At 39.2% G+C, this 72,089-nt stretch overlaps 2 protein-coding genes and 1 long non-coding RNA gene across 3 annotated transcripts; 1 reads left to right on the top strand and 2 right to left on the bottom strand.

The window, feature by feature from the left end:
• Positions 1–27,606: 27,606 nt before the first annotated feature.
• On the bottom strand, positions 27,607–29,438 carry LOC104229956 (phenolic glucoside malonyltransferase 1). The gene has a single exon (XM_009782691.2). It carries the CDS (start codon positions 29,085–29,087, stop codon positions 27,726–27,728), a length of 1,362 nt encoding a protein of 453 aa, XP_009780993.1. The 5' UTR covers positions 29,088–29,438; the 3' UTR covers positions 27,607–27,725.
• A 2,070-nt stretch (positions 29,439–31,508) lies between these two features.
• Positions 31,509–32,763, top strand: LOC138876474 (uncharacterized). Its single transcript, XR_011401768.1, has 2 exons — positions 31,509–31,742; positions 32,428–32,763. It is a non-coding gene; the product is annotated as an uncharacterized lncRNA (long non-coding RNA).
• A 1,860-nt stretch (positions 32,764–34,623) lies between these two features.
• Positions 34,624–36,341, bottom strand: LOC138874697 (uncharacterized). The gene is made up of 3 exons (XM_070153476.1): positions 35,889–36,341; positions 34,776–35,096; positions 34,624–34,668 (listed from the first exon to the last, which is right to left on the bottom strand). The coding sequence occupies exons 1-3, from the start codon at positions 36,339–36,341 to the stop codon at positions 34,624–34,626; spliced, it is 819 nt and encodes a 272-aa protein (XP_070009577.1).
• Between the last annotated feature and the right edge of the window lie 35,748 nt (positions 36,342–72,089).

The raw sequence follows: 72,089 nt of genomic DNA, 5'->3' as shown, positions 1-72,089 counted from the left end.
TCCGAAGATATAACGACGATCTGTCTCACGTGTTAGATTTCAGTTCAGTCCAAATGGACAAGGATCTATCTTATGTTGAGGAGCCAGTGGCTATTTTGGATAGGCAGGTTCGAAAGCTGAGGTTAGAGAACATTGCATCAGTAAAGGTTAAGTGGCAGGATTAGCTGGTCGAGAAGGCGACTTAGGAGACCGAGAAGGATATGCACAGCCATTATCCTCATTTTTTCACCACTTTAGGTATGTCTCTAAGTGCGTTTGAGGATGAACAATTGTTTTAAGAGGGAAGGATGTAACGACCCGACTGGTCATTTTAAGAGTTAGAGCCTCGATCCCCCATTAACTGCTTTACCCGTATCGTTTTCTGGTATTGTGACTTGCCGGAAGGTTTTGTTTTGGTTGTTGAAGTGTTTTAGGACATTTAGTCCCTAAATGGAAGCTTAAGTCTGTGAATTTGTACCATAGTTAGAATAGTGTGAAGACGGTTCCGGAATAGAATTCCATCGATTCTGTTAGCTCTGTTGGGTGATTTTGGGCTTATAGGCGTGTCTAGATTGTGTTTTTGAGGCCCGTAGCTCATTTAGGTTTGAAATGGCGAAAGTCGAATTTTTGGAGTTTTCGATCGGTAGTGGAAATTTTGATATCGGGGTAGGAATCCAATTTCAGAAGTTGGAAAAAGTCCGTAGTGTTAAATATGACTTGTGTGCAAAATTTAGGGTCAATCGAGCGTGCTTTGATAGGTTTCGACATCGGTTGTGGAAATTTGAAGTTTCAAGTTCTTTAAGTTTGAATTGGAGGGTGATTTATGAATGTAGCATTGTTTGATGTGATTTAAGGGCGCAACTAAGTTCGTATGGTATTTTAGGACTTGCTGGTATGTTTGGTTGAGGTCCCAGGGGCCTCGGGTGAGTTTTGGGTGCTTAACGGACTTGTTTTTGGACTTGGAAGGTTGTTGTTGGTTTTCTCTTATGCGATCACATAAGAGGAGACACGATCGAGTAGGTTTGTTTAAGGGCAGTGGCAATTTGCCTTATGCGTTCGTGAGTTAAGGGATGTGATCATATATGTTTGTCAGGCTGTGCATCGCAAACGCGTGGTCTAGGCCACGTTCGCAAAGAGGAATTAAAGTAGCAGTGGAGTTTAAGTGAGGGTTCAATGCGGTCGCTTGAGGGCAAACACAACATAGAAGTGAGTAGTTAGTGGTTAGCGATCACGTGTGTGTTGACGCGTTCGCGTAGTATATTTTTAAACGGGTTGGAATTTTGTTCTATGCGATCGCATGAGTTGTTCCGCGATCGCGTAGTGTGAGCACCTGGGCAGATATAAACATTTCAAAATCGAAGGTTAGCCATTTTTTTATCAAAACTTGAGTTTGGGAGCTCGGATTTGGACGAGATTTTGAGGGATTTTCATAGGTATTAATTAGGTAACGATTCCTAACTTGATTTTTGTTATATCTCAATAATCTATCATTTAATTTCGAATTTGGGGTGAAAAATTAGAAAAACTAGAAAGAAGTTCTTCAACTAAGATTTCGAGTTTTGATTGGGATTTCGACATCGAATTTGGATAATTTTGTTACGAGTGAACTCGTGAGTGAATGTGCATTCATATTTTGTGGCTTTTACCCGACTCCGAGATATGGTCTCGGGGAAGTTTTTTTGGGCGTTTTTCTAATTTCTTGCCTTACCTTTGATTTTGTTAGCTAGATTAGTTCTTGTAGCTATATTTATGTTATGTAATTTATTTTGGCTAGATTTCGGCCATTGGGAGCGAGGTATTCGTGGAAAGAGCATTATTACTGATTGATTTGAGCTTAGTTCGAGGTAAGTGTCTTGCCTAACCTTGTGGGGGGAACTCCCCTTAGGATTTGGTACTGTTTTGATATGTGTGCGTCGTGTACGTGAGGTAACGAGTACATATATGGGCTAATTGTTGTAAAAACCTAGTTTTTACTGAGTAATAACCCTTTCTTCTTATTATTTGAGTTATATCAGCATGTGTAGTATCCTGTTAGCTTAGAATAGCCTGTTTATTTGCCTTAATTTCTTATCTGAACTCTGTGCAGCATGTTTAGTGAAATTTCTATTTTTCCTTGACTGGTACTTAGTCGAATTTAAAGGTTTTCTTGCTATAGTTGTTACTTCAGTTGTTTGAGCTGCATATTTACTTTGGGACTACGAAATAGTATTTTGGTAGATTCCCCTGTTCTGCATATTTACTTTGGGACTACGGAACGGCATTCCGGTAGATCCCTCTGTTCTGCATATTTACTTTGGGACTACAGAACGATATTCCGATATATCCCCCTGCACATTTACGTTTGGGACTAAGGGGCGTTATCTTGGGATTGGGCATATTGTGTATTTTTGAATAATTGGTTATTGTACATGCCAAGCGGCATGGTATTCAGTTATGTCGTTCTGTTACAGTTAGTTGTTAAAATTATGATATCATTTTATTATTTCGCAAATGTTAGGCTTACCTAGTTGTAGAGATTAGGTGCCGTTGTGAGCACGTGATTTTGCCCTATATGAGAATCACTCCCAAAAAATTCAAAATAAAATAATTTTCCTTTGTATACAATTTTTGTATTTTTGTGGTATTTTTGTATAATTATTTTTATCTGTGCATGTTTATTTGTTAAATTAATAAAAAAAATATATGTCGCATTTGCATTTAGGATTTAATCCTACAATTATTAGTAATTAAGTTTGTTTTACAAAAAATTAAAAAATTACAAAAATAGGCATCGTTTGCATTTTTAGCATTTAATGTCCAAATATATAATTTTATGCTTAATTATTACTTAATTGTGCGTTAATTGTTATTTGGAGTTAATTTGTGCTTTTATAACTTAATTTAGTTCTTAATAATAATTTAAGTATTTTTATAATTTAGTTTTAGAGAAATAAAAGAAGAAAAGAGAGCGAAAATATAAAGAAAGTCGGAATTGGGTCTCTTCTTCGATTTCAAGCCACAGGCCCAAAAAATGGCCCAATCTTCCCAAACGACCCAGTCCATTTCGAACCGGGTCGACCCAGTCCATAACCCAACATCCTATTATCTTACATTTTACAAAAAAAACAAAACAAAAAAAAATAGAAGAAGAAATCCATCCGCCCTCCCCCCCTTCCTTTTCTCTCTTCTCCTTCACCACCTTCAAGCTTCCCCAAGCCCCCTCCAATGGCTGCCCGAGCCTCCATCGTCTTCTCCTTCACACCCAAGTCGACCCCCCCGTCCGCCATTAAAACCAAAAACCCATCCACGCCCCTAACCTTTCTTATCCATCTTCACAAAATCAAAAAAAAAAAAAAGAACCCTACCCCTAGAAAACCAACGGCAACAGCACCCCACAAACGACCTCAAGCCGCAGGTCGCCGGACACCATCTCCCTAACACCAGAAATCTGCCGCCAGATTCCAACCTAGCTGCTCGAAATTCAACCACCAATAACACCCATACGCACACATAGACAGAAACGGTGGGGAGAAGAACGAAGATCTGGAGAGGTCTTTGGTCAGAAATCGGAAAAGAAATGGAATAACAAATAGAGTTCGACTAAGCCGATTCGAGTTACTGCCCGAGGTTTCTGTACATTCGAACTCGTCGTCGAGCTCGAGCTCCCATGGCTGCCTTCTTCGTCGAGCTCCATGTTTGACACCGCCATGAACGATCACTTCATCGTCTTCGAAGCTCCCTCGTCGCCATGACGAGTACGCACAGCTACGTCGACCAACTGCTTCGGTTTCACGTTTCTGCTTATGCCGCGTCCAGCTCCCCGCCGCTGCTGCTTCACAGCCGCTTCAGCTCGTACAGCAGTCCATCGACCACACTGCCGTGGTCCGCCATGGACGAGCAAGCATTGATGCTGCAGTGGCCAGCTGCGTATGCTTCAGGTTTCTGCTTCATACTCCTTCATCTTCTTCGTGCTTCGTCGTTGTTTTGAACCGATTAGTTGGTTTTGAGTTTATTTCGTTTTTATATTTTTCGAAGTAAAAGTTGATAAATGTTCGATCCTTGCTTTGTTCATGTCTATCGTTTGAATTAATTTTTAGTTTGTTCATGTGTTTTGATTGAATTAATTTTCAGATTTCAAATGGAAATTTAATTAGTGGTTTGTCATGTTTATTTCATGTTTGTTTTATTGTTTAGGTAAAAGTTGTTAGTTTAATGCTGGTGAGATACAAATTGAAGTTTAATTAATTGTTTATTCAATTTGTTTCATGTGTTTTATGTATTTTTAGAAATTGTTAATATTGTTAAGTTCAAGTTTAAGTTCATAATTGTTTCTTCGTCGATCTTGTTATTGGTCTAAAAGAATTTAGTTATAATAGGGAAATATGTTGGTTTAATCGTTTGAATCCATCATGTTGTTGTTTAAAATAGATTTAATTCATGTTCATACTTTGTTTGATTGTTTTTGAATCCGAAATTTGTATAGCTTGATTTCTTGTTTACCATTTGTGATTATTTCTTGAATTTGTCTCATAATCTTATTTAAAGTTTAATATAGGAATTGTTGGTTGTAATGTTGTTAGAGTTGATTTTAAGTTCAATATTATTGAATTTAGAAATCTGAATATACTTGTTTGTTGTTGTTGTTGTTAAATCTGAAAATAGGTTTGTTTGTTGCTAAAAATATTGTTCAATCAAATTTTAGTTGTTCTTTGTTGTTCAATTTGTGTTCATGTGATTTGTTGTTGAAATGTTGAAGAAATCATGTTCATGTGATTTGTTGTTTGAATTTATGTAGAAATTGGTCATTTTGGTAATTTGCAGTACGTCCAGGGGTAGTTTGGTAATTTCAGTAAGGGCAGAGGGGTATTTTTGGAAGTTAATTTCTGAAAAATAATTTATTTTGAATGTTTTTCCATTAAAATTAAGATAATATTAAAGTAATTAAGCATGGGGAACAAAGTGTAATGGGGTGGGGTTTGATATAATTGTTTATGATAAGCATGGGGACAAAATGTAATGGGGTGGAGTTGATATATTTGTTTAATTTAGTGGGATTAAAATGGGGATAAGTGGGAAGATAATGGGTTTGGTAAGAGAAAATAGGTGTTTTATTAATTAATTAAAGGGTTTGGGGATGTGATATATAGGAGGCTGAATCAGATTTTAAAGAGGACAGACAGAGAATAGAGAGAGAACAGATTAGAGAGAAAAAAAAGAGCTGAACATTTATTCTGAAAAAACATTGAAACTCTCAAGAAAAGAAAAAACATACGAAGAAAAATAAAAATAAAAATAAAAAAAAAGTTAAAAATTAGAAGAGAGAGTAGTACACACCTGATAAATATTCTGGTATACAGGTGTAGAAATTAAGGGTTGAAGATTAACTAGCTTTTAAAAAATCTGAAAATTTCCCTTGGTTTCTGTCCGTTTTTTTCGGCATTCCTGGATTTTATTTTGAATTTTTTTCAAATCTGTCACTGGGGTTTTCGCTGACTGGTTATTGCTGGTTATTGTTGTTGTTGCTGTGTTACGTATTACGTTGCTGATTTTCTTCTTCTTATATTGACAATATCAGGTACACAACTGTAGTTTTGGCATTTTGTAAGCTGAAATGAAGAATGGAGTGTTAAATTTTTAATTTAGTTTTAATTTTTTGTATTGTATTCATATTATTCATGTATTATTATTCTGTAAATCACTGTCATTTGACATAACTAGGCATGTTATAGCGATATATTAAATAACGCCTTAATCGGATTATTAGGAAATATATTTAAGCCTGATTACTAATTAAAACGGTTTAATAATAAAACATAGAAGAAATAACGTAAAAATGGCGTTATTGAATCAGTTTGGCAAAAATTGACTAAGTTCCTTATTCATAAGGTTTTTTTTCAACGTTAAGTTAATCGGAATCATGTAGTTAATTTCAATTAAAACATGAATTAGTTTGCGAATCAAGTATTAGGACATGATGTGAATTAAAACAAGGTTAGTTAAGGTTAAATTGTTTAATTTTTAGAAATATGGTTTAGTAATCAAGTTTTTTTTTCAATTTTCAGTATTTGTAAATAATTAATTTCAATAAGCTTAAGTCATACTAACAATATGAATTTTAATCCAACTATGGGATAATTAGTTTTTTTTTTTTTGACAATTCCATGTTGTTTGTAATTATAATTTTAGTAATATTACTTTCCATATTTGTTTTAAATTAGTAATATGTTATCTTTAAGTATGTAGAGATTGACTTCATAATTATAGACAAACTTAGTAATAATAAAGATCTAGTCATTAAGGGGTATTCATAAAATAAGGGAGGATCTCGCTAAAAAATAAATAAATATAAATAATACAAAAAAATTTGCAGTCCTCCAATCTTATTTATTTATTTATTTTAATATAAGAAAATACCTAGATTCCGAGATGGGCGATTTAGTAAAATTCACAGTCCTACCTAATAGTATCATAACGCGTAGTATTTTAGCGCATATTTAATAAGGTTATTTTCTTAAATACGGGTGTACATTTATGTAACCCAAATCACGATCTTGACGAAGTCAAAATGCGTCAACAAATCACGTGTGCACTGGTTGTGGCGTGGTTCGAGATGCGTTTTCACGACGTTGCAATTTTGTATAAAATAAATAATGATAAAAGCGGTTTTAAAAGTTAAATTTGCATATAAGTTCTTAATTGTTTAAAAATCAGATAAATGAGCCAAATATGACAATTGAGCGACCGTGCTAAAACCACGGAATTCGGGAATGCCTAATACCTTCTCCCGGGTTAACAGAATTCCTTATCCGGATTTCTGGTTCGCGGACTGTAATACAGAGTCATTCTCTTCCTCGATTCGGGATTAAAATTGGTGACTTGGGACACCCTAAATCTCCCAAGTGACGACTCTGAAATAAATAAATAAATCCCGTTTCAATCGTCCTTTAATTGGAAAAAACTCCCTTCACCCCTCGCGGGGCGGTAAAAAGGAGGTGTGACAGCTCTGGCGACTCTGCTGGGGATAGAACCCAGAACCACTGGTTTAGGGTTAGAAATTCGAGCTTAGATGAATTGTTATTATTTGGCTTTATTTATTATCTGATTATTACATGTTTTGAGCCTAATGTGCTAAATGCTGCTTTTACCGCTTTGATATTATTTGAACTGTATATAAATTGTGCCGAAACCTTTCTCTTCTTACCTCCGGGGATGTGCTTACTGGTTGAGACTCCCTATTCTGTTAGTGTCATACCCTGAATAAAAGAGGCTCGGAAAGTTTCTAAGCCGGCTGGCCTTTTGGTTCCCGGAAAGGAGCTCCTTCCTCAGCTCGAGTTGTCCGCTCGGGTACACTGTCTAGAACACCGACCCAGGTTTTGAACATAGAATAACGTGACTTCATGCCGGATCCCTAGTAGGAACGCTTATTTGCATCACGTTGCATTTGACTTAGGGGACTCAACACAGGGGTTGGGTCCGTCTAGGACTAGCAACCTGAAATAGAAAAAGACCATTCTGCTGCATCCTGTTTGATTTATTTATTTGCTTCAGATCTGCATGCTGACCGGCTTCTAAAATCATCAATTTTTAAGATAAATTATGAAAAAAAAGAGAAAAATATCAGTGTAGGGAGATAACTACTTTTTAGAAAATAAAGCCAAAAGTCCAAAAAGTATCAAAACCCTGCCAAAATTTTGAAAAAGAAAAATAAAAATCTTTTATTTTTTAGTTTAATTTATTTGAAAAAAAAAAGAAAGGAGTCTTGTTTACAAGTTTAGTTTATGTCTGCACCGGTTTGATTCTCACAGGCCGTGAGATACGTAGGCAACCCTCTTCGGGTCCAACCTCCCATTTTGTAAAAAAAAAAAAAATCAAAAAAGTATATATGTCTAAATTTTAGTTTTCTGTCACAGAGTCGGGTGATGACGTTTTTTATCAAAAACCAAATGCTCCCAGAAGGAACGCCGAAAGGCTGACTTTGTAAATGGCCACTTCTGTCATTTTTTTCGCACAACCTTAAAATCTTCGTCCCTGAAGTGCTGAAAGGCCGTGTTCGGAAGATCTGTTTTTTTAAGAAAATAATCAAATCATTTTGAGTCAAATAAATTTTCTTTTGTTTAATCATATTAATAAATGTGCAGAATGAGCACGATTCAGAATGAACCTTTTTCAATCATGAATAAAATTCCCCTCCAGTTGCGGCTATGGTGGAGTGATTTAGGCAAAGAAGGGTATGACGAAATCAAGAAACATTTGAAAGGTCTCACGAGTTTGTTGGACATCAGGCCTCGAGGAGATATTATAAGAGCCCTTGTCCCTTACTGGGACCCTGCGCACAATGTCTTCCATTTCTCGGACTTTGAACTCACCCCAACTTTAGAAGAAATAGCAGGGTACATCGGCAGTACTGAGGTTCCGTTGAGGCATAAATACCTGGTTGCTCCAAGAGCTGTAGCAGTGCACCGGTTTCTGGACTCGTTAAAGATAGTCAGAACAATCCATAACCCTAATTTGGCAAAAGGTTTTTGCACTCTGAGCTTCATATACCAAAGATATGGCCACATAGGAGGATTCGACAAGCCAGAAAACAAGTTGTGCAGCAAAAGTAACCGTCGAAAGTGGGACGAACATAGATGGGTTGCTTTCATGATAACCTTCTTAGGTCTTTTAATTTTCCCGAGGAAAGATGGGAATATTGACATAAAGATAGCTGGGGTCGTCAGTACTTTGCTCACTCAAAAAGATAGCACGCTGGCGCCGATGATTGTATCTGATATGTTCCGAGCTCTCACGGCCTGCAAAGCCGGAGGAAACTTTTTTGAAGGTTGTAACTTGTTGTTGCAAATGTGGATGACCGAACACCTATGTCACCGAGCCCAGTTCCTAAGCCATGGATCTTCTGAAAAGACATGCATAGAGGAGTTCTACACCAGAATTAATGAGGCCCGCCTACCTGAAGGAGTCTCAGCATGGACTTCATATTTCCGGACAATCAACGCCAGTCAAATACAGTGGACACTGGGATGGTTACCGATCGACGAAGTCATATACATGCCAGCAGCTAGATCCCATTTTCTCTTGATGGGACTTAAGAGCATTCAACCTTATGCGCCGTATCGGGTTTTGAGGCAACTTGGGAGGTGTCAGATAGTGCCCAAATATGAGGATTTAAGCACTCAGGTAATTGAGATCAGTTCCGATTGTCAGTTTCCTGAAGCGAGGGTCCGCCAGATTTGGAGCCAATATCAATACTTAGAAGCAAATACTTGTGTGTTGAATCAAGCAAGAGGGGAAGTTTCACCTGGATATCAGGCTTGGTACAAAGGGGAAATGTCGTCTGGAAGGCTGGCTAAAAGACCTCACCTTCAAGAGTTTTCCAAGGCTTCGCAAGAACATTGGGACCGGTTGGCCAAAGGGCGGGAATATCTTGCCGAAATAGGCAAGCTGAAACAACAGATTAAGGATCTAAAATTTAAGAACAAAGTGCAGGTTGCTGCCGACAAAGGAAAAAAGAACAGATTAACCAGAGAAAGCGAGAACCTCAAAGCTCAGATCCGGAGGATGAAAATGGATGCCAACAACTAACTGAGAAGCCGGGCTGATACAAGGTTGATAGCAGAGTTGAGGAGTTAGGTCAGCAAAAGCCGAGAAGACTTGGAGAGATCTGAGGCTTGTATAGCAAGAATGCGGATCAGGTGGGCAAGAGTTACAGCGGCGCGGAGAGAGCACCTATGGCAAGTGAAAAGGGACTACGAAATGAGTGTTACAACATTGAGAGAAATAAACTCCATTCTCCATAATCGGGTCCTTAAACAAGCCCGGGATGCTAGAACAGATAGGGAACGCTGCTATGAGACAATAGCCCGAATGGAAGAACAAATGGAGAGGTTCCAAGATCAGCTCATTGACAATACTCGAATATTGGGACTAAAGAATCAATGGATAGAACAGTTGTGCATAGAAAGGGATAATATTCGAGGTAGGATTGATGAGATTGGGCACTACATCTACATGAGATGCCTAGCATGTGAGCAAATACCTCGTGATACCCTTCTTGCCTCCATCATGGGCTACGTCCATCAGATCATGAATGAGTTGAAGAATTTGCAAAGGGGTCTTACACCAAAGCCCGCGGAAAGGCTGAACGATGCCTCGCGGGCACCAAAATTCAAAGCATTAATGTATCCCTAGTTCAATCTTGCACTTGTGTTGTTTTTCGAGTCTGTTGTCTACCCATATGTTCTTTTCAAACATTCTCAAAAAAATATGAAGTCTGTATTTTTGTTTGTTTTTTTTGTGTGATGGCTTTTAATAGCATTATTTTGAGTAAAAAAAAAATTTGGTCTTTATGGCAGAACTACGCCCGGTCTGATTCACGCGGGGACGTAATACGTAGGCAATCCACATAAGATTCGGCCGCCATTAACAAAAAAAAAGGAAAAGAAAATAGAATAAATAAAATAAAATACAGTGGTTCCCAAAGTACTTTAAAAAGGACAAATAAGCAAGCCGGGATGACGCATGTTGTCGAAGCAAAGCATGTTAGAAACGGTTAACTGCCTAGGAGCATTTGCATCCCCAATGTGTTGTTATCAAATCTGTTAAAGCACTAACGCTAACAAGTTTGTTATTTTCCACAATATCAGACAGTTAGTTGTTAAAGCATTCTGGCAACACACCCTTACCAAACCAGATCCAAAGGACCGGTGACAACGAGCATGACTACTTCAGAAAATAGTACCGGGGAAGAAAGGCCGTTGAGCCAGTTGTTAAAAGAAGCGATGGAGAAAATAGAAAGGATGGGACTAGAGATGAATGCAATGCAGTTAGATCTAGCCAAAGCACAAAAGAGCCATGAGCCACTGGGGCATATGCCGGAATACCCTCACTCTGGCCCTTCAACAAGCTTCCCGAATCACCGTTATCTTCAGGAGAGAAGACCCCATGATTCCCAAGCTCCACCACCCCATCAACCTCTCCCAACACCAAATGTTCCCACTTTTATGGGACCCACATCAGCCACCCTGCAAAGATCAACCAGCGAGCCGTTGTTTCAGGCTCACGATACGCAGTACTATCCCCCTGAGCCCACATTCCATGCACCAGAACCCCATGCCTACAATCCGCACTTGGAGGTACCGGCAGAGATTGAAAAGCCGGTTAAGGTCCCAGAACAAGATGAGGTAATGAGGAAGTTTAAAAGCCTGGAGCAGTCCTTCAGGAGCCTGCACGGATTGGGCAACCAGGTCAGCGTGGCCTACAAGGATCTATGCCCTTTCCCGGACGTCCAACTCCCGGCTGGGTTCAAGATGCCTAAGTTTGATTTATATGAAGGGCACGGTGATCCCATGGAACATTTGCGGGGCTTTTGTAGCAAGATGAGAGGGGCAGGCAGCAGAGACGAGCTACTGATAGCTTATTTCGGTCAAAGCTTGAGTGGATCGGCACTAGAATGGTATACCAGGCAGGATGCCAGCAGATGGTACACTTGGGATGATCTGGCGCAGGCTTTCGCAGGTCACTTTCAATACAACCTCGAGATAGTCCCTGACCGTCTTACGTTGCTGAGGACCGGAAAGAAGCCTGGGGAAAGTTTTCGTGAGTTTGGTTTCCGCTGGAGAGAACAAGCAGCCAGAGTTGATCCTCTCATGAGAGAGGGAGAAATGGTGGACTACTTCTTGCAAACACTGGATCCAACTTACTTTGGTCACTTGGTGACGACGGTTGGAAAATCCTTCAATGAAGTAGTGAAGATAGGGGTCATGATAGAAGAGGGTCTGAGGTCTGACAAAATCCTGAATTACTCGGCGCTCAAGGCAACGACCCAGGCTATTCAGAGCGGCACGGGAGGTGCGCTGGGAAGGAGGAAGAAAGAAGAAATTGCCACGATTGAGGCAAACAGTTGGTCCAGGTCCAGCAAACCATACTACAACCAACCCAGACCCCACAGGCCAAACTACCCATACAGCCCACCGCAGCACTACTATCCACCTCAAGAACCACATTTCACCGTCCATCAAGCCCAGACATACACCCAACCTCCGGTTCGCCCGCAATGGCGCGCGCCAGCTCCTCATAATACATACCCACCTCCTCATAATACCTACCCACCACCACAAAACACCTATCCACCGCCAAGAGCCTACAGGAACCCTCCAGGGATGGGTTTCAGTGGAAATCCGGCCTCCAGAAATGAAAGATTGCAGAGACAAAGAACTTTTACTGAGTTGGGGGAAACTTATATTGCCTTGTTCCACAAATTGAGGCAGTTGGGTTTATTAAATCCTGTTGAGCCTAGATTGCCAAATCCCTTACCCCAAAATATGGATCACTCGGTAAGATGTGAATATTGTTCGGGAGCTCCCGGACATGATACCGAGAAATGTTGGAGGCTGAAACATGCAATACAAGATCTTATTGATACCAACAAGATCGAGGTACAGGCACCGGAGGCACCTAACATTAACCAGAACCCATTGCCAAAGCACCCTGAAGCCCACATGATCGAGCTTGTGCACGAAGTAGGGGAGCCGAAGAAACCCCCACAGACAGTGATGATGATCCGTGCCACTCCAAAAGAAAAATCGATCAATGAGGAAGCAGGGGTACAGTTGAAGGGGGAAGATGTCAAGCCAGTGGTGATATTGGGGAAGAATCCATCTGCCGCTACAAGGAAACCAGAACCAGCCAAGTTGGTAATAACGGGAGCATCATCTGCACCCGTGGTTGTTGTGAAGGGGGTCTGCAGGGAACCGGTCATCATAAAACCAGTAGTCCAAACACCAGTGATTGATAGCAAGGTCGTGCCTTGGAAGTACGAGAAGGAAGTGGTGATGTACAAGGGACAACAAGTAGAAGAGAATAGTTGTGAGGCGCAGGGACTAACTCGATCAGGACGGTGTTTTGCTCCAGCGGAGTTGAGAAGACCCAATCCAGCTGCAACAAAGAAACTTGTGTCAGAAGAAGAAGCTGAGGAATTCTTAAAGAAAATGAAAGTGCAGGATTACTCCGTGGTCGAACAGTTGAAGAAAACACCGGCCCAGATCTCGCTGCTATCATTACTAATCTATTCGAATGAACATCGTCGGGCCCTGATGAAGATACTGAATGAAGCTCATGTGCCCAACGAGATTTCTGTAAATCACCTGGAAACGATTGCCAACAAAATTTTCGAGGTGAATAGGGTAACATTTTCAGATGATGATCTGCCAGTGGAGGGCACGGAGCATAATAAAGCTCTCTACCTAACTGTCAAATGTGAAGATTCGGCAGTTACTCGGGCATTGGTGGATAATGGCTCAAGTGCCATTATTTGTCCATTATCCACCCTGAACCAGTTGAAGATCGACCACGGAAGAATCCACAAGAATAGCATTTGCGTTCGAGGATTTGACGGAAATGGAACAGCCACCGTGGGGGATATTGTACTTGAGTTGACCATCGGTCCAGTCCAGTTTACCATGGAATTCCAGGTATTAGATGTTGCGGTATCTTATAACCTTCTGTTGGTACGACCGTGGATCCATGCAGCCAAAGCAGTGCCATCCACCTTGCATCAGATGGTCAAGTTCGAGTGGGATAGACAAGAGGTCGTGTTGCACGGCGAGGACACTGCATGCACCATAGGAGGCGCCATTGTACCCTTCATAGAGACCAAAGATGACAAAGGTCCTTGGGTCTACCAGATTTTTGATGCAGTGTCGGCAAACAAGATCCCCAAGGGTGAAATCATTCAGCATCCTAGGGTAGCTTCCGCAACGGTCATGATGGTTTCAGAAATGCTGGGTAATGGGTTTATGCCAGGAAAAGGCTTGGGAGCTGAACTTCAGGGAATTGTTCAACCTGTTTCCTTGCCCAAGAATTTGGAGACCTTTGGGTTGGGGTTCAAACCGACTGCGGCAGATGTAAAACGAGCGCGGAAAATGAAGAAGAAAGTTTGGTTTCTTCCCAAACCTGTGCCACGTCTCTCAAGATCTTTTGTTAGAGCAAGCGCCAAGGGGTCACCGGTCCCGAAAGTTCTCGGGCCATTGATTGGGATTGACGGGGATCTGAATCAGAGCTTCGAAAGATTGTTCACTGATGTCAATATGGTAGAAGTCGGAGAGGGTTCCAGCGGAACAGACATACAGTTTATGGGGCCTGAGGCCAAAACCAACAATTGGACGGTTACTCCTCTTCCTACTCGGGGAGAGTCCTGGTAGTAGGCTTTGATTTTTGCTTTCTTGTTTTTCGGATTATTCAGGGTGTAATCCAAATCTCATTTTGTCTTGTAAAAGTGTGAACCCTGTTATCCCGCATTTTTAATAAAATTCTTTTTCTTGTCTCATTTTAATTTTGTTTTATTCTTTTCTCTTTCTGAACAGTTCTCTTTTTACTGGTTCTAATGACATGGCATGCACGACGGATCTTCGACCTAGTCTAATAAATCAATCTGACTCTGATTTAATGATACAAGAGATCGATTATGACGATGAGTCTGAATATGATGAGGATAAAGCCTTCGAAGAAATAAACCGAGAACTATGCCAATTTGAAGAGAAACCCAAGCCTAATCTGAATGACACCGAGGCTGTAAATCTAGGGGATGCGGATAATGTCCGAGAAACCAAAATCAGCATCCACATTGAGCCTGGCATCAGGGAAGAATTAATCAAAGCACTCATTGAGTTTAAAGATGTTTTTGCATGGTCGTATGATGACATGCCGGGTTTAAGCACCAAGCTAGTGGTTCACAAATTGCCCACTGACCCGGCATGCCTTCCCGTCAAGCAGAAACTGAGGAAGTTCAAGACAGATATGAGTGTGAAGATTAAAGAAGAAGTAACCAAGCAGCTGCAAGCAAAGGTTATTCGGGTCACTCGATATCCTGATTGGCTGGCTAATGTGGTGCCAGTACCAAAGAAAGATGGGAAGATCAGGGTATGCGTCGACTACCGCAATCTGAACAGGTCAATCCCAAAAGATAACTTTCCATTGCCCAATATCCATATCTTGATAGACAATTGCGCCAGACGAGAAATCGGCTCCTTTGTGGATTGCTACGCCGGGTATCATCAGATTCTGATGGATGAAGAAGATGCAGAGAAAACAGCTTTCATTACGCCATGGGGGACTTATTGTTATCGGGTAATGCCATTCGGTTTGAAGAACGCTGGGGCAACGTACATGAGAGCAATGACTACTGTGTTCCATGATATGATACACAAAGAGATCGAAGTGTACGTAGATGATGTGATCATCAAATCCAAGCGTCAGGAAGACCACGTAGCAGACCTTAGGAAGTTTTTCCAAAGACTTCGAAGGTACGACATTAAGCTCAACCCAGCCAAATGTGCATTTGGTGTTCCATCTGGAAAGCTGTTAGGATTTATCGTCAGTCGGCGAGGCATTGAGTTGGATCCGTCAAAGATCAAATCCATCCAGGAATTGCCGCCACCGAGGAACAAAACAGAAGTAATGAGTCTGTTGGGAAGGTTGAACTATATCAGCAGATTCATCGCTCAGCTCACAACAACTTGTGAACCCATCTTTCGATTGCTGAGGAAAGATGCCGCGATAGAATGGACGGCAGAATGTCAGGAGGCATTTGACCAGATCAAAGGTTATTTATCCAATCCACCTGTATTGGTTCCACCTGAGTCGGGGAGGCCATTAATCCTTTATCTAACGGTCCTGGATCATTCGTTTGGTTGCGTGTTGGGTCAACACGACATCACAGGAAGAAAAGAGCAAGCCATCTATTATCTCAGCAAGAAGTTTACAGTCTATGAGAATAAGTACACTCAACTTGAGAAGACATGTTGTGCTCTAACTTGGGTAGCACAGAAGTTTAAGCATTATCTGTCGTCACATACTACTTACCTTATTTCACGTCTGGATCCATTAAAGTATATTTTCCAGAAGCCTATGCCCACAGGAAGATTGGCAAAATGGCAGATATTACTCACAGAGTTCGACATTGTCTATGTGACGAGGACGGCCATGAAAGCCCAAGCATTGGCCGATCACTTGGCTGAGAATCCTATTGATGAAGAATACGAGCCTTTGAGGACGTATTTTCCAGATGAAGAAGTGATACATATAGAGGATTTAGAACTGAATGAGGAACCAGGGTGGAAGCTTTTCTTTGACGGGGCTGCGAATGCAAAAGGAGTTGGAGTAGGAGCAGTACTTATTTCAGAAACAGGACATCACTATCCTGTTACAGCTCAGCTACGTTTCTATTGTACCAACAACATGGCTGAATATGAGGCATGCATTTTGGGCCTACGATTGGCTGCAGACATGGATGTTCAGGACGTCTTGGTCTTGGGAGACTCGGACCTCCTAGTACATCAGATCCAGGGTGAATGGGAAACACGAGATTTGAAGCTTATACCATATCGACAATGTTTGCACGATTTGAGCAAGCGATTTCGATCAGTGGAGTTCAGACACATCCCGAGAGTTCACAATGAGGTTGTCGATGCTTTGGCCACTTTATCATCGATGTTGCACCACCCAGACAAAATCTATGTTGACCCATTGTATATTCAGGTTCGTGATCAGCATGCCTACTGCAACATAATAGAAGAAGAAATGGATGGCGAGCCATGGTTTTATGATATCAAGGAATACCTCAGGATGGGGATATACCCGGAGCAGGCAACCGGAGATCAAAAGAGAGCCATTCGACGACTGGCAAATGGATTTTTCCTCAGTGGAGGAATGTTGTACAAAAGAACCCCAGATCTGGGATTGCTGAGATGTATTGATGCAGGTCAAGCCACGATAGTGATGACAGAGGTACATGCTGGAGTCTGTGGGCCCCATATGAGCGGATATGTGTTGGCAAAGAAGATTCTGCGAGCGGGATATTATTGGCTCACTATGGAGCATGATTGTATCAGTTTCGTACGAAAATGCCATCAGTGTCAGATACACGGAGATCTGATTCATTCTCCACCAACGGAATTGCACACAATGTCCGCACCATGGCCATTTGTAGCATGGGGCATGGATGTCATTGGGCCTATCGAGCCGGCAGCTTCGAACGGTCACAGGTTCATTCTGGTAGCCATCGATTATTTCACTAAGTGGGTTGAAGCCAAAACTTTCAAGTCTGTAACCAAGAAGGCAGTGGTGGATTTCGTCCATTCCCATATCATTTGTAGATTTGGGATCCCAAAAATAATAATCACGGACAATGGTGCTAATCTTAACAGCAACTTGATGAGAGAAGTATGTGAACAGTTTAAGATTACACACCGTAATTCCACCCCGTATCGGCCCAAGGCGAATGGAGCAGTTGAGGCAGCCAACAAAAATATAAAGAAGATATTGAGGAAAATGATTGAAGGATCCAGACAATGGCATGAAAAGCTACCATTTGCGTTGTTAGGATACCGCACTACTGTTCGTACTTCAATAGGTGCGACTCCTTATTTGTTGGTATACGGAACTGAAGCAGTAATACCAGCAGAAGTTGAAATTCCATCCCTTCGAATTATCGCTGAGGCCGGGATTGACGATGATGAATGGGTCAAAGCCTGACTAGAGCAGCTGAGTTTAATGGATGAAAAAAGATTGGCAGCAGTATGTCATGGCCAGTTATATCAGAAGAGAATGGTAAGAGCATACAATAAGAAGGTGCGCCCCAGGAAATTTGAAGTAGGGCAACAAGTATTGAAACGGATCCTCCCACATCAGATTGAAGCAAAAGGCAAGTTTGCCCCGAATTGGCAAGGGCCGTATATTGTGACCAGAGTATTATCCAACGGCGCTTTACGTCTGACAGATGTCGAAGGAAGATGCGTCGACATGGCTATCAATTCTGATGCAGTCAAAAGATATTATGTGTAATTTCTTTTGTTGTTTATTTGTTTGTTTGTATTTAGTGCTTATCGGATAATGAAATGACGGAGGCAATTCTTTCTTCTATCCAAACACTTTTTAACCTTTGCTTTACCCCTTTGAGCCATACTTATCTTTTTATACCCCTCTCTTGGAATCATTAATGAAAATATGAAAATATATGAAAGAAAAAATTGAGGGTCGCAAGAAAACAAAGGAGTCAGTGAACTACGTTCGACCTGATTCCTCAAAGAGGATACGTAGGCGCCTCACGGCTCGGTCATAAGGTAACAAAAAAAAAGAGGAAAAAAAACCAAAAGAAAAATCCTCAAGCAAGAAAACTGGGGCAGAAATTATGTTTCTAAATTTTGAAAAAAAAAAGTTTGATTCCAAGAGTTGTAATACTTTACCCATCAAAGTTATTTTGAATTTTATATCCTTTTCTTCTAAAAACCTATATTGATGTCCAAAAAAGACCTCCCGATCAGTATCCGAGAGGTGTTAAGACAAGCAAATGAAAACAAAGAATAAAACGCCAGTCCTCGACTGAATGAGGATCATGAGTTGAAATAATTGATAGCCATAAGAATTCCCAGCAGAGAAAAATCTTATCAGCAACACTCCAATCCCAAGCTGAGAAAATAAGATGAGAGAGTCTTATCGGCGAAAACCTTCACAGGCGCCATAAGGCGACGTAAGCTGAGAAATACAAAATGAGAGAGTCTTGTCGGTGAAAACCTTCACAGTCACCATAAGACGATAGGAGTTGTGAGAAATGAGAGAGCCTTGTTAGTGAAAACCCCGCGAAGGGCACTATGAGGCGACAAGATAGATTGGCGGAAAGGATCCGCATTTTGCGAAGAATTGGGCACCTATTTATCCCCAGCAAGTGAAGACATCAGAAAGATTGATCGACACAAATAGACTGGGTTGATTAATCCGGAATGCACAACATGATCGTTGGAATCGGTTATATCACCCAGATAAGTTCATTTCTTTTCTTTTTCATTTGTTCAGAAGGATTTTCTTTTTTTTCTATCTTTTCATTTCTTTGTTTAAAAGAATTTTTCTAGAAATTTATGTTTTAAGGAAGGTCTTTCAGAGCTTACTACCAGTTGCCAAAATGGTACAAAAAGGGCAGGCCAGAGACAAGGCAATAAGACAAAAGACGTTGGTTGCCAGGCCGAATAATACTGTCCTAAAATGGCAAGGAAAGTACGGGGAAGAGCCGGAAAAAAAACATGTTGAGGAAATTGTGGGCCAAGTTCCAAGACGATCCCCAGAGGACTCCGACCGAATATCGACCAAGCTCCGAGGTGGTCGGACAACACAGAATGGGAAGGGAAGAAAGGAAAAACCATCTTCGGCAAAATAACCTCCAGAAATTTTTGAGATACAAAATGGGGAAGGGATAAATGGAAAAACCATCCCCAGCAGAATGTTATCCCCAGCAAATAACATCATCCCCAACAAGTTTTGAGAACGCCGAACAGGAATAAGGGAAAGGGAACAATCATCCCCGTCAGGAGTGACATGACCACTCGCCATATTTCAAAAAAAAACTAACTAAATTTTCTTTGATTTGAACAGGAAAATAAAGTGTTGATGATGGCCTAAAGATATGCCATAAGAAAGATCGCCAGAATCGGGGCAGAAAATTTTCTGCCACAAGTGAAAATTTTCTCGGAGAATCGAGGAAACAAATTCAAATTATTCTTTACCAATTAGGTGCCCACCAGTATAATGTGGGAATACATTTGTCTTTTCATTTCATGTTCTAGGTCGCCCACCAGTATAATGCGGGTATACATTTCTCTTTTCATTTCATATTCTAGGTCGCCCACCAGTATAATGTGGGTATGCTTTTCTCTTTTCATTTCATGTTCTAGGTCTCCCACCAGTATAATGCGGGTATACATTTCTCTTTTCATTTCATGTTCTAGGTCGCCCACCAGTATAATGCGGGTATGCATTTATGTTTTCAATTCATGTTGTAGGTCTCCCACCAGTATAATGCGGCTATGCATTTATGTTTTCATTTCATGTTCTAGGTCTCCCACCAGTATAATGCGGGTATACATTTCTCTTTTCATTTCATGTTCTAAGTCGCCCACCAGTATAATGCGGGTATGCATTTATGTTTTCATTTCATGTTCTAGGTCTCCCACCAGTATAATGCGGGTATACATTTCTCTTTTCATTTCATGTTCTAGGTCGCCCACCAGTATAATGCGGGTATACATTTGTCTTTTCATTTCATGTTCTAGGTCGCCCACCAGTATAATGCGGGTATGCATTTATGTTTTCATTTCATGTTCTAGGTCGCCCACCAGTATAATGCGGGTATGCATTTATGTTTTCATTTCATGTTCTAGGTCTCCCACCAGTATAATGCGGGTATGCATTTATGTTTTCATTTCATGTTCTAGGTCTCCCACCAGTATAATGTGGGTATACATTTCTCTTTTCATTTCATGTTCTAGGTCGCCCACCAGCATAATGCGGGTATGCATTTCTCTTTTCATTTCATGTTCTAGGTCGCCCACCAGTATAATGCGGGAATACATTTCTGTCTTTTCATTTCTGTTCTATGTCGTCCACCAGTATAATGCGGGAATACATTTCTGTCTTTTCATTTCTGTTCTAGGTCGCATAATGCGGGCATACATTTCAGTTTTTCATTTCTAGGTCACCCACCAGTATAATGTGGGTATACATATTCATTTCATGTCCTAGGTCGCCCACCAGTATAACGAGGGAATACATTTCATATTGTTGCATTCAGGCGCCCACCTGTATAACGAGAGGAATACTTTTCAGTCTTATACTGCAGATTTTGAAGTCAGTAACCCCACCGGAAGGCAGAAGGTTACAACAATAATCCCCAGCAGGAAACAACAAAAATCCCAGCACCGGAAGGTAGAAGGTGGCAACAAGAAGTCCCAGCGCAAATTCAAGCGCATGAGTCAAAAGAAAGAAAAGACGCGTCTTGAAAAATGGCGTGTGAACATTAAATCATGCCCAGCATAACAAATCTGATGAAGAGAATCGTATCCCCAGAGGAACCGCCAAAAAGCTTAATGAAGAAAGCCCTGTCCCCAGCGGACCGAACAAAATGATGAAAACTAGTATTCAGAAAAGCGAAGGGCCAAAAATCTTGGTAGAAAGGCACCAGAAGAAACACAAGCTGACAAAAAGCAAGGCAACCGGAGCAAGGGGGAAGACAGATAAGATTCTGTAATTTTTAGCTTAGTCTAGCTTCTTATTTTTTTAAGCATGGTGTAATAAGGAGGTCAGCAAACAGTAAAAGTAGCATGCAACAGTAGTAACATTGCAGTCCCATGGTAGTCCCAGCTACCAAGATTTCCCGAACTACATTGACCTGATTCCTGTTCAGCCCAGGATATGTAGGAAACCTCTGAAGCAAAGGTTCGGTCAAAATCTTTCAAAAAAAAAAATGCTTCACACGGAGTACTCGAACGGGCAAAAATCACTCGTATTCGCTCACTTTATCTTTGCACGAAAATCCTTCGTGTTTTCGGACAAAGAGGGGCAGCTGTGAGCACGTGATTTTGCCCTATATGAGAATCACTCCCAAAAAATTCAAAATAAAACAATTTTCCTTTGTATACAATTTTTGTATTTTTGTGGTATTTTTGTATAATTATTTTTATCTGTGCATGTTTATTTGTTAAATTAATAAAAAAAATATATGTCGCATTTGCATTTAGGATTTAATCCTACAATTATTAGTAATTAAGTTTGTTTTACAAAAAATTAAAAAATTACAAAAATAGGCATCGTTTGCATTTTTAGCATTTAATGTCCAAATATATAATTTTATGCTTAATTATTACTTAATTGTGCGTTAATTGTTATTTGGAGTTAATTTGTGCTTTTATAACTTAATTTAGTTCTTAATAATAATTTAAGTATTTTTATAATTTAGTTTTAGAGAAATAAAAGAAGAAAAGAGAGCGAAAATATAAAGAAAGTCGGAATTGGGTCTCTTCTTCGATTTCAAGCCACAGGCCCAAAAAATGGCCCAATCTTCCCAAACGACCCAGTCCATTTCGAACCGGGTCGACCCAGTCCATAACCCAACATCCTATTATCTTACATTTTACAAAAAAAACAAAACAAAAAAAAATAGAAGAAGAAATCCATCCGCCCTCCCCCCCTTCCTTTTCTCTCTTCTCCTTCACCACCTTCAAGCTTCCCCAAGCCCCCTCCAATGGCTGCCCGAGCCTCCATCGTCTTCTCCTTCACACCCAAGTCGACCCCCCCGTCCGCCATTAAAACCAAAAACCCATCCACGCCCCTAACCTTTCTTATCCATCTTCACAAAATCAAAAAAAAAAAAAAAAAAGAACCCTACCCCTAGAAAACAAACGGCAACAGCACCCCACAAACGACCTCAAGCCGCAGGTCGCCAGACACCATCTCCCTAACACCAGAAATCTGCCGCCAGATTCCAACCTAGCTGCTCGAAATTCAACCACCAATAACACCCATACGCACACACAGATAGAAACGGTGGGGAGAAGAACGAAGATCTGGAGAGGTCTTTGGTCAGAAATCGGAAAAGAAATGGAATAACAAATAGAGTTCGACTAAGCCAATTCGAGTTACTACCCGAGGTTGCTGTACATTCGAACTCGTCGTCGAGCTCGAGCTCCCATGGCTGCCTTCTTCGTCGAGCTCCATGTTTGACACCGCCATGAACGATCACTTCATCGTCTTCGAAGCTCCCTCATCGCCATGGACAAGTACGCACAGTTGCGTCGACCAACTGCTTCGGTTTCACGTTTCTGCTTATGCCGCGTCCAGCTCCCCGCCGCTGCTGCTTCACTGCCGCTTCAGCTCGTACAGCAGTCCGTCGACCATACTGCAGTGGTCCGCCATGGACGAGCAAGCATTGATGCTGCGTTGGACAGCTACGTATGCTTCAGGTTTCTGCTTCATACTCCTTCATCTTCTTCGTGCTTCGTCGTTGTTTTGAACCGATTAGTTGGTTTTGAGTTTATTTCGTTTTTATATTTTTCGAAGTAAAAGTTGATAAATGTTCGATCCTTGCTTTGTTCATGTCTATCGTTTGAATTAATTTTTAGTTTGTTCATGTGTTTTGATTGAATTAATTTTCAGATTTCAAATGAAAATTTAATTAGTGGGTTGTCATGTTTATTTCATGTTTGTTTTATTGTTTAGGTAAAAGTTGTTAGTTTAATGTTGGTGAGATACAAATTGAAGTTTAATTAATTGTTTCTTCAATTTGTTTCATGTGTTTTATGTATTTTTAGAAATTGTTAATATTGTTAAGTTCAAGTTTAAGTTCATAATTGTTTCTTCGTCGATCTTGTTATTTGTCTAAAAGAATTTAGTTGTGTTAGGGAAATATGTTGGTTTAATCGTTTAAATCCATCATGTTTGTTGTTTAAAATAGATTTAATTCATGTTCATACTTTGTTTGATTGTTCTTGAATCCGAAATTTGTATAGCTTGATTTCTTGTTTACCATTTGTGATTATTTCTTGAATTTGTCTCATAAAGTTTAATATAGGAATTGTTGGTTGTAATGTTGTTAGAATTGATTTTAAGTTCAATATGATTGAATTTAGAAATCTGAATATACTTGTTTGTTGTTGTTGTTGTTGAATCTGAAAATAGGTTTGTTTGTTGCTAAAAATATTGTTCAATCAAATTTTAGTTGTTCTTTGTTGTTCAATTTGTGTTCATGTGATTTGTTGTTGAAATGTTGAAGAAATCATGTTCATGTGATTTGTTGTTTGAATTTGTGTAGAAATTGGTCATATTGGCTATATTTTGGTTGAGTATGATTAATTGATTGGTTATAGCTGATGAGGGTAGTTTGGTAATTTGCAGTACGTCCAGGGGTAGTTTGGTAATTTCAGTAAGGGCAGAGGGGTATTTTTGGAAGTTAATTTCTGAATAATTATTTATTTTGAATGTTCTTTCCATTAAAATTAAGATAATATTAAAGTAATTAAGCATGGGGAACAAAGTGTAATGGGGTGGGGTTTGATATAATTGTTTATGATAAGCATGGGGGACAAAATGTAATGGGGTGGGGTTGATATATTTGTTTAATTTAGTGGGATTAAAATGGGGATGAGTGGGAAGATAATGGGTTTGGTAAGAGAAAATGGGTGTTTTATTAATTAATTAAAGGGTTTGGGGATGTGATATATAGGAGGCTGAATCAGATTTTAAAGAGGACAGATAGAGAATAGAGAGAGAACAGATTAGAGAGAGAAAAAAGAGCTGAACATTTATTCCGAAAAAACATTGAAACTCTCAAGAAAAGAAAAAACATACAAAGAAAAATAAAAATAAATAAATAAAAAAAAGTTGAAAATTAGAAGAGAGAGTAGTACACACCTGATAAATATTCTGGTATACAGGTGTAGAAATTAAGGGTTGAAGATTAACTAGCTTTTAAAAAATCTGAAAATTTCCCTTAGTTTCTGTCCGTTTTTTTCGGCATTCCTGGATTTTATTTTGAATTTTTTTCAAATCTGTCACTGGGGTTTTCGCTGACTGGTTATTGCTGGTTATTGTTGTTGTTGCTGTGTTACGTATTACGTTGCTGATTTTCTTCTTCTTATATTGACAATATCAGGTACACAACTGTAATTTTGGCATTTTGTAAGCTAAAATGAAGAATGGAGTGTTAAATTTTTAATTTAATTTTAATTTTTTGTATTGTATTTAGATTATTCATGTATTATTATTCTGTAAATCACTGTCATTTGGCATAACTAGGCATGTTATAGCGATATATTAAATAACGCCTTAACCGGATTATTAGGAAATATATTTAAGCCTGATTACTAATTAAAACTGTTTAATAATCAAAATAGAAGAAATAACGTAAAAATGGCGTTATTGAATCAGTTTGGCAAAAATTGACTAAGTTCCTTATTCATAAGGTTTTTTGTCAACGTTAAGTTAATCGGAATCATGTAGTTAATTTCAATTAAAACATGAATTAGTTTGCGAATCAAGTATTAGGACATGATGTGAATTAAAACAAGGTTAGTTAAGGTTAAATTGTTTAATTTTTAGAAATATGGTTTAGTAATCAAGTTTTTTTTTCAATTTTCAGTATTTGTAAATAATTAATTTCAATAAGCTTAAGTCATACTAACAATATGAATTTTAATCCAACTATGGGATAATTAATTTTTTTTTTTGACAATTCCATGTTGTTTGTAATTATAATTTTAGTAATATTACTTTCCATTAATATTTGTTTTAAATTAGTAATATGTTATCTTTAAGTATGTAGAGATTGACTTCATAATTATAGACAAACTTAGTAATAATAAAGATGTAATCATTAAGGGGTATTCATAAAATAAGGGAGGATCTCGCTAAAAAATAAATAAATATAAATAATACAAAAAAATTTGCAGTCCTCCAATCTTATTTATTTATTTATTTATTTTAATATAAGAAAATACCTAGATTCCGAGATGGGCGATTTAGTAAAATTCACAGTCCTACCTAATAGTATCATAACGCGTAGTATTTTGGCGCATATTTAATAAGGTTATTTTCTTAAATACGGGTGTACATTTATGTAACCCAAATCACGATCTTGACGAAGTCAAAATGCGTCAACAAATCACGTGTGCACTGGTTGTGGCGTGGTTCGAGATGCGTTTTCACGACGTTGCAATTTTGTATAAAATAAATAATGATAAAAGCGGTTTTAAAAGTTAAATTTGCATATAAGTTCTTAATTGTTTAAAAATCAGATAAATGAGCCAAATATGACAATTGAGCGACCGTGCTAAAACCACGGAATTCGGGAATGCCTAATACCTTCTCCCGGGTTAACAGAATTCCTTATTCGGATTTCTGGTTCGCGGACTGTAATACAGAGTCATTCTCTTCCTCGATTCGGGATTAAAATTGGTGACTTGGGACACCCTAAATCTCCCAAGTGGCGACTCTAAAATAAATAAATAAATCCCGTTTCGATCGTCCTTTAATTGGAAAAAACTCCCTTCACCCCTCGCGGGGCGGTAAAAAGGAGGTGTGACAGCCGTCACGACGGTTCACGAAGTAGAACTTGGATCGTGACCTAATTTCGAGATTCAACTGCCATATTTTTGAAAAATAAGCCAAATAGGCATGATGCCAAAGATGAGATAGATCCTTTGGCACGACTTATATCCATATTTAATCAACCAGATAGTGATTCAAAAACCTGTGTAAACAATATTTGATTGATATGGTGAAAAGGTTAATTACACCACATATATTGTTGAATTTTCCGGAAGTTCAATCATATTATAAGTAAGTTTAAATTATATTATTTACTTATATGCATTATCCATCCATATACTTAACTAATGAAATTTGTAAATGTGTCAGACGGTTATTTTGTGAGTCAGTTTTGCCATAACACTGTTTATCCAAGATATTTAGAATGATTCAGAGATTTTTTAAGTGTTAATTAATTTGTATTTTCATCTTTCTTTAACTCTATATAGGTCCATCATTCAAATAACGGTATGAGTGATCAATTTTTAGATGACTGGGAACCTAAGTACTTTTTAATGGATACAAGTTTCATACAAAAAAATTGTCTAAGAAGAAGATATTCATTATTAATATTGGAATGTGGTGAAAGGTATCGATGATAATCAGGATAGGGATATTGATTTTTATGGTGTGTTGCACAAAATTTTAAAACTAGAGTATTTTGATTCGTCAAAAAAACAAAGTTGTACTCTTTCTATCTCAATGGTTTGATCCAACCCCAAATAAAGGTATAAGTGGAAATCCAGAGTACAAAATTAATGAAGTTTATCACACGAGGGAGTGTAGACTCTATAATCCATTTATCTTGCATGAAATATTAAGCAATTGTATAATGCTCCTTAGAAGTAGATCAATTCAACATAATTATGGCGAAGGAATATATATATGGAAAACGAGGAGGAAAAATCAGCAAATGTATATAAAATAGCAAAGACCTCAAGTAGTCAAACAAGTACTATCTTGAACCCATTAAGCTTTCAAAAGTGTAAAATTTAAATAACCTTAAATTTGAGTGCAACAGGGGCACACTATCTTTAGATATGCCAATTACTAGCGACAAATTCCGGGTTGTATCTTTTTAAAAACATAACGATTATGATAACTTATCAAAAAGTGCAAATTTTCAGTCATCGTCGCTGAATCGATAGATGCTGCTACTTTATCGGAGTAATTGTTGAAGGAAGGGAGAAGGATTTTTAATTTTCTATTTGCAGAAATAGGAGTTACAATTTGAAGCTTTTGATATTGAGGGAGGGACTTGAAAAAGAATAACATTAATTAAATTAAGTTGATTATTATATACAAATATTAAATGATAATTGAATTTAAAAAGATGTTTACTTAAGTATAAGAATCATTGAAAGCAGTTAGGTTAAAGGACCTAAAAACAAGAGTTGGTTTCGATCCCAAGACAAACTATGCGAGTAGGGGCCTTAAATAATTCAATCATCCAACTCTACCATGCAGCATGTTGTAATTTTTAGGACACCAAAAAAAATATATAACGGTACTCCATATATACCTATATACACAATATATATATACAGTAATTTTGTCAGGCCAACGGTCCGGTAACCCCTACCATTAAGGTAGGTCCGCCCCTGAGTGGAATGGTCTTAAACAAATTGGGAATTATAAAAAAAAAAAAAAAACGAACTGAAATATTCCAAATATTGGAAGAATGACGAAGTAGATGAGTAAGAAAGTAACATTTGGACGCAATCAAGATACACCAAAGGGCACGCATTTCAAAAAAGAACTCTTATCTTGACTAGTACCAAATTGTCCAAGTATTGCAGCTACAATTTGAGGTATTTCACCTTTAATCACTCCCCTAAAATAAGTAAATGCAACTCTATATTTTGCTACAGAAAGCTAAGCCCGTGAGTGAACATAGCAGCAAAAGCATTCATTCGAGTTTTGGACAAAGACAAACCAATCTCTAAATCTCCATCTGAGTCTTTGGACTTACTTAGGGACATTGATATGCTATCACCACTGTCAATAGAAACGAACTCTAATTTTTCAGCCCTACCCCAACCAAAATCAGCAGCATATAAGTCAAGCTTTGGTGATCCAGCAACTGAAACCGACCGTTTTTCATCTACTTTGCCAAATTCTTTAAACCAACTACCACTCAAGATCCATTCCTCATCCTTCATTCTTTTCTGAATAGCTTCTCCAATTAATTCCGCAGCAATTATAAAACCTTCTTTTCCTGCTAAGTCCACATGTCTTGTTCTTGCAACGTACCCGACTAGGGCATTCCCGAAATAAGATGGAGGAAGTGGTGGATTGAACTGCGCTCTGCAATCTGCTGCACACCCGAAGAATTCCATTCCATTCTCGTCTATCTCTTCCACTATTGCGGCCTCTGATTTTATTACACAAGTCCATACATAAGCACATGTTACTGTGAAAGATGTTACATGAGTTAGGTTCGGTCTTCTTGACAATATTAAATTCTTGAGCTTCCCGATGTCATTCCGTGTTATAATAAATGTACCTCGAACCTTATCAGGAGGAGTCACAATGTCAGACATCGTCATCATGTGCTTATATTTCTTCATTTCATCCCATATAGACATCCCTACTCCATTGGGGTCTTTGATTACGGACCTATCGTAAAATGGAATGAACTCTTTATCTAGGAATTGTTCGTCTCCATCGAATTTATTGAGCAAAGCCCACGCCCTAACGAACTTTACTATGGTAGCTCCATCACCAGCAACGTGATGATTCGTGAAACCTATGGATATGCCATGATTTGGAAAAAGTGTCACTTGAATGGCTAAGACCGGGGCTAATTGGAACCCAGGTGCATCCTTAGGTTCCGCCAACTGAGGAATAAAGTGATAAAAATCGTTAGCATCACGGGGATGGTTACCAACGAGATAATTGAAATCCATATCACTCTCAGAAAAAATAACAGATACAGAATCTCCTGTTATATAACGTAACTCAGGATAACCGCTCCAATCTTGTGGACAAGCAACGTTGCCAGCTAGGGGTATATAATGTTTGAGAGTGAGGGAGAGTGAATCTTTAAGCGTCGGAATAATGGTTTGGACGAAATCGGGTCTGGAAATAGGAAGCTTGTAGAATAAAATCCGCCGCATACGGTGGAAACCTAACCAACCATGATCAAAATAAGTAAGAGGGAGTGTCAATTCAGCTGCACTGCCGGGAGATGGCGCAACTTGACATTGCTCAATCACAGACGCCATTATTGTAACCTTTGGTTAAGAAATAACACAATGGGTGTTGGATTGACTTATCAATATATATTGTAGAGGTGAATGAAACTGTTGATTTTGATGACTTGAGAGGTGACTTCATATACATAAAGTTATAGGCGCCTTTACTGACTTTAAAATGTACGCACCTTAATTATCGATACTCGGAATTCATATGTATGGCTGTAATGGGTCCTTCGTCTTTATTTGTTTGATTGTTTTTCTCTACACGTAAGGAAATATATCTCTGGCTGTCTGGCTGGTATTGTATTATGGCCTATCTGTGACACGTGAAAGCAGCCATTTGCTGGTCCATAGTCCAATTCCACAATCTTTTTATCTTAGTACAATGATTTTCTGCCGAGGAGAGGCAAATTCATAATTTAAAGTCTGAGTTTTTATGATGATCTTAAGTTAAGTTGTCATCTATTTGGTCAAGAGTTCGATACGTATAATCAACCATTGATGTTTGCATTAAAGTAGATTGCTTATATCATATTCTCGTAAGGTCAGTGACGGACCCATGATTTTGTGCAAGCGGGTTCAATCTTAAAAGTACATAACTTTAGTCGTAAAATAATAGTTGTCAAGTGGGTTCAAATAAAATATTTATACAAAATTTACGCAACTTTAATCGTAATTTATACATATACACAATATTATATTTTTATGAAGCGGGTTCAGTTGAACCCGTTTGCTTCCACATGCGTCCGCCACTGCGTAGGGTACGATCCTTCTTCGGACCCTGCATGAAAGCGAGATACTTTGTGTATAGAGCTGCCCTTTTTAGTTTTTACGATGACTTCAAATTATTATATAATACTAGTCTTAGGGTACGCGCGTTGCGCATGTACCCTACATTAATGAATATGTAACTACATAAATAATATTTAAATAATGTCTTTTATTGACCTCCAACGTTCTGCCTTATGAAAATAAAAACTGATGAAGAGAAAATATTATCCAAGTATCAAAGGAGTTCAAGTGTATTACTATGAATTTATGTCTATTTATATTATTATTAAATTCTATAGAAAGTTTATATATGAAAGTCGAAATAGACTTCAAAGTTGCATCATTTATTGTCGAGAACTTTTTTTTTTTAAGTTTAATAAAATTTTAAAGATGTTATTAATTGGATTGGTTTACTTTGTTGGAGAAAGTTTTACATGTTGATTACTTATTTGCATAAGTTTTTTTTTTTTAAATCCTAAATAATAGGATTTCATACATAGTTCAAATAAAGAATGATTAATACATAAATTTTAATAGATTTTAAAATTTTAAATATTATAAAATATAACTTACAATAATTTTATTCAATGCGAAATCTATTTTGAAAGAGTAAAAAAGGCGAACAATATATTGCTTAGGAACTTCATAACATTTAATAAAATAAATAGATATAAATATAGATTTGTGATAATGAACGAATAATGTTAAGAAGATTCTAAGAGCCCTTAGTATTTAAGTTTTACTAATAGTTTATCTTAATTAGTTTTAAAGTCCTTAATATTAGAACATCATAATTCTAATAAATAAATATTTAGTAAATAAAAGTATTTGTATTTATTAGGAAAATAGTTGAATAACTATTTTGTCTAGTATATAATCTAATTTAATAAATATAAAAGTCAACCAAATACTTTTAGTTGGTAAGAACAACTCTTTCATGAATCATGCTAAAAAACTTAGTAGCTGATTATATACAATGTTATTATGATTTATTTTCACAAAACAAAAATTTAAACGAAATAGAAACATGTAATGTTCGGGTTGAGTGATTTTGGCCAAACTAAATTAAGTAGTTGTAGTAGCAAGAAAAATTGAAAACGTTAAATTAGGCTATTTTTCGGTCACATCCGTTACATCTCGCGTTTTCGTACGTTAAAAGTTTCGTCTTCAGTTAATCGACATAGTCTCGGGGATAAGATTATCTTGAGGTTAGTGTAGTTACACTAATTATAACAAGCGAGAAATAAGTGTCATAAAGGATAAAAGGGTACACGAATTAAAGAAAACGAGTTTCGTTGAAAATGGCCAATTTGGGATAAAGTATGGGTCGAGGGATACTACCCGATAATTATGGACTAGTACCATACAAGGTACCATATGGCCGTGATAACATATATATATATATATATAAAGTATATTAAAAATGAGTAGTATTTTTAGATAATTTGAGATAATTCTTAATTATACGGGTAATTGATTAATTACCGGATAACGGGACATTACTCAATTAACTAATAAATGGATAAAATTTTATAAATTATCTCCCAACACGTGGCAAGGAGCCACAATCAAAAAGTGACTAAGTAATCACTTATGCCTAGGTGGCAACCTAGGCTTAAAAGGGAACGGATGATTATCCAAAACAAGACTTATACAAGTCTTGTTACAATTCTTTATGAAACAAAAATAGACCAAAGTAATGTAGTCATTCCAAGAAGCAAGAATGCATTCTTTCTTGATTTGAAAAATTCAAGAACAGAATTTAAGAAATTCGTTCAGTACCTCAACAAGCAAGAAACTTGAAGTTTCGTTCAAGAATTTCGAAGAAGCAGAAGCTAATCTCGTTCAACAATTTCAAAAAAAAGCAGAAGCTTAATCCGATTTTGGGGGTTCTAAGTTCAATCCACGAAGGTAAAGAAATGTTATACGTAGTTTTCCCTACTCCAGGTATGTTAAGGTCATCCCTTCGTTCTTTTGGCATGGTCTAAATTATACAGAAGAAATCAGCAAACGCACAGTTTCTATAAATTACTCTATTTATAGAAATACTAGGGATGTCTATATTCTTGATTCCCCATGAGAATTATTATTATCTTCTGTTCATGAGTCTCAGAATAATACGCAGTTGAAAAGGGTTATCCAGAAGGAATGTTGAGATTATTACGTATTTTTCATGCATTTCACCCATTTATACATGTGCATTGACCTATGACGAGATGACGTTATATACGCGTATATATGTAAATATATGTATATGGGATATGAAAAAAAGTTATGGCGTTATATACGCACCACCACCTCATCAGCTGGTATATGTTGATGATATTGCCCACATTGGCCGAGACGATATGATGGGATGCCCTCAGTGGCTTGATGATACTGTGCACATTCATACCTATACATAGCACGACATTTATACGCGTGTGCATGACGTTATAAATGTTTCAAAATTTACAAAGTATTCAGGTTTAAAGATGTGTTTCCTTATTCCATGTTTCATCTACGTCTTTTACGTACTAATTTTCATGCCTTACGTACTCAGTACATTTATCGTACTGACACCCTATTTCATGGGGCCTGCATTTCATGCCCGCAGGTGCAGGTAGGAAAGCTGACAGCCCCACTTCTTAAGATCCTTGATCAGCGAGAGTTGACGTACTCCACTTGATCCGGAGCTGCTTTTGATTTTGGTACGATATATTTGTGTGTGTGTGTGTGTGTGTATATATATATATGGGTATGACGTGGCTCAGTCCCGTCTTTATACAGTTATATTTCTATTAGAGGTCTGTAGATAGTATGTCTAATTGGGTTGTATGTGGCCTTGTCGGCTTTCAATTTTGGATGTATAGTTGTCTATAGCAGCCTTGCCGGCTCACCCATTGTATTCTGCATATATACGTACATATGCCTTGTTGGCAGGTTTCCTTCATGTATGTTATTTTCTTAATTCAGCAGATGTTATTCAGGTTCATATCTTAGACACATCCTTAGGGGTGTTTGACAGGTAGGACTCAGGCACCTATTACGGTTCATCGGTTTGGGTCGTGTCATCTTCTATTCCCTTTTTCCCTAAATATTAGAAAAAGATTATAGTTATTAAGACTGTTCATTTGGATCGGATATTCAAAATCCGAACCAATCCGCTCAATTTCGGATTTTAGATTATATTTATTAAAATTTCGGATATTTGGATCGGATTCAAATTGGTATAATTTTAACCATATCCGATCCGAAATCCGAAATTATTTAGGTGTATATAAATACTAAGCTTTAATTTCGAATAATTAGTACTTCCTTTTGCAACTTTCTCCAAGTTATTACCTTTACAATAGCTGCATTTAGTTATATTGGCACCATAGTACCCTCATAATTGCAGAAACATGAATTTTTCTTGCTGTATTGCTTCTTTTACAAAGAAAATATACATATGAGCTTGTAACTTTGAGGCATAACAACTTGAACTTCCATAGGAATATTTTCTTAGAGGTGTAATGCTTATAAAAGGGATGAAAAGCAAAGTGATATTTGTAGTACAGAACATAGAAGAAGCAGATAAGGTAGATGCACTAGACGATTAGATTAGCAATTGCCTTAATAATACGCATAATCCGATCTAAAATCTGAAATAATGATCCGATCCAAACTTTAAAATCCGATTCAGTCCGATATTAATTCGAATGGATTGCATTTTATAGAATCCGAAATCGGAAATTCGAATTCAAAATGTGCTAAATCCGATCTGATCCATGCACAACCCTAATAGTTATAGTTGTGTCATAATTAAAGTGAATAATTTATATAAGATAAAATCTTCAATAATTTTTAAATTTAGTATTTTCGGAGTTTAAATTAGAAAAGATATAATAAATAGAATTTTGGTTGATATAAAAGTCTTAAATATTAGGACGATAAGTAAGTGACAATTTTATTCGATGTAAAATTAATTTTTAAAGGATAAAAAAGGCGAACGACATTTAGCTAAGGACCTTCGTACTTTTAATATAAAATGATATGATATAGATAGATAGATTAATATATATTAGATAATTAGATTTAATATTAAATAATTATAACATTTAATAAATTTCTTATATATATATATATATATATATATATATATATTATTTGACCCAGCTTCTTTTTGGCCCAATGTCTTTTTTGGCCCAAACGTGCTTTTTCCAAAAGGTAGGTTTTTGGTCAAGCTTTTAGAAGAAAAAATGTGTTTGAGCAAAATCAGTAGAAAAAAGTAGTTTCTTTCGAAAATCACTTTTTTGAAAAGCTTTGAGACAATACACCTAGAAACAATTTTTAAAAGTTTGACCAAACAATAATTACTATTAAAGTACTTTCAAATTAACAAATACAAAATGTTTCTCATCAAAAATACTTATTTCAAAAGTAATTTTGAGAAAATCACTCTTCAAAATAAGCTTATTTTAAAAACTTGGTCAAATAAGCTAATAGTGTGAACTTCAAAATAAGCTTATTTTAGAAACTTGGTCAAATAAGCTAATAGTGTGGACAGTAGTCACTAAATGTGAACCCATAGATTACAAACTAGATCCACATCTTCTGTCGGCAGAAAAGCAAAGCTAATTAATAAGTCATTCCCTTTTTATCATTATCACGTTTCATGTTAGAGGACGTACATTCAATAACTTCATTTACGACAATGAAGTTGCTTGGTCAATCATATAGTACCTTAAAATCATGACACTTTATCATTGTGTTGGATGATTACATATAATATATATATATATATATATATATATATATATATATATATATATTATACTTCACCTTGGTTAATTTTTGTCTCAAAAGATATTGAAACCTTTTTGAATAAATCAATCAAAGAAAGTGAAGAGATAAATCTTAGCTAAGTATAATAATCTCTAAAACGAAAGATATATAGAAGATGATCATATGACTTTCCAGTACTTGCCCAACCATATTGGCCATTTCTCCGTCGGTGATGTTATTGGGTACATAAGCCTCGCTCAACACTTTCATTAAAGCATTCTTGTGTGCCTCTGAATTCTGCAATAGTGACAGGATAGATATCTGAGTAGGAACTTTGTTCAGATGGTTAACAACAGAATACTCCCTTGCTTGTACTTTCCTCCACAGGTCATCTAGCCCAGTCTCAATGATAGGCTGCCTAGTAGTGGCATCCTTATTTGATCCTCCCAAATGTTCCAGTGTATAGACTCTTGACCTTCCCTTTTCACCGAGCCTCAGCAATATAATCCCATAGTATTGCTTTTGAGTTGAATGGAGGTAGGGTTAATACTGTTACGGTGAAAGGAGTGACCACTTCTATTTCAAATGAAGCGGGGATGGCTGCAGGCGGAGCCACCTCTACCTCGAATGGAACTAATGTAGTTACCTCAACCTCGATTAGTGACTGGGTCTGAACCATAATAGGAGTAAGTATGACCGCAACCTTAAAGTCATCGCCTTCTCGAATAAGCTCGATCGACCTTTCAAGGTCTCATTCTTCATTTGTCTCTATCACATGTACACCATCACCTCTATGATCAGGGAGGGGATTGTTGCGGACATTAGGTGCGACTTCCTTTGCTTGTATGACCTTGTTATCAATTAGTGTCTGGATTTTATCCTTCAATTTTCGACACTCAGCAGTGGTGCGCCCTTTCATACTGGAATGGTACGCACAAGTCTTGTTTGGATTGACCCATTGGATGGATTTTCTAATGCCGCAGTAGGAACAGGAGTGACGTAACCTACGACTTTCAACCTTTCATACGGTTGGTCGATGGGCTCAGCAATGGTGATGTATTGTCTGGGTGGCTTGCGGTCAAATTTGGGTCTTGGTCTTGGAAACCTTTGGCGGGTTGGAGGTGATTGGAAATGGGATGGTTGGGAGTTATAGGTGTGATGGACAGTGGTTGGTTGGGAATATCTGGGAGATGAAGGTTGATATATAGGCGGTGATGCTTGGCATGTGGGTGGAGGTGTTTGATATATGGGTGGAGGTGTTTGATAGATAAATGGAGATTTTGGGCCTTGAGCCACCATTACTGTTCCAACCTCTTTCTTCTTTGATATGCCACCTGATTGTAATGCCTTATTTGTGGCCTGTAGTGCCTCAAAATTTATTACCATACCGCTCTTGATTCCTTCCTCGATTCTTTCTCCGAGTTTAATGATGTTAGTGAATTTGCAATTTTCGATAACCATCAACCTCTCATAATATTGTGGATCCTGTGCCTTGACGAAGAATTTATTCATCTGTTCTTCGTCCAAAGAGGGCCCGACTTTGGCTGCTTCTGACCTCCAACGAGTAGCGTATTCACGGAAAATTTCAGTAGGTTTCTTCTTAAAATTCTGAATGTAGAAAACATCCGGTGCGTTTTCTGTGTTGAACCTTAACCGGTCTATGAAATCCAACACCATACTTACCCAATTGGGCCATTTCTTTGGATTCTGGCTTATATACCAAGACAAAGCATCCCCAGTAAGACTCCTCATAAAGAGCTTCATCTGGATCTTTTCATCTTTCCCTCTTTGATAAGCTTGTCACAATAAGTCCTTAGATGAAACCTGGAATCACGTGTGCCATTGAACACCAAGAGATCCCTAGCATATATTGAGAATACCGAGAGATCCTCGGGATACCAAGAGATCCCTGGCATATATATTGAGTGTACTAAGAGATCCTCGGGATACTGAGAGATCCCCGGTTATTTCCTTGTGGTTGTTTTTGCCTCTATTTTCAGTTAGTGAATTCCTTATTTTCCTATATTAAATTCTTATCGTTAGTTTTCAATTGTACTGCTTATCTTATACTATCATGTCTTATATTCTTTATTTTATCTCAGTAGGGCCCTGACCTTTCTCGTCACTACCCGACTGAGGTTAGGCTTGGCACATACTGAGTACCGTTGTGGTGTACTCATGCCCCTTCTGTGCATGTTTTTCATATGCAGATCCAGGTTCTGCAACTCAGTCCTATCACCGGTGAAGCGAGGCTACTGCTCTAGAGACTTCAAGGTACATCTGCCGCATCCGCATACCGAGGAGTCTCTTTCTATTCTAGCTTTTAAACATTTGCCCTTCTGTATTTCTTTCCTTGTTAGATATTCTAAAGTCAGACATTGTAGATATCCAAAGGCTTGTGGTTCCGTGAGTTTTTGGGTTTTGGGATAGTGTACTTGATTATGATAACGTTGTGTTGTATATACCGAGCAACACTTTTAAATACTGTTTTATTATTTTAATCCCGTTTTAAATTGTTTTACTTCCGCAACTTGGTTTATTTTCCGTAATTTAGGCTTACCTAGTCGTAGGACTAGGTGTCGTCACGACGGTTCACGGAGGGTGAACCAGGGTCTGTCACGACGATTCACGAAGGGTGAATCGGGGTCCGCCACGACGGTTCATGAAGGGCGAACTGAGGTCGTGACAGAAAATAATAAGCTAAATAAACTGAAATAGGGTAATTAAATTGATAAACGATGGTATCCAAATACAAATCCCAGAACTGGTGTCACGAATACATGAGCGCCTAGAGTATTACAAATAATAGTCTAAATGAAAGCATAACTATCTGCATTGTAAAAAATAACTAAGGTAACATAGAAGGGGACTTCATGGCTGCGAACGCTGTGAAATTATACATCAATTATCAGTCAAGAACTAGACCCGAGCAAATCTATCAAATGCCCCTAGGACCCACTCCGAAATTTGCACAAGAAGTGTAGAGTATAATATGAGTACAATCGACCCCAAATACTCTGTAAGTGTTGAGCCTAACCTCGACGAAGTACTGACGAGGCTAGGCACGCTACTTACGATAACCTGTACATAGTATGATAATAATAACAGAGAATGAAAGAAGTAAATGAAAGTAAGGCAGTTAATCTATGGAAAAGAACTCAATCCTCGCAATCAGGGAACCTAGAATAACAGACCTCATGATTTCATATAAAAATGCTAGAAACCAACACAATAACAACAATGAGTACAACATGCACAATCCGTTGCGGCACGCAATCCGATCCCACCGTATACACACAATTCTCCCTTATTTCACAATAACATCACTTAGCAATATCAAGAATCACATATAAAATCTATTGCGGCGTGCAACCCGATTCCATCATATCACATAATCAAATGTCATAATCCTCCCTTATTACACCATATCATCATTTATCAATACCAAGTATTACATACACAACCGTTGTGGCGCGCAACCCGATCCCACCATATCATAAGAATCAATGTCAGAATCATCTCTTATTCCACCATATCATATATCATTGCAACGTGTAATCCGATCCACAAATAATTTCAATAAATGTAATCAATCCAATAGCTCAATGTACAAGAAAATCTCTACAACCAAAGGATATGAAGCAAAGAAATAAAGGAACCACATACTAATCAAAAGAATGCTACAAATAATATAAAAGCAACAAGACAAGTGAAGAAGTACGTGACAATTTAGGTGCGCAAGTAAGACAATTAAGGAAAGTAAAAATTAATCACGGAGTCATGGAAGGGACGAATAATTTAATACAAAAATAATTAATGACAAGTAACAAATCACGACATAGAAAACAATTAGAGCATGTAACAGTTAAGACATGGAATGAGATAATTCATGAAATATGAGGAGACATGAAAACAATTATTTTGACGGCTTATATACACTTGTCACCTCACATAGATGCTATTACACACATAATTCAAATAACATATAGTTCAAGGGTTCCTAATTCCCTCAAATCAAGGTTAGTCCCAATACTTACCTCGCTCCGTAATCAAATCAAAGTTCAACTAGGACCTTTCCTCTAAGTTTGCCTCCAAACCAATTGAATCTAACTTAATATAGTTCAAATAATTCAAAATAAGCTTTAGAAACTACCCATAAATGAAAAATATTCAATATTTATTTGATTTTAAAAAAAGTCACCAAAGTCAACCCCGGGCCCGCTTGGTCAAAATTCGAGATTCGAACTAAGACCCAATTATCCATCCACTGTTGAGCCCAATTATGTGATTAGTTTTGGAATCCGACCTCAATTTGGGTCTAAACTCAATTTCTCAAAATCCCCAATTTCTACCTAAATCCCTAATTTCTACCTAAATCCGTAATTTCTACCATGAACAAGCATAGATTAAGAACTTTCAAATTTACAATTGGACGTCCAAATCATGTCAAATTAACTTCGTTTTGCACCAAATTTTACAGAGAAGTCATACATAGTGAAATGAACCTATTCCGAGTTCCGGAATCGAAAATTCGAATCCGGTAGAAACAATCTATGGTCAAACTTAGGAGTTCTTTAAGCTTTCAAATTACTAGTTTTCAACAAATCACGTTAAATTAAGTTTGGGACTTCCGAATCCGATTATGGGAAAACACCTAAGTCCTAAATCACGATACAGATCCACCGAGACCATCAAAACACTGATCTGGGTCTGTTTACACAATGTTGATTGTAGTCTACTAAAATTATTTTTAAGGTTGAAATTCAAATTTTCACATACAAATTTCTGGAAAAAGATACGGACTGTGCACCTACATCGAGGACGCTAAATGGAGCTATTCGAGGTCTCGGAACACAGAAATAAAGGCTAAAACTCAAAATAACCTATCAGGTAATCACATTTTCCACCTCTAAAATAAACATTTGTCCTCGATCGAACATAAAAAGGTACCTGGTGTTGCGCCCCTTTTTCTTGCGAAATCGGGTTTTGACATGTGATAACTCTTTTAAGGAGGTGTTAAAAGAGGAGAGTCACCACCTAACGGGTTTAAGGTATGTTAGGGCACCTATTTGCATATGACTCAGGTTCAACTAGTTTGCGCCACCAAAGATTGGGTAAGGGCTCAAATTACCTCGAAAAGAAGGTGTTAGGCATTTTTCGAGGTCCACAACTGTGGGTCCCGACCGAACTTCAATTATATGAATTAGTTAGATAAATAAATATAGATAGAAGAATAAGAAGTTTGGGCAGTTTTATTATCAAAGACTTGGAATAAATACAAACACTTGATTTAGAGACAAGATGAGATAGGAGATCCTAAGTTATTTAGCCTAAAGGATCGCCCCGTGCAACATAAATAGTACTTCATAACTCTTTCGAGATAGGGTGTTACTCGTATTATTCAGTGGGCACAAACTATCATCTCCTGCTGCCTGATTACCATCTTTATGTTTGTTACCTAGAGCGCACTAACTAATTCTAAATCGTTCCTTATGCGTGCACTACCCGACCCATGCCTATGGCCCAGGAGGCTTTGGACCTACTATTTGGATGGTTCTACACTTTACTCAGGTTGCTCAAAAATGATAACTTTAAGCGACATTCAAAGCATGTAGGACTACACATAAGGGCAATAAATGGCTCATGTTAGCCTCCACATGTAAAAAACAAATGCACGCTAACAGGTTCATAATGAGGCAGTAGACAAATTTAAAAACTAAGATGAAATAGAGTCTTTAAATCCTATAGTCATGGCTTCTACATGATTTCGAATTTTAAACATACAAGCAGTGTTGCTTTCTTAGAACAACAAATTTGCAGATCGTAAATATTACAAATCCTATAGGCATGCTTTCTAAATCTCTTACAAAATAAGGCAGTGAAATAGTTTGATCGTTCAAAATTGCCAGCATTGACTTTATCAGCATAGTTTCTAGGCGAGCAACATGATCCTATAGGTAGGATTTCTAAGAATTGGCCGTTCAGACTGATTCTTTATCCTTTTATCCTTATAGGCATGATTTCTAGGTGAGCAATATGATGGGAATAACAGTAATAGTAGCCAATTAAATTATATTCTTATAGGCGTGATATCTACGCAAATACTATGAAGAGCAAGTATTTATTATTCAATGTGATCCTATATGCATGATATCTAACATAAAGCAATTTGAACAAATAATAACCATGTTGTAACATAATAGGCAGATAACAACGTGTGGGAATGGAACATGTGAAAAGATGAAATATTTATGTCCTATAAGCATGTTATCTATCAAATACATAGAAATAGAACATGTTGAGCAAAATTAAACACTCAGATCCTATAGGCAAGATTTCTACCCTTTCATGCAAACATTAAAATAGAGATGTTTTCCCAATTTTTACTAATTCCCTTATTGTTATTACAGAATTATTACAGACCTAATAATGAAATAAATTACAAAGTGCTACAAATAACTATTGTAGGCCCAAGACAGGCCCAAAATGTACCCAGCCCAGCCAGGCCTTCGATTTTGTCTCCACACAAATATCAACATAGCCTAGAAGCCACAAGAGAACTTGGACCAAACCCAACAACCATAGTTGATCAAAGGATCCAGGAAAATAGTTATTTACACAAGCCAATTGGTCTATTCAGTAGGCAGGGGAGATGCAGAATTGAGTAATCAGGAAAAATGGCCAACGAACCTCAGGCCTTAGTGTCATGACCCATATTTCCCACCCTCATGAGTCATGATGGAGCCTACACGTGAAAGCTAGGTAATTCGAGTATTATAGATTTATTAACCTCTTTCTTAACCTTTTAACAATTTTAAATCAACATCCGATCAATAGCGGAATAATAATAATAATTAAAGAAATGCAGAAGACGAAATATGATAACTTATCCAATTACTAGTACGAAAATTACAAAATACATCTCTACCCAGAACTGGTGTCACAATATCACAGACTATCTACAAATACTACAAACAATGGTCTGAAAGTTAAATACAAATCTGTCTCTGAAATACATAAAATAAACATAATGGAAAGATAGAAGGGCACACCAAGGCCCACAGATGCCTACAGAACTACCTCAGGTCTCCGCCACTGGACTGAAGGCAGCAACCTCACTGTAGACCAAAAGCTCCAGCACCGGGATCTGCACACAGTGCAGAGTGTAGTATCAACACAACCGACCCCATGTGCTGGTAAGTGTCGAGTCTAACCTCAGTAAAGCAATGGCGAGGCTAGGACAAGTCTACCAACTAAACCTGTGCAGTTAAAGCATATACGACAAGTAATAATAACGAGAACTAGCAGTTAAAGATGGGAATGGGAACATGTTGTGGTGGGGATATCAAGTACCAACACTAACTCAGGAGACAGAACATAAAGAACGTTTTAAAGTTCGCATCAATAAGAATAAGGAAACAGTAACAAATCAATATCCACTTTTATTATTTATTGTTGCGGTGCGCAACCTGATCCAATTCATATAACACTGTTGTGGCGTGCAACCCGATCCAATCATATATCACTGTTGCAACGTGCAACCCGATCCAATCATATATCACTGTTACGGCGTGCAACCCGACCCCTCATGTACTCCCTTATTACTCCATATTGCGGCGTGCAACCCTATCCCATATAATATTATTGCTGCGTGCAACCCGATCTCATATAATATTGTTACTACTTGCAATCCGATCCAGATATACAATTCAACACCAATCACAACAGAATCCCGACAAAGGAAAAATATAGAAACAACAATATCCCGGCAAGGGAATCAACAACGAGAATAAACACATCTCGGCAAGGGAACCAATAGTAAGAATTAAATACGTTCTGGCAAGGGAATCTGCTATAACCAAACTTGTACCAACGTTTAACTTCACAAATGAAAACTCAACTGGAACCAATACTCAACAATAAATAAATACCACGAGAATAATCATAATTCTTGCCCAACACGAAGAATCAATGACTTAGGCATTTGTAGTACTTATTAAAACACAATGATTACAATTTAAGACTCACGGGCATGCTTGACAACAACATATAGATACTCGTCACCACACTTATACGTCGTACACTACATTAGCACATAGAAACTAAAGCACAATACATATTCCCTCAAGCTAAGGTTAGACCAAACATTTACCTCGAACTTTCACGGCCAATGAAGCCTCAAACACTGCTTTTCCTTTAGAATTCGAATCCAATTTACTCGTATCTAGCCCAAATTAATTTAACAACATCAATAAATGCTAAAGAATTCAACCCCAATGCTAAATTATAGGTTTTCTATCATTCTTCCCAAAAAATCAAAAATCAACCCCAGGCTCGCTTGGTCAAAACTCGAGGTTCGGACCAAAACCCAATCGCCCATTCACCCATGAGCCCAAATATGCAATTAGTTATGAAATCTGACCCCAAAATGAGGTCTAAATTTCAATTATTCAAAAAGCCATAACTCTACCCAAATTCTCAATTTCTACCATGAAAACTCTTAATATTTGATTAAAAAGTGATGAAAATAGTTGGGTAATTGATAGAGTAAAGTATAGAATTGATTACTAACACTTTGGGAATGAATTTATGAGAAGAAAATCACCTCTAAGTCTTGGGAGTTCGAAAATATGGACTAAATGGGTTCTGCCCGTTTTTGCTACTGTTTTTAAAAGACTGGCCAGGCCTTCATCGCGTTCGCGATAGGCCTGCCGCGTTTGCGATGGGTCAGGCTCATATGACCTTCGCGTTCGTGTTGGGTTCCCCACATTCTCGGAGCTTTAGCTCCTCAAGCCTTCGCGTTCGCGGTCAAAGGGCCGCGTTCGCGTAGAACAAATTGAACTCCCTCCCCCAGGCCCGCTAACCCTATGTGTTCGCGTGAGCCTGAATGCGTTCGCGAAGAGTAACTCCCCCCAAAGCTTTGCATTCACGTCCTGAGCTCTGTGTTCGCGAAGAAAAAATTGACACCTGAGGGAATTACCTTACGCATTCGCGAGCGAAGCCATGCAAACGTGAAGAGGGAAATCACTAAGCACCTGAGACAGCAAAACCTGCAACTTTTGTAAGTGTAAAAACATCCCGTGGCCTACGAAAACTCACCCGAGCCCTCGGGGCTCCAAACCAAACATGCATACTAATTCAAAAATATCATATGGACTTACTCGTGTGATCAAATCGCCAAATTAACACTTTTAACAACGAATTTAGCATCGAAATCAAAGAAAGATCTCAAGAACTCTTAAGTTCAAATTTTAACAACCGAGGGTCCAATTCACGTCATATCAAGTCCGTTTCTTACCAAATTTTATAAGCTCAACCTAAATACCATATAAGACATGTACCGGGCTCTGAAACAGAAAATACAGGTATGATACCATCAATTTCAAATACATTTAAATTTTCAAAAACTCTTAAAATTTCAGTTAAATAACTTTCTTCAAAAATTCATTTCTCGAGCTTGGGACCTCGAAATTCAATTCTGGGCCTATGCCCAAGTCCCATATTTTTCTACGGACCCTCTAGGACCATTAAATCACAGGTCTAGGTCCGTATACCTAAAATATTGACCGAAGTCAACTTAAATTCAATTTCAAAGGCCAAATTAACATTTTTATCAAATTTCCACATAAAAGCGTTCTGGATATATGCCCTGACCGCACACACAAATTGAGGTGAGATAAAAATAGGTTTTTAAGGCCTCAAAATACAAAATTTACTTTTAAAACAAGTGATGACCTCTTGGGTCATCACATTCTCCACCTTTAAATAAACTGTTCCTCCTCGAACAAACATAGAAAAGAAGTACCTGAGTCAGGGAAAAGATGAGGATATTGGCTCCGCATATCGGACTCGGACTCCCAGGTAGCTGCCTCGGCAGGCTGACCTCTCCACTGAACATGAACAGAAGGGTAACTCTTCGATCGCAACTGACGAACCTGCCCGTCCAGAATGGTTATCGGCTCCTCCTTATAGGTCAGATCCTTGTCCAACTGGACAGTGCTGAAGTCTAACATGTGGATGGATCATCGTGATACTTCCGAAGCATGGACACATAAAACACTAGGTGCACCGCTAATAAACTCGGCGGTAACTCAAGTCTGTAAGCCACCTCTCCCATTCGATCAAGAATCTCAAAAGGACCAATGAACCTAGGGTTTATCTTGGCCTTCTTCCCAAATCTCATCATGCCTTTCATGGGAGACACTCGGAGCAACACCCACTCTCCGACCATCAATGCCACATCACTAACCTTGCGGTCGACATAACTTTTCTACCTGGACTGAGCTGTACGAAAACTATCCTGAATGATCTTAGCTTTATCTAAGGCATACTGAACTAACTCTGTACCCAACAACCGAGCCTCTACCGACTTAAACCATCCAACTGGAGACCGACACCGTCTACCATATAATGCCTCATAGGGAGACATCTGAATGCTTGACTAATAGCTGTTGTTGTAGGCAAACTCTACTAAAGGCAAAAATTGATCCCACGAACCTCTAAAGTCCATAACACAAGCTCGGAGCATATCCTCCAAAATTTGAATAGTACACTCGGACTGTCCGTCAATCTAGGAATGAAATGTTGTGCTCAACTCAACCTGTGTGCTCAACTCACGCTGAACTGCCCTCAAAAAATGTGAGGTAAACTGCGTACCTTAGTCAGAAATGATTGACACAGGCATACCATGAAAACAAACAATCTCTCGGATATAGATATCAGCCAACCGCTCCGAAGAATAGGAAGCTTCCACAGGAATGAAATGCGCTCTATCCACAATAACCAACACTGCATCGAACTTCTTCTGAGTCTGTGGGAGTCCAACAACGAAATCCATAGTGATCCGCTCCCACTTCCACTCAGGAATCTTAATCTTCTGAAATAAACCACCAAGTCTCTAATGCTCGTACTTTACCTGTTGACAATTCAAACACCGAGCCATATATGCAACAATGTATTTCTTCATCCTTCTCCACCAATAATGCTGCCGCAAGTCCTGATACATCTTAGTGGCGCTCGTCTTAATAGAATACCGGGAACTATGTGCCTCCTCTAAAATCAACTCATGCAGTCCATCCACATTAGGCACACAAATACAACCCTGCATCCTCAGAACTCCATCATCTCCAACTGTAACCCGCTTGGCATCTCCGTGCCACAATGTGTCTCTAAGGACAAGCAAATGAGGATCATCATACTACCGATCTAGTATACACTCAAATAATGAAGAACGAGCGGTTGTGTAAGCTAGAAAACGACTAGGCTCCAAAACATCCAACCTCACGAACCGATTGGCTAAAGCCTGAACATCTAAAGCAAGCGGTCTCTCACTGACTAAAATATATGCAAGGCTGCCCATACTGGCTGACTTCCTACTCAATGTATCAGCCACTACATTGGCCTTTACCGGATGTTACAAGATGGTGATATTATAGTCTTTCAATAGCTCCAACCATCTCATCTGCCTCAAATTTAACTGCTTCTACTTGAATAAGTGTTGCAAATTCTTGTGATCCGTGGACACCTCATATGACACACCATACAAATAATGCTTCCAAATCTTCAGTGCGTGAACAATGGCTGCTAACTCCAAATCATGAACTGGATAATTCTTCTTGTGGATCTTCAGCTGTCGTAAATCATAGGCAATAACCTTGTCATTCTGCATCAACACCGCACCAAGTCCAATAAGCGATGCATCATAATATACTGTATATGGCTCTAAACCTGTGGGCAAAACCAACACTGGCGCTGTAGTCAAAGCTATCTTGAGCTTCTGAAAGCTCGCCTCACACTCAATCGAACCCTTCTAGGTCAACCTGGTCATCGGGGCTATAATAGATGAAAACCACTCCATAAACGGACGGTAATAACCCGTCAACCCCAAGAAAATCCGGATCTCTGTAGCTGATGTGGGTCTAGGTCAGTCCTTGACTACCGCAATCTTCTTAGGAGCCACTTGAATACCCTCTGCTGATACGACGTGACCGAAGAATGCAGCCGAACTAAACCAAAACTCACACTTTGAAAAGTTGGCATAGAACTGACTATCCCTCAAAGTATGAAGAATGACTCGAAGATGCTGCTCGTGCTTCTCTCGGTTGCGGGAATAGATCAAAATATCATCAATGAAGACATTCACGAAGGAATCCAAATAAGGCTTGAACACTCGATTCATCAAATCCATGAAAGCTGCTGGGGTATTTTTCAACGGAAATGACATCACTAAGAACTCATAATGCTTATCCCGAGTACGAAAACTGTCTTAGGGACATCGGATGCCCTAATACTCAACTGATGGTAGCCAGATCTCAAATCAATCTTCGAAAACACCTTGGCACCCTAAAGTTGATCAAACAAATCCTCAATCCTCGGCAATGGATACTTATTCTTGATTGTGACCTTGTTCAACTGCCGATAATCTATACATGTGAGCACGTGATTTTTGCCCTATGAGAACTACTCCCAGAAAATTCAAAATGAAATAAATTTTGTGTTATTTGAAATTGTTGTGAATTTTTGTATTGTTTGCATTCATTCGTGCCTGTTTATTTGTTAAGTTAAGAATAAAATCAAAAAAATAATGTCCTTTGCATTTTAGGCATTTAAGGTCTAATAGTGTGATCTTATATTTTAATTGGTACTAAATCATGTTTGATAATTATTATTAAGAGTTAATTAGTATTTTAATAAGTTAATTTAATTTATAATAAAACTTAGAATTTTAGTTTTTAAAAGAAAAAAAATAAAATAAAAGAAAGAAGAAAGAAATTTCGGATTGGGCCAGCTTTACAAGAAAACAGCCTAGGCCCAATGTCACCCTGCCAATCCAACCCGGCTCCAGCCTCTATCAAAAGACGTCGTTTCATGCGTCTCAATCTGGACCGTTGATCTCAGCTGATCAAACGGTCCCAAAGTTGTGACCAAACCCGACCCCTGACCCATTACCCAGTTAAGCCCGACCCCCCATGTTTAAACTAGACGACGCCGTATAGTTTAACCCCCTTGATCCTGGCCGTTGATCTTAATTGATCTAATGGCCAAGATTGAAACAACCCCTCCGTATATAAGGCCAATTCCTTATCCCACGCACCCAAAGCCATACCCCCCATTTCCACCTTCATCTTTGATCTTCAGAGACCAGACATGTCCTCCACCTTCAACCACCGTCCTCTGCCCACCGGAAATCGCCTCACGGCAGTTCCGGTGGTCCAAACACGCCCAAAATTACACCATAGCCTCCCCACGACATCTTCTTTCCAGATCGGGTATCAGTTTTCCTCGAATCTATACCCAACGTTTCGAATCTTCAATCAAAGAGTCCGCCTGAAACCTCACCTCTTCTGATGACTACCAAATTAACACCCCTAAGCCATCTGACCACCCTTGTTGCAGATCCAGTAACCATCTGGCTCGAATCTTCCTGAAACTCCTCGAATCTTCATTTGAAGATTCGAGCCAAACATGAACCTACCCCAATCTACTCCAAATTCATACTAGGCAACCCCCAGACCTCCCTCATACTATAAATGACTTTCGTTCCATTCAAATCTGCCTAGAAACATTCGAACCCTAAATCGAAAACCAAGAACCCTAGAAATTCCAAATCATGGAATCCGTCCAAATTAAGTGAGGATTGGGGTCTAATCGACCTTAATCGAAGTGTTCTCAGTTGAGAACACTTCGACTAAGGTCTGTTCGACCTCAAAGTGTCCGAGTCCGAGTTCGAGCCTGGGTCCGTATAGTTATGATGTTTTGATGTATTTTTCTTTTTCCCTTGTTCTGTGTTAATGTTTTTTATCTGTGTATCTGTTTAGTTTAGTTTTGTTGATTTTCCATTCTTTATAAATTCATCTTCTCATCTCCAGTGACCTTTTTATTTGGTCGATTTTTCTATTTGTTGATTAATTATACCTGTTATAAACTACATATTCGATTTGATTAATGTCGTCGAATAATTAGTTTCATAAGTCCCCTGTTTTGTCCAAAGCCATGAATCACCCTGTTTGTATGTTTGATTCTGTTTGTTGGTACCAATTGTGTATGTATAATCGTTTAATAAGTTGCGTCGATTAATTAGTTTCCTGTTAGTCCCTGTTTCTGTCAATACCACTGAAATTACCTGTGAATTGCCTGATTCTCTGTTTCTAATTGTTTAGTGTCAATTGTAATATGTAATCGATTAATTAAGCTTCATTGATTAGGTCGTTCGTATAGTTTGAATCATTTGGCATTCTGTTGTTTATAGTTTTTCAATTGTTAGTTGTCTGATTAATTAAGATTATGTTTGATTATAAGCATTGTTCTCAATCACTGAAACTCTTGTATTTGATATATTTTTCTATCTTAAATTACTAGCTGGAATTGGTTATAGCTATTAATCAAATTAGTTTTGGTTAATTGATAGTTGAGCAGATTTTAGAATCAAAAGTTTTAATATATTTGAATAGTTGTATTAGGGGGGCAGTAATATTAAGGGGTTTCATGGGTGATTTGGGAATGAAATAGTTAGAATAATATGTTAATGTTAGTGTTTTGTTAGTGGGAGGTTGGTGTCTATAAATTAATATGGTAATGGGGAACAAAAGAGAATGGGGGAGGGGGGTTGAAATTAAGGAAAAGTTTTCCTTAGTGGATTTTAAGTGAAAAATTTCAGATTTAGTGGGAGAAAGGGGGTCGGGCAGTAAGTGACAAAGGAGGACAAGTCTGTATAAGAAGGCAGAGGGAGGTCTATAGGAAGGGGAGAAAACTAAAAAAAAACATCTTCTGAAAAATACTAAAAAGGAAATCAGTTCTTCAGGAAGTCTTAGACAATATTTTGAAAGCTAAAATATTCAATTTCTCTTTGAGAGTTTAAGAGTGAATGGAAGCTGAACTTTGAAGAAAGGAAAAACATTCATAGTTCAAGTTAAAAACCTGCTGGATTTTATCATCAGAATTCAGTAATTTTTAGAGTTGAATAGGCTGAATTTTTAACACCTAAAAGTTCAGCAATTGGAGAAAGTTAAAAGAGAGGGTTGAGAGATAAAAAACTAAAAAGTGAAGTCTTTCTTCCTCTATTAAAAATCAGTGCTAGTTTGCTACTGTATCATTGAAGCTTCAAGCTTCTTTTCTTTGAGTGTTTGAAAACCAGAAAACTACCACATATGTCTGGTCCATTCTGTTGCTGCCTGTGATTGCATTTGGTATTGCTAGGGTCTCAAGTGGGTTTTTTCTTCTTGGGTTACTACTTAGGTATTTGCTACTACTTCACTGGTTATTGCTGGATGTTTTACTTGATTTTAAAATCTGTCACTGGTTTCTCGTTGCTGGTTGTTACTGGTTGTTGTTGTTATTGTTGCTGCACTGTTACTGCCCTGCTGATTTCTCATCTTCCTCTTATTTTATCTCAATACCAGGTACACTTTCGAATCAATACTGATGTGGCTGTGAGATGTAAAAGTGAAATGAAATGTTAAGGTGTTTGATGAATTAGTGTTGTATCTATAGTTTAATAAGATATGTGACAAGTATTTATATAGTTTAGTTTTATAACTCAACTGGAATGCATGACGTAGTCTTGTATTTAACTGGAACTGATTGGTTTTCAAACTATAGTTTGTAGTTGTCAATTACAGATTCCATGTAGTTAAATATGTAATTTGTAGAATGAACAAATAAGTTAAGGGATTAGTTGCCATATTTCATCTCTAGCTTTCTTTTGTATTTGAGGCAGATTTTAAATAGGCAGTGTTTGATTCCGTTAGGCAGCATATAGGCCAATATTCGAATCCGTGTTGATAACATTTCCTAGCCGTTAATTCCAATAGTTTAAATCAATTTTAGGAATGTTAGTTTAAATCAATTTGGAGAATGGTCAGTTTGTTTTGAATATCTTGACAATTTTGTATGCATTTTGTAATTTCAGCTTTAGTAGTTCACTTATAGAATAAATGCACGAAACATTTCTCCATTTTTACGAGTTCGAGTGTAAATTACCGTTATCATCTACGGTAATCCAATAACTACTTGTCAAGCATGTAATTAATTAAGACTTTTCTCGTTTCTTTTAGAGACAAACTTAATAGAAATGTAGTCTCTTTAGGATTGCCCTTTAAAAATAAATGATACGAGCCTCGCCAAATAAAACACAAGCTGCGGGGCCCTCAATAAATGGTTAATAATTAATTAGAATTTGGATGGGCCGTTTTAGCAAGATTTCACGGCCTTCTAAAGAAATAATAATGCGCTAGTCGCTTTAGGAGCGCCTTTAATAATTTGCTTTCTTAAACGCGGGTGTACATTGATGTGACCCAAATCCAAATCTCAATGGAGTCGAAGTGTGTCGACGACCACGGGTACATTGATTATGGCGTGGTTCGAGATACATTTTCACAACGTTGCAATTCTCTGTAAAATAATAATAATAATAATAATAAAAGCAGTAAAGAGTTAAAATTTGCACATAAGTTCGTATTTGTATAAAATCAGATAATTAAGCTAAATACGACAGTTGAGCGACCGTGCTAGAACCACAGAACTCGGGAATGCCTAACACCTTCTCCCGGGTTAACAGAATTCCTTATCTGGATTTCTGGTTTGCGGACTGTAATACAGAGTCATTCTTTTCCTCGATTCGGGATTAAAACCGGTGACTTGGGATACCATAAATCTCCCAAGTGGCAACTCTAAAATAAATAAATAAATCCCGTTTCGATTGTCCTTTAATTGGAAAAACTCCCTTCTGCGCCCCTTCTCGGGGGCGCGGGGTAAAAAGGAGGTGTGACAGCTCTGGTGACTCTGCTGGGGAAATAACTTTTAACCTAGAACCACTGGTTCAGGGTTAGAAATTCGAGCTTAGAATAATTGTTGTATTTGGCTTTATCGTATGATTGAGCTTAAATGTGCAAAATGATGCTTTTTTTACCGATTTGATATTATTTGAACTGTACATATAAATTGTGCCGAAACCTTCTCTTCTCACCTCCGGGGATGTGCTTACTGGTTGAGACTCCCTATTCTGTTAGTGTCGTACCCTGAAATAAAAGAGGCTCGGAAAGTTTTTAAGCCGGCTGGCCTTTTGGTTCCCGGAAAGGAGCTCCTTCCTCAACTCGAGTTGTCCGCTCGGGTACACTGTCTAGAACATATACCCAAGTTGAACATAGAATAACTTGACTTCATGCCGGATCCCTAGTAGGAACGTTTATTTTCATCATGTAGCATTTGACTTAGGGGACTCAACACAGGGGTTGGGTCCATCTAGGACAAGCAACCTGAAATGAAAAAAGACCATCCTGCTGCATCCTATTTGTTTTGCACATTTATTTGCTTCAGATCTGCATGCTGACCGGCTTCTGAAATCGGAAATTTTTGAAAAATTTTGAAAAAGAGAAAAAGAAAAATAGCAGTGTAGGGAGATAACTACTTATTTTTAGAAAAATAAAACCAGTGTCCAAGTAGTGTCAAAACCCTGCTGAAATTTTGAAAAATGAAAAAAAATTGTCTTTTTTTTAAGTTTTATTTATTTGAAAAACAAAAGAAGGGAGTTTTGTTTACAAGTTTAGTTTATGTTGGGTGAACTACGCCGGTTTGATTCTCACAGGGCGTGAGATACGTAGGCAACCCTCGTTGGGTCCAACCTCCCATTTTGCAAAAATAGACAAAAATGTCAAATTTTAATTTTTGTCATAGAGTCGGGAGATGCCGTTTTTGTCAAAAATAGCTGAATGTTCCCGAAAGGGACGCCGTAAGGCTGACTTTGCATAAACGGCCACTTCTGTCATTTTTTGGATTTTTGATCGGTTGATTCACATAACCTTAAAATCTTCGTCTCTGAAGTGCTGAAAGGTCGTGTTCGGAAAATCGGGTCTTTCTTTTATGAAAAATAATCAAATTGTGTTGAGTTAAATAGTCAAATCATTTTGAATCAAATAAATTTTCTTTTGTTTTATCACATTAATAAATGTGCAGGATGAGCACGACTCAAAATGAACCTTTTTCAATCATGAATAAAATCCCCCTCCAGTTGCGGCTATGGTGGAATGATTTAGGCAAAGAAGGGCGAGACGAAGTCAAGAAACATCTGAAAGGTCTCACGGGTTTGGTGGGTATCAAGCCTCGAGGGGATATTATAAGGGCACTGGTCACTTACTGGTACCCGGCGCACAATGTCTTCCACTTCTCGGACTTTGAACTCACCCCAACTTTAGAGGAAATAGCCGGGTACATCGGCAGTGCTGAGGTTCCGTTTAGGCGTAAATACCTGGTTTCTCCAAGAGCCGTAGCGGTGCACCAGTTTTTGGATTGGTTAAAGATAGTCAGAACGATCCATAACCCAGACTTGGCGAAAGGGTTTTGCACTATGAGCTTCATATACCAAAGATACGACCACATAGGAGGATTCGACAAGCCAGAAAACAAGTTGTGCAACAAAAGTAACCGTCGAAAGTGGGATGAACATAGACGGGTTGCCTTCATGATAACCTTCTTAGGGCTTTTAGTGTTCCCAAGAAAAGATGGGAATATTGACATAATGGTAGCTGGGATTGTCAGTACTTTGCCCACTCAAGATGACAGCACGCTTGCGCCCATGATTGTATCTGATATCTTCCAAGCTCTCACGGCCTGCAAAGCCGGAGGGAACTTTTTCGAAGGGTGTAACTTGTTATTGCAAATGTGGATGAACGAACACCTATGTCACCGAGCCCAGTTCCTGAGCCATGAATCTTTTGAGAAAACCTGCATAGAGGAATTCTACACCAGAATTAATGAGGTCCGCTTACCTGAAGGAGTCTCGGCATGGACCTCATACTTTCGGACCCTCAACGCCAGTCAAATACAGTGGACAATGGGATGGTTACCAATCGACGAAGTCATATATATGCCAGCAGCTAGGCCTCATTTTCTCTTGATAGGGCTTAAGAGCATTCAACCTTATGCACCGTATCGGGTTTTGAGGCAACTTGGGAGGTGTCAGATAGTGCCGAAAGATGAGGACCTGAGCACCCAAGTGACTGAGATCAGTTCCGATGGCCAGTTTCCTGAAGCAAGGGTCCGCCAGATTTGGAGCCAATGTCAATACTTGGAGGCAAATACTTGTGTACTGAATCAGGCAAGAGGGGAAGTTTCACCCGGATATCAGGCTTGGTACAAAGGGGAAGTGTCGTTTGGAAGGTCGGCTAAAGGACCTCACCTTCAAGAGTTTGCAAAGTCCTCACAAGAGCATTGGGACTAGTTGGCGAAAGAAGAAGAATACAGGGCCACAATAGGCAAGTTGAAGCAGCAGGTCACAGATCTTCAGTTTGAAAGAGAAATTCAGACCGCGGCCGATGAAGGGAACAGAAAGAAATCAGCCCAAGAAAATGACTCCCTTAGAGCTCAAAACCGACAAGTCATAATGGATGCCGACAACCAACAGAGAAGCCGGTCCGATAAAAGGCTGATAGCAGGGTTAAGAAATCAGGTCATTGAAAGCCGAAAGGACTTGGAAAGATCCGAGGCTAGCATAGCAAGAATGCGGGCCAGATGGGCAAAAGGTGCAGCAGCGCGGAAAAAGCACCTATGGCAAGTGAGAAGGGATTATGAAGGGAGCATTAAAATATGAAGAGAAACAAATTCCACTCTCAGAGATCGGGTCTTTAAACAAGCCCGAGATGCTAGAACGGACAGGGAGCGCTGCTATGATTTAATAGCCCGAATGGAAGAACAAATGGAAAGGTTCCAAGATCGGCTCGTTGACAACACTCAAGTATTGGGATTAAAGAATCAACGAATAGAACAGCTGTGTATGGAAAGGGATAGAATCAGGGGTAGGATCGATGAGATTGGGCACAACATCACCACGAGGTGCCTAACCTGTGAGGAAATGCCCCGTGATACCCTTTTTGCCTCAATCATGGGTTATGTCCACCGGATCATGGAGGAATTAAAAAGCTTGCAAAGAGGCCTTGAACCAAAGCCCGCGGAAAGGCCGAACGATGCCTCGCGGGCACCGAAATTCAAGACCTTAATGTATCCCTAGTTCAAGTCTGCACTTGTTGTTTTTAAGAGTCTGTTGTCTACCATTTTGTTCTCTTTTCATATCAAACAATGTTAATAGTGTGGAGTCTGTATTTTGTTTGTCTTTTTTTTCAAATGGGTAGCTTGTAATAGCATATTTTGGTAATAAAATGAAAAAACAATTCCAAAAAAAAAAATAAAAAAATTGTGTCTTTATTTTTACTTGTGGCAGAACTACGCCCGGTCTGATTCATGCGGGGACATGATACGTAGGCAATCCACATAAGATTCGACCACCACTAAAAAGAAAAAGAAAAGGTAAAGCGAATAAAAGAAAGGACATAAGTCGGAATGACGCATGCAGTCAAAGCAAATACATATTAGAAATGGTTAAACTGCCTAGGAACATTGCATTCCCCAATGTGAAATTGCAATATGTATTAAACTCTAACGCTAACAAGTTTGTTGTTTATATCAGAAAGAGATTTCAAAACAGTTAGCTCGTTAGAACGTTCTGGCAGATTACCATTACCACACAAGATCAAAAGGGCCCATTCCGGAAAGTATGTCTGGTTCGGACAAAAGTGTTGAGGAGGAAAAGACGGAGATGCAAATGATGAAGGAGGAAGTAAACAGGTTGAGACAAGAGATAGCTGGGATGCACCAAGCCTGGGCTAAGGGACAAACATCACCAATACTTCCCCCTACTCCTACCCTTTTACTAGCTCGGACTCCGAAACACCCTTCCACTAGTCCATCAACGAGCTTCCCCATTGCCCGATACTATCAAGGGGAAACTTCATACAATCCTCAAGCTTCACCACCCAAACAAAACCCTCCTCCACCAGCTGTTCCTGTTTTCGTGGCACCTCCACCCGCCACATTGCAAAAATCATCTGATGAACCAGTATTTCAGGTTCACGACAACCAATACTATCCTCCTGAACTCACCTTCAAAGCACCCGAGCCGTACACTTACACCCCTCACCTTCAGCTCCCGACAGAAACTGAGAGGCCAGCTAAGAATCCGGAGCAGGATGAAGTGCTCCGTAAAGTAAAAAGCCTGGAGCAATCCTTTAGGAATATGCATGGATTGGTCAGCCAAGTCAGTGTGTCCTATAAAGATCTGTGTCCCTTCCCCGATGTTCAATTGCCAACAGGTTTTAAGATGCCAAAGTTTGATCTATATGAGGGACATGGTGATCTCATGGCGCATCTACGAGGTTTCTGTAGTAAGATGAGAGGGGAAGGTGGAAAGGATGAGCTATTGATAGCTTATTTCGATCAAAGTTTAAGCGGGTCCGCATTAGTATGGTACACGAGGCAGGATCCTAGCAGGTGGTATACCTAGGACGATCTAGCACAAGCATTTGCAGGTCATTTCCAGTATAACCTTGAGATCGTCCCCGACCGTCTCACACTGTTAAAACTTGAGAAAAAGCCTGGAGAGAGCTTCAGGGAATTCGGATTCCGTTGGAGAGAACAAGCAGCAAGAGTCGATCCACCAATGAGGGAAGGTGAAATGGTGGACTACTTCTTACAGACATTGGAGCCAACTTACTTTGGTCACCTGGTGACATCAGTTGGTAAATTTTTCAATGATGTAGTAAAAATGGGCGGTATGGTTGAAGAAGGACTCAGGTCCAACAAGATAATGAGTTATTCAGCAATCAAGGCTACAACTCAGGCTATCCAAAGTGGCACGAGAGGTGCGCTCGGGAAAAAGAAGAGAGAGGAGGTCGCAACAGTCGAAGCAGGTACTTGGTCCAAATCCAGAGGTCCTTCCCCTCGCTACCAACCCAGACCCCATTACCCAAATTATCCACACACTCCATACAACCCTCCACAACTCTATTATCCACCACAAGAGCCACATTTCTCCGTCCATCACGCCCAAACTTACACCCAGCCTCTGGCTCGCCCGCAATGGCGTGCGCCATTTCCCCAGAATACATATCCACCTCCACAAAACACATACCCACCTCTACAAAGCACATATCCACCACCAAGGGCCTACAGGAATCCTTCAGGGCCAAGCTTCCGCGGAAATCAGGCTTTCAGGAACGAAAGGGTGCAGAGGCTGAGAACATTCACTCCACTGGGAGAAACCTATACTACTCTATTCCACAAGTTGAGGCAGTTAGGCATATTAGGCCCTGTTGAGCCCAAATTGCCAAATCCTCTTCCCAAAAATTTGGACCACTCGGTAAGCTGTGAATATTGTTCGGGGGCTCCCGGGCATGATACTGAGAAGTGTTGGAAGTTGAAGACTGTCGTACAAGATCTTATTGACACAAATAGGATCGAGGTTCAGGCACCAGAGGCACCCAACATCAATGAAAACCCGTTACCAGTGCACCATGAGGCCCACATGACCGAACTAGTGCACGAAGGAGGGAAACCCAAAAAACCCTCACAAACGGTAATGATGATTCGTGCCAGTCCAAGCGAAAAGCCGACCAGTGGAAAGGCAGCGGTATAGTTGGGAAAGGTAGATGACAAGCTATTTGTGGTAGTGGGGAAAGGTTCGTCTATTGCTGCGAAGAAGCCAGAATAAGTCAGGGTAGTGCTGCAGGGAGTATCAAGCACACCAGTGTTGGTAGTAAAGGGGGCCCGCATAGAACCAGTTGTTATCCGGCCAGTAATGCAGTTGCCAATAACAAGTGAGAAAGCTGTGTCATGGAGCTACAGTCAAGTGACAGTGATGCATAAGGGGAAGGAGATTGTGGAAGAAGCATGCGAGGCCTAGGGGTTAAATCGTTCGGGAAGGTGTTTTGTTCTCGCAGAATTGAGAAGGGCCAATCCTGTAACAATGAAGAAGCCAGTGACGGAGGAAGAAGAAGAGGAGTTTTTGAAGAAGAAGAAGGCACAGGACTACTCCATTGTAGAGCAGTTGAGGAAGACCCCGGCCCAGATTTCGTTGATATCCTTGTTGATCCATTCAAGCGATCATTGTCGGGCATTAATGAAGATTCTGAACGAAGCCCATGTTCTGGACAATCTCTCCGTGAACCATTTGGAGAAAATAATGCACAAAATCTTCGAGGTAAACCGAGTGACATTCTTTGACGATGAGTTACCGGTAGAAGGTACAGAACACAACAGAGCACTCTACCTGACGGTGAAATGCGAAGACTCGGTGGTCACTCGAGTACTAATTGATAATGGGTCAAGTGCCAATATATGTCCTTTGGCTACTCTGAAAAACTGAAGGTTGCTGATGATAGGATCCACAAGAACAACGTCTGCGTCCGAGGTTTTGATGGGGGCGGTACTGACACAGTGGGTGATATCATACTGGAATTGACAATTGGTCCGGTCGAGTTCACCATGGAATTTCAAGTGATAGATGTGGCAGTGTCGTATAATCTTCTTTTGGGATGACCCTGGATCCACGCAGCCAAAGTAGTGCCTTCTACACTGCATCAGATGGTCAAATTTGAATGGGATAGACAAGAGATTATGGTACACGGGGATGACGGTACACATGTCGTTAGTGATGCCATTGTGCCCTTCATAGAAACCGACGATGACAAGGGCCCATGGGTTTATCAGGTTTTTGACGCAGTCTTAGTAGACAAAATTCCTGAGGGTGGGGGCCTTCCACTTCCCAGAATCGCGGCTGCAACCTTCATGATAGCCTCGGAAATGTTAAACAGCGGATTTGTTCCAGGGAAAGGTTTGGGGGTTGATCTGCAGGGTATTGTTCAGCCAGTTTCCTTACCCAAGAACCTGGATACTTTTGGGTTAAGATTCAAGCCTACCGCAGCGGATGTAAAGCGAGCCCGCAAGTTGAATAAAAGAGTCTGGGTCCTTCCTAAGCCAATCCCACGTCTATCTAGATCATTTGTCGGAGCAGGTATCAGAGAGTTATCGGTATCAAAGGTTCTCGGACCACTGATCGGGCCAGATGGAGATTTGAATGAAGGCTTTGAAAGGCTGTTCGCCGATGTCAACATGATAGAAGCTGGAGAAGGTTCCAGTAAGGCAGACATACAGTTTGTAGGGCCGAGGGCCAATGTCAACAATTGGACAGCTACTCCTCTTCCTACTCGGAGGGAGTCCTGGTAGTTGACTCTGATTTTCCTTCTTGTTTTCTGGATTATTCCAGGGTTGTAATCCAGATTCCTTTCTATTTTATTGTGTTCATCAAAGTGTGAAACCTTGTTATCCCATAATTCAATAAAATGAAAAGTTTCTTCTTCATTCCTTATTTTATTTTTTATTTTTTATTTTGTTTCCTTCTTTTCTTTTTCTGAACAGTTCTTTTCATACTGGTTCTAATGACATGGCATGCACAACGGATATTCAACCTAGTCTAAAAGATCAATCTGATTCCGAACTAACTATACAAGAGGTCGATTATGATAATGAATCGGAATGCGATGAGGATGAAACCTTCGAAGAGATAAACAGAGAGTTAAGCTAGTTTGAAGAGAAATCCAAGCCCAACTTAAATGACACAGAAGCCATCAATTTAGGGGATGCAGACGATATCAGGGAAACTAAAATAAGCATCCACATTGCACCAAATATTAGGGAAGAACTAATCAAAACACTTATTTAGTTCAAAGATGTTTTTGCATGGTCGTACGATGACATGCCGGGGTTAAGCACGGATTTAGTGGTTCACAAATTGCCCACTGACCCGGCATGCCCTCCCGTCAAGCAGAAATTGAGGAAGTTCAAGAAAGACATGAGTGTGAAGATTAAAGAAGAAGTAACCAAGAAGCTACAAACAAAGGTTATTCGGGTCACTCGATATCCTGATTGGTTGGCTAATGTGGTGCTAGTGCCGAAGAAAGATGGGAAGATCAGGGTGTGTGTCGATTATCGCAATCTGAACAGGGCGAGCCTAAAGGACAACTTTCCATTACCCAACATCCATATATTGATCGACAATTGTGCCGGACGTGAGATCGGATTTTTTGTAGATTGCTATGCTGGGTATCATCAGATTCTGATGGATGAAGAAGATGCGGAAAAGACGACATTCATTACGCCGTGGGGGACTTATTGCTACCGGGTAATGCCATTTGGTTTGAAGAATGCTGGGGCAATGTACATGAGAGAAATGACCACTGTGTTTCATGACATGATCCATAAAGAGATTGAGGTGTACGTGGACGATGTGATCATAAAGTCCAAGCATCAGGAAGACCATGTAGCAGACCTAAGGAAGTTTTTTCAAAGACTTCGAAGGTATGATATTAAGCTCAACTCGGCCAAATGTGCATTTATTGGGAAGCTTTTGGGATTCATCGTCAGTCGGCGAGGTATTGAGATGGACCCGTCAAAGATCAAATCCATCCAAGATTTGCCACCGCCGAAGAACAAAACAAAAGTAATGAGTCTGTTGGGAAGGTTGAATTATATCAGCAGATTTATTGCTCAACTCACAACAACTTGTGAACCATTTTTGGGCTACTAAAGAAAGATGATGCTATAGAATGGACGGCAGAATGCCAGGAGGCATTTGACCAAATCAAAGGATATTTATCAAATCCACCTGTGTTGGTTCCACCTGAGCCGGGGAGACCGTTAATTCTTTATCTAACAGTCCTGGAGAATTTGTTTGGCTGTGTACTAGGACAACACGACATTATAGGAAGGAAGGAGCAAGCCATCTATTATCTCAACAAGAAGTTTACAGTATATGAGGTTAAGTACACTCAACTCGAGAAGACATGTTGCACCCTGACTTGGGTGGCCCAGAAATTGAAGCGTTATCTGTCATCATATACTACTTATCTCATTTCATGCTTGGATCCACTAAAGTATATTTTCCAGAAGCCTATGCCCACAGGGAGGTTAGCGAAATGGCAAATATTACTCACGGAGTTCGACATCGTCTATGTGACAAGGATGGCCATGAAAGCCCAAGCACTGGCCGATCACTTGGCTGAGAATCCTGTTGATGAAGAATACGAGCCGTTGAGGACGTATTTTCCTGACGAAGAAGTGATGCATATACATGAGTTGGAATTACCTGAGGAACTAGGTTGGAAGCTCTTTTTTGATGGAGCCGCAAATGCGAAGGGAGTTGGAATAGGAGCGGTACTTATTTCTGAAACAGGACGTTATTATCCTGTTACGACTCAGCTACGTTTCTATTGTACCAACAACATGGCTGAGTATGAGGCATGCATTTTGGGTCTACGACTAGCTGCAGACATGGATGTCCAGGACGTCTTGGTTTTGGGGGACTCGGACCTCATGGTGCATCAGATTCAGGGTGAATGGGAAACATGGGATTTGAAGCTCATACCATATCGACAATGTTTGCATGATCTGAGAAAGTGATTCCGATCAGTGGAGTTCAAACACATCCCAAGAGTTCACAATGAGGTTGTCGATGCTTTGGCCACTTTAGCATCAATGTTGCATCACCCAGATAAAATTCATGTTGACCCGCTACATATCCAGGTTCGTGATCAGCATGCTTATTGCAACATGATAGAGGAAGAAATGGATGGTGAGCCATGGTTTTATGATGTCAAGGAGTACCTCAGGATGGGGATATACCTGGAGCAGGCCATCGGATATCAAAAGAGAGCCATTCGGCGATTGGCCAATGGATTTTTCCTCAGTGGAGGAGTGTTGTACAAAAGAACCCCAGATTTGGGATTGCTGAGATGTATAGATGCCAGTCAAGCCACGACAGTTATGACAGAGGTACATGCTGGAGTTTGTGGGCCACATATGAGCGGATATGTATTGGCGAAAAAGATTCTTCGAGCAGGGTACTATTGGCTCACTATGGAGCGTGATTGTATCAATTTCGTGCGAAAATGCCATCAATGTCAGATACACGGAGATTTGATTCATTCTTCACCGACAGAATTGCATACAATGTCAGCGCCATGGCCATTTGTTGCCTGGGGCATGGATGTCATTGGACCTATTGAACCGGCAGCTACCAATGGTCATAGGTTCATTCTGGTGACCATCGACTATTTCACTAAGTGGGTTGAAGCTCAAACTTTCAAGTCGGTAACCAAGAAGGCAGTGGTGAATTTTGTTCACTCCCATATCATCTGTAGATTTGGGGTCTCAAAAGTGATCATCACGGATAATGGTGTTAATCTTAACAGTAATTTGATGAAAGAGGTATGTCAACAGTTTAAGATTGCACACTGCAATTCCACCCCATACCGTCCCAAGGCGAATGGAGCAGTTGAAGCGGCCAACAAAAACATAAAGAAGATACTTCGGAAAATGGTAGAAGGTTCTAGGTAATGGCATGAAAAATTACCGTTTGCATTGTTGGGTTATCGCACCACTGTCCGTACTCCAGTAGGGGCAACTCCTTATTTATTGGTATACGGAACTGAAGCAGTAATACCGGCAGAAGTTGAAATTCCATCCCTTTCAATTATCGCTGAGGCTGAGATTGATGATGACGAGTGGGTCAAAACCCGATTGGAGCAGTTGAGCCTAATTGATGAAAAGAGATTGGCAGCTGTGTGTCATGGCCAGTTATATCAAAAGAGAATGGCGAGAGCCTACAACAAGAAGGTGCGCCCCAGAAAATTTGAAGTGGGGTAGCAGGTGTTGAAACGAATCCTGCCACATCAGGCCGAAGCAAAGGGCAAGTTCGCCCCGAATTGGCAAGGACCATTCATTATAACAAGATTGTTGTACAATGGTGCTTTATGTTTAACAGATATCAAAGGTAAATGCGTCGACATGGCTATCAATTCTGACTCAGTTAAGAGAAATTATGTATGATTTCTTTTGATTGTAATTGTTGTTTGTTTGTAGCTGGCATTTATCGGAGAATGAAATGACGGAGGCAATTCTTTCTTCTATTCAAACACTTTAACCTTTGCTTCCCCTTTTGAGCCTTATTTATTCTTTCATATCCCTCTTTTGGAATCAGTAATTAAAATGAAAGAAAAAAAAAAGAAAAAGAGAAAAATAATGATAATAAAGGCAAAAGAAAGTCACAAGAAAATAAAGGAAGTGAGAACTACGTTTGACCTGATTCCTCAAAGAAGGATACGTAGGCGCCTCACGGCTCGGTCATAGTGTATCATAGTGTGCATAATGTAACATAGTGTAACAAAATAAAAATCCCCAAGCAAGAAAAACTGGGGCAAAAGTTTGCGTTTGTAATTTTGGTAAGAAAGTTTAATTCCAAGAGTTGTACTGTTTTACCCATCAATGTCGTGTTTTGAACTTTTGATACCCCTTTTTCCTTTTTAACCATACACAAAACCCATATTGATGTACAAAAAAGACCTCCCGATCAGTATCTGAGAAGTGCCAAGTCAACGCAAATGGAAGTCGGGAATAACACTCTGATCCCCAACAATGAAGAAGATCATAAGCTGGAAATGAATTGATAGCTGAAAGAATCCCCAGCAAAGAGAGTCATATCAATAGCACTCCAATCCCCAGCTGAAAAATAAAATAAAATGAGAGAGTCTTATCGGTGAAAACCTTCACAGGCACCATGAGACGATGGGAGTTGAGAGAAATGAGAGAGTCTTATTAGTGAAAATCCCTTGAAGGGCACTATAAGGCGACAAGGCAAGATTGGCGGAAAGGGTCCACATTTGGCAAAGAGTTGAGTGTTTATTTATCCCTAGCAAGATGAGGCCATCCGAAAGATTGATTGATACAAATAGACTGGGTTGATCAATCCGAAATGCATGACATGATCGTTGGGATTGGTTATATCATTCAGATAAGTTCTTTTCTTTCCTTTTTCCCAGCATTTATTCAGAAAGACTTCTTCTTTTTCTATCTTTTGAAATTATCACTTTTTCATTTCTTGGTTTAAAAGACTTTACCTCCCCAACAGTTTGTTTTTGAAAAGGATTTTCAGAGCTTACTACCAGTGGCCAAAATGGTGCAAAGCAAAATGCAAATAGGACAGGCCAAAGATAAGACGACAAAGCGAAAAGAAGTTTGTCGCAAGACCAAATGACGAATGGGTATAGATCCCAAGAGGACCAAATTTCCAGGGGAAGTCAGAGAAAAACAGAAAGAACAACAGTTGAAAAGTTATGGATCAAATTCCAAGAGGATCCCCAGCAGATTTGCGAGATACAGGAACAACTTCGACAGATTCTCGACCAAGTTCCACAATGGTCGGACAACACAAAGCGGGGAAAGAAGAGAAAAGAAAAACCATCCCCAGTAGGAATATCAGCCCCAACAAATAATATCATCCCCAACAAGTTTTATAGCAAAGCAGGGAAAAGAAAAAGGGAAAAACCATCCCCAACAGAAATGGCACGACCACTCGCCACGTTTTAAACTAACAAATTTTTCTTTGATTTAAAGCAGGGAAAAGAAATATTATTGACAGCATGAAAACAGGGTCACAAAGAAGATTATCAAACTAGGGCAAAAAAATTTCTCTCATTACGAAAATTTTCTTGAAATCAGATAGCCATTTGGGAAAGAGAGAAGATAACACAAGTTTTGAAGGAAGCAAGATCCCCAATAGTATACGAGAAGGGAGATACAAGTTTTAAAAGAAAAGCAATCTTGGAAGAAGCAAGATAACCCAAAGTTTTAAAAGTAATGGCCTTTGAATCAATATCATCCCCACCATTATTAAAAGAAGGAAGATAATTTCCCAGCAGTGTTATTCCCGGCAGGTTTCAGGGAAATGAAAGCACCAGCTTTAAAGGAAGTAGTCTTTGAAGAAGGAAAATGACATATTTGTGAATAAAATATCAGTGTTATCCCCAACAGTTTTCAGAGGAATAAAACACCAGTTTTGAGGGAAGCAGTTGAAAGAAGATGATTCAAATTAAAGGAGTCAGGAGCCCGCCTGGAGAATGGAGGTGTTAAAATTTAAAAAGTTGTTGAAGTCAGGAGCCCGCCTGGAGAATGGAGGTGTTAAAATTTAAAAAGTTGTGGAAGTCAGAAGCCCGCCTGGAGAATGGAGGTGTTACATTTAAGAAGTTGTTGAAGTCAGGAGCCCGCCTGGAGAATGGAGGCATTACATTTAAGAAGTTGTTGAAGTAAGGAGCCCGCCTGGAGAATGGAGGCTGAATTATTTTGAAGAAGTTGTTGAAGTCAGGAGCCCGCCTGGAGAACGGAGGTGTTACATTTAAGAAGTTGTTGAAGTCAGGAGCCCGCCTGGAGAATGGAGGCTGAAATATTTTGAAGAAGTTGTTGAAGTCAGGAGCCCGCCTAGAGAATGGAGGTGTTACATTTAAGAAGTTGTTTATGTCAGGAGCCCGCCTGGAGAATGGAGACTGAATTATTTTGAAGAAGTTATTGAAGTTAGGAGCCCGCCTGTAGAACAGAGGTTGTTATATTCTAAGTTGGAGAAGTCAGGAGTCCGCCTGTAGAACGGAGGTTGTTATATTTTTAAATTGTGGAAGAGTCAGGAGCCCGCCTGGAGAATGGAGGTTGTGTCATCTTTCAAAAGTCAAGTTGGAGTCAGGAGCCCGCCTGCAAAACAGAGGAATACATTTCAAGATCAAATCAGAAGTCAGTAATGAGGAGGGTTACAACAAAAATCTCCAGCATAACAAGCTTTAATGTAGGAAGCAGTGTCCCCAGCAGACAGAACGAAATGATAAAACTTGTATTCAGAAAAGCAAAAGGCCAGTGTCATCCCTAGCAGTTTTCGGAAGAAAAACAACAGAGGAAACACAAGCCTACAATAAAGCAAGGCAACCAGAGCGAGTGGAAGATAGATAAGATTTTGTAATTCCTAGTTTAGTCTAGCCTCTTGTTTTCTTTTGAGCACATTGTAACAAGGAGATCGGTAAGCAGTAGTAACAACATGCAGCAGCAGTAATAACAAAATTGCAGTCCCATGGTAGTCCCAGCTATAAAAAAATTCTGAACGACATTAACTTGATTCCCTTCTAGCCAGGGATATGTAGGAAACCTTTGAAGCAAAGGTTCGGTTAAATTTTTTTAATAAAATGCTTCACACGGAGTATCATAACATGCAAAAATCGCTCGTATCCGCTCACTTCATCTTTGCACGAAAACCCTTTATGTTTTCGGATACAGAGGGGCAGCTGTGAGCACGTGATTTTTGCCCTATGAGAACTACTCCCAGAAAATTCAAAATTGAATAAATTTTGTGTTATTTGCAATTGTCGTGAATTTTTGTATTGTTTGCATTCGTTCGTGCCTGTTTATTTGTTAAGTTAAGAATAAAATCACAAAATAATGTACTTTGCATTTTAGGCATTTAAGGTCTAATTGTGTGATCTTATATTTTAATTGGTACTAAATCATGTTTGATAATTATTATTAAGAGCTAATTAGTATTTTAATAAGTTAATTTAATTTATAATTCAACTTAGAATTTAAGTTTTTAAAAGAAAAAAAATAAAATAAAAGAAAGAAGAAAGAAATTTCGGATTGGGCCAGCTTTACAACAAAACAACCCAGGCCCAATGTCACCCCCCAATCCAACCCGGCTCCAGCCTCTATCAAACGACGTCGTTTCATGCGTCTCAATCTGGACCGTTGATCTCAGCTGATCAAACGGTCCCAAAGCTGTGACCAAACCCGATCACTGACCCATTACCCGGTTAAGCCCGACCCCCCTGTTTAAACCAGACGACGCGGTATAGTTTAACCCCCTTGATCCTGGCCGTTGATCTTAATTGATCTAACGGCCAAGATTGAAACAACCCCTCCGTATATAAGGCCAATTCCTTACCCCCACGCCCCCAAAGCCATACCCCCCCTTTCCACATTCGTCTTTGATCTTCAGAGACCAGACATGTCCGCCACCTTTAACCACCGTCCTCCGCCCACCGGAAATCGCCTCACGGCGGTTCCGGTGGTCCAAACACGCCCAAAATTACACCATATCCTCCCCACGACATCCTCTTTCCAGATCGGGTATCAGTTTTCCTCGAATCTATACCCAACGTCTCGAATCTTCAATCAAAGAGTCCGCCTGAAACCTCACCTCTTCTGATGACTACCAAATTAACACCCCTAAGCCATCTAACCACCCTTGTTGCAGATCCAGTAACCATCTGGCTTGAATCTTCCTGAAACTCCTCGAATCTTCATTTGAAGATTCGAGCCAAACATGAACCTATCCCAATCCACTCCAAACTCATACCAGGCAATCCCCAGACCTCCCTCATACCATAAATAACTTTGGTTCCGTTCAAATCTGCCTAGAAACGTTCGAACCCTAAATCGAAACGTAAGAACCCTAGAAATTCCAAATCATGGAATCCGTCCAAATTAAGTGAGGATTTGGGGTCAAATCGACCTTAATCGAAGTGTTCTCAGTTGAGAACACTTCGACTAAGGTCTGTTCGACCTCAAAGTGTCTGAGTCCGAGTTCGAGCCTGGGTCCGTATAGTTCTGATGTTTTGAGGTATTTTTTCTTTTTCCCTTGTTCTGTGTTAATGTTTTTTTTATCTGTGTATCTGTTTAGTTTAGTTTTGTTGATTTTTCCATTCTTTATCAATTCATCTTCTCATCTCCAGTGACCTTTTTATTTGATCGATTTTTCTGTTTGTTGATTAATTGTACCTGTTATAAACTACACATTCGATTTGATTAATGTCGTCGAATAATTAGTTTCATAAGTCCTCTGTTTTGTCCAAAGCCATGAATCACCCTGTTTGTATGTTTGATTCTATTTGTTGTTACCAATTGTGTATGTATAATCGATTAATAAGTTGCGTCGATTAATTAGTTTCCTGTTAGTCCCTGTTTCTGTCAATACCACTAAAATTACCCGTGAATTGCCTGATTCTCTGTTTCTGATTGTTTAGTGTCAATTGTAATATGTAATCGATTAATTAAGCTTCGTTGATTAGGTCATTCGTATAGTTTGAATTATTTGGCATTCTGTTGTTTATAGTTTTTCAATTGTAAATTGTCTGATTAATTAAGATTCTGTTTGATTATAAGCATTGTTATGAATCACTGAAAATCTTGTATTTGATATATTTTTCTGTGTTAAATTACTAGCTGGAATTGGTTATAGCTGTTAATCAAATTAGTTTTGGTTAATTGATAGTTGAGCAGATTTTAGAATCAAAAGTTTTAATATATTTGAATAGTTGTATTAGGGGGCAGTAATATTAAGGGGTTTCAGGGGTGATTTGGGAATGAAATAGTTAGAATAATATGTTAATGTTAGTGTTTTGTTAGTGGGATGTTGGTGTCTATAAATTAATGTGGTAATGGGGAACAAAAGAGAATGGGGGGAGGGGGGGTTGAAATTAAGGAAAAGTTTTCCTTAGTGGATTTTAAGTGGAAAATTTCAGATTTAGTGGGAGAAAGGGGGTCGGGAAGTAAGTGAAAAAGGAGGGCAAGTCTGTATAAGAAGGTAGAGGGAGGTCTATAGGAAGGCGAGAGAACTAAAAAAAAACATCTTCTGAAAAATACTAAAAAGGAAATCAGTTCTTCAGGAAGTCTTAGACAGCATTTTGAAAGCTAAAATATTCAGTTTCTCTTTGAGAGTTTAAGAGCGAATGGAAGCTGAACTTTGAAGAAAGGAAAAATATTCATAGTTCAAGTTAAAAACCTGCTGGATTTTATCATCAGAATTCAGTAATTTTTAGAGTTGAATAGGCTGAATTTTTAACACCTAAAAGTTCAGCAATTGGAGAAAGTTAAAAGAGAGGGTTGAGAGATAAAAAACTGAAAAGTGAAGTCTTTCTTCCGCTGTTAAAAATCAGTGCTAGCTTGCTACTGTATCATTGAAGCTTCAAGTTTCTTTTCTTTGAGTGTTTGAAAACCAAAAAACTACCACCTATGACTGGTCCTTTCTATTGCTTCCTGTGATTGCATTTGGTATTGCTAGGGTCTCAAGTGGGTTTTTTCTTCTTGGGTTACTACTTGGATATTTGCTACTACTTCACTGGTTATTGCTGGATGTTTTACTTGATTTTAAAATCTGTCACTGGTTTCTCGTTGCTGGTTGTTACTGGTTGTTGTTGTTATTGTTGCTGCACTGTTACTGCCCTGCTGATTTCTCATCTTCCTCTTATTTTATCTCAATACCAGGTACACTTTCGAATCAATACTGATGTGGCTGTGAGATGTAAAAGTGAAATGAAATGTTAAGGTGTTTGATGAATTAGTGTTGTATCTATAGTTTAATAAGATATGTGACAAGTATTTATATAGTTTAGTTTTATAACTCAACTGGAATGCATGACGTAGTCTTGTATTTAACTGGAACTGATTGGTTTTCAAACTATAGTTTGTAGTTGTCAATTACAGATTCCATGTAGTTAAATATGTAATTTGTAGAATGAACAAATAAGTTAAGGGATTAGTTGCCATATTTCATCTCTAGCTTTCTTTTGTATTTGAGGCAGATTTTAAATAGGCAGTGTTTGATTCCGTTAGGCAGCATATAGGCCAATATTCGAATCCGTGTTGATAACATTTCCTAGCCGTTAATTCCAATAGTTTAAATCAATTTTAGGAATGTTAGTTTAAATCAATTTGGAGAATGGTCAGTTTGTTTTGAATATCTTGACAATTTTGTATGCATTTTGTAATTTCAGCTTTAGTAGTTCACTTATAGAATAAATGCACGAAACATTTCTCCATTTTTACGAGTTCGAGTGTAAATTACCGTTATCATCTACGGTAATCCAATAACTACTTGTCAAGCATGTAATTAATTAAGACTTTTCTCGTTTCTTTTAGAGACAAACTTAATAGAAATGTAGTCACTTTAGGATTGCCCTTTAAAAATAAATGAGACGAGCCTCGCCAAATAAAACGCAAGCTGCGGGGCCCTCAATAAATGGTTAATAATTAATTAGACTTTGGATGGGCCGTTTTAGCAATATTTCATGGCCTTCTAAAAAACTAATAATGCGCTAGTCGCTTTAGGAGCGCCTTTAATAATTACTTTTTTAAACGCAGGTGTACATTGATATGACCCAAATTCAAATCTCAATGGAGTCGAAGTGTGTCGACAACCAAAATTATTCTCTCAAAATAATAATAATAATAATAATAATAATAATAAAAGCGGTAAAGAGTTAAAATTTGCACATAAGTTCGTATTTGTATAAAATCAGATAATTAAGCTAAATACGACAGTTGAGCAACCGTGCTAGAACCACGGAACTCGAGAATGCCTAACACCTTCTCCCGGGTTAACAAAATTCCTTATCCGGATTTCTGGTTTGCGGACTGTAATATAGAGTCATTCTTTTCCTCGATTCGGGATTAAAACCGGTGACTTGGGACACCACAAATCTCCCAAGTGGCGACTCTGAAATAAATAAATAAATCCCGTTTCGATTGTCCTTTAATTGGAAAAACTCCCTTCCGCGCCCCTTCTCGGGGGCGCGAGGTAAAAGGAGGTGTGACAATACACATCCTCATCGACCCGTCCTTCTTCTTAACAAACAACGCCGGCACACCCCAAGGTGATACACTAGGTCTAATGAAGGCTTTGTCCGGCAAGTCTTGCAGCTGTTCTTTCAATTCTTTCAACTCTGGTGGGCCCATATGATACGGCGGAATAGAAATAGGCTGAGTGCCCAGAGCTAAATCAATGCAAAAGTCAATATCCATGTCGGCCGGTATACCCGACTGATCTGCAGAAAATACCTCTGGAAACTCACGTACAATAGGCACGGAATCCATAGAAGGAACCTTGGCACTAGAATCACGAACATACGTCAAATAGGCCAAACATCCCTTCTCAACCATATGCCGAGCCTTCATATATGAGATAACCCTACGGGTGGAATAACCAGAAGTCCCTTTCCACTCTAAATGAGGTAAATTCGACAAAGCTAAGGTCACAGTCTTTGCATGATAGTCCAATATAGCGTGGTAAGGTGATAACCAGTCCATCCCCAATATGACATAAAAATCAACCATATCCAAAAGTAACAGATCTACTCGGGTCTCAAAACCCCCAATCATAACTATACATGAACGATGGACATGATCTACCATAATAGAATCACCCACCAGTGTAGACACATATACAGGAGCACTCAAAGAATCACTAGGCATTACCAGATATGGGGCAAATAAGATGACACATAGGAGTATGTAGACCTTGGATAAAATAGAACTGAAGCATCTCTACTAAAGACCAAAACAATACCTATGATAACTGTATCGGAGGCCTCAGTCCTGGCTAGAAGAGTATAGCATCGGGGCTGGGCCCTACCACTATGAGCTACGTCCCTGGGATGACATCCTGCTGGCTGGCCTCCACCTCTAGCGGCTTGACCTCTACCTCTAATACCTCTACCTCCACCTCTAGCACCTCTACCCCCACCCCTAGTTGGCTGAGCAGGTGGTGGAATATCAGGTGCCTGAACCATAGCACCGAAACCCTATTGCTGTGACTGAACACCCACTAGTCTCGGACAAGCCCTCCGGATATGACCATACTCATCGCACTCAAAGCATCCACCTGAGTGCTGCGGCTGAGGTAACTGAGACTAACCTTGGCGGGCCGGCTGATCAAGAGAATAACTCTATAGGAGGTTCTCTGATAGGAGATGATGGTGCATGGTATGACTGCTGATAGATTACTGCATATGAGAACCACGGCTACCTGAAGCACCATGAGAAGTCTGAAGTGCTGAATGAAATGGCCTGGGAGGATGGACCCTACCAAAAGAATCCCTGCCTCCAGATGAGGCACCACTGAACTTGCCTGAATGTCAGGGCCTCTTGTCAGACCCCTGACCACTACCCTCTGATAGAACCATCTCAACTCTCCTCGCCACATTGGCCGCATCCTGAAAAGAAATCTCGCTCCCAGTCTCTTTAGCCATCTGCAATCGAATCGGCTGAGCGAGTCCCTCAATGAACCTCCTCACCCTCTCTCTCTTGGTAGGAAGTATAATAAGAGCATGACGGGCCAAAGCAATGAATCTGGTTTCATATTGAGTGACAGTCATAAAACCCTACTGGAGACGCTCAAACTGCCTTTGATAGTCCTCCCTTTGAGTGATAAGAGGAAACTTCTCCAGAAATAGCTAAGAGTACTGATCCCAAGTAAAGGTAGGCGACGCAGCTAGCCTAGCCAAAATATAATCCCTCCACCAAGTCTTGGCAGAACCTGACAGGCGAAAAGCAGCAAAGTCGACCCCATTGGTCTCCACTATCCCCATGTTTCGAAGAAGCTCATGACGGTTATCTAAATAATCTTGCGGATTCTCTAAGGATGTACCACCATAGGTAGTAGTGAATAGCTTGGTGAACCTGTCCAATCTCCACAAAGCATCGGTAGACATAGCTGCTCCATCTTCGGTGTGAGCTACTACACCCGGTTGAACTGTTCCAACTGGTTGAGCTGCTGGAGTCTTAAACTAGGGAGCCATCTGCTCCGGAGTGCGGGTAGCGAGAGTCTCTATGAAATGGGGTAGGGTGTCTGGGGTTAGGTTAATTAAAAGGGGGGAAGGGACGATGGCTATTAATCTTGAGAGATCAACGGTTGAGATAAAAAGTTAGATGGGGCGGGTCGTTTAGAAGTGGGTCACGACCGGGTATTAATCAAGGGTCATTTGGCTTTGTGCTGGGGTAATTAGGCTAGCTATTTGAGTGTTTGGGCCATTCATTTGGTCCGAAATT

This window comes from Nicotiana sylvestris, chromosome 8 (genome assembly GCF_000393655.2).
Source record: "Nicotiana sylvestris chromosome 8, ASM39365v2, whole genome shotgun sequence".
NCBI classification, from domain to species: Eukaryota; Viridiplantae; Streptophyta; class Magnoliopsida; order Solanales; family Solanaceae; genus Nicotiana; species Nicotiana sylvestris.
The sequence above is the reverse complement of the archived record's forward strand: the minus strand, read 5'-3'. Positions and strand labels throughout refer to the sequence as shown.

Excerpts from the sequence above, each read along its gene's own strand:
- LOC104229956 (XM_009782691.2), bottom strand. The coding sequence starts at position 29,087 with ATGGCGTCTGTGATTGAGCAATGTCAAGTTGCGCCATCTCCCGGCAGT.
- LOC138874697 (XM_070153476.1), bottom strand. The coding sequence starts at position 36,341 with ATGAAGCTCTTTATGAGGAGTCTTACTGGGGATGCTTTGTCTTGGTAT. Across the intron at positions 35,097-35,888 it reads GCATATCAAAGAAGAAAGAG|CAATACTATGGGATTATATT; the intron begins GTTGGAACAGTA and ends TCAACTCAAAAG. Across the intron at positions 34,669-34,775 it reads TGGCCAATATGGTTGGGCAA|GTTTCAATATCTTTTGAGAC; the intron begins GTACTGGAAAGT and ends TTATTCAAAAAG.